This window comes from Pagrus pagrus (assembly GCF_965226575.1).
Source record: "Pagrus pagrus genome assembly, chromosome: 24".
NCBI classification, from domain to species: Eukaryota; Metazoa; Chordata; class Actinopteri; order Spariformes; family Sparidae; genus Pagrus; species Pagrus pagrus.
In genome coordinates this window covers 12,145,280-12,217,368 of record NC_140206.1, presented here as the reverse complement: position 1 = coordinate 12,217,368, position 72,089 = coordinate 12,145,280, and the positions used below count along the sequence as shown (strand labels likewise).

Genomic DNA, 72,089 nt, shown 5'->3' with positions numbered 1-72,089 from the left:
ACATGTATGTGTCTTTGTGGGATTTCAAGCTGCTGACATAGTAGCAGTTCTGGCAGTTGGAGCTCACATAGCTGTTGTCAGCGTTACAAAACAGAAAAGAGGAAGAGACAGACGGAGGGGGAACAACATCCTGTGTCTAATGTGACACCTATCAAAACCTGCTGTATAATTTACACAGGAAGGAAAGAGCAACACCTGAGCCCTGTCTGTCAGGAGACAGCTTGTAGCTGCAAGGATTTCACAGTTCAGTTCAGTTTCAGCTGTGAAACCCTTGAACGCTTGCGTCTTCCTAAACGAGGGGAACGTGGCTCCTCTCACACTGTGGGTAGTGCTCACGTCTTGGCATTGAGTAAGGTCATTATGATTTTTATGATTTTTTTCTTTTTCCTGATGCAGGAAGTGTTGTTAGCCGGAGAAAAATTATCCAAAAGTATCATGTATAGAAGTTTACTGGCCTCCACTTTGTGTGTTGCAACTGCCAGAGGATGTCACTGTTCTCAAATACTCTGCGGTGCAGAGGGCAGCGGGGTGAACCGGTTCTGGATCCATGATTTGTCTTTTCCTCAATAAGGTTTGGTGGCTGCAGGAACCTCATGCTACTCTTACTGCAAGGCACTTAAACTGTAACATCTCCACTGGAGACAACTTCGACATGCAGTCAGCTCCCATAGGTGAGGGGAATGTGTGCAACCGCTGCCTCCTTGTGGCAAAAGACGTGATGACAATATTCCCACCCTGCAGGTGTTGAACAGATCACCCACTCATCACAATCTGCATGTTTTCTTGCTGTCTATGGGACAATGTGCTTATTCAAGTCCAATTTGTTTGCATTGTGGCTGTTGAGATGGATATCTGTAGGTTGGTACACCACTCTCGATGAAAATGTGTACAGACATTCATGTTCCCCAGAGGATGATCCTCAATGACTTTGGCGATCGACTTGCTTTTGTTTGGACAAAATAACTGCGTTACCGACGTTACATAATATGTAACTTTCTGTAGAAAGCTAAGTGATTGTCGAGTCTCTTTCCATCTATCCATCATCTGTTACCACTTATCCTTTGCAGGGTCGCGGGGGGGCTGGAGTCGATTCAAGCATAACATTGGGCAAGTGGGGGGGTCACCTGATAGGCCCGTATCGTCAAATACCAATCAGAATCAAATACCAATGGGTCTTTGGTGTCGGACCTGAACCATTAACCCAAGCGTTGGTATTTGACAATCAGGGAATGAGACTCAACAATCAACTATCTTTATTACAACGTTAGTAAGTCAAAAGGACTCACTGTTGACTTTTCCCATCACATGGGATGTGAATAGCGGTTTCCTGAGTAAAAGGTCCTGTGCTTGTTCATCCCAACCGTCCATCAAACCTCCTCCTTGTGCTCACTGTTTCGTCCTTTATACTACTTCACCGGACTTCCTCCTTTGCTGCAATACTAATGAAACTAAACTAATGACATTCCCTCCGACCTCAACTGTACTTTATGTTGAGTGCAAACATTGTACCTGCTTAATGCTTTAGGGTTGTCATTGTAGGCATGTAAGCATGCTGACATAATGCTATAACTACAGAGCCACAAAGCTGCTAGCATGGCTGTAGGATCTGAGTCTTGTTCACGTACAGTATAACAAGCTTTTTCAAAATTGAAAACAGAAAATGCTGTCAGCTTTTTGATACAAACACATTGTGCAGAGTACTGCCACAGGGCTCCACTGATGGCAGATTGAGACAACTCTCAGTGAATTCATACATATATATTGAGCTTTAACTGAGCAGCTTTAGGATGAAGACTACAGTGTAAAAAGTTGCATTCTGATCTGATAAAGGAGCTGTATGTCCCTCGAGGCCAAAGTGTAAAAAAAAACATTTCCATCTTGCAACCCTTATCTTTAGATACTAATCTGACGACAGTTGCATCATATGAGGGACCAAAACCACATGTAGATCCAAACAAAGATTCCACTTCGAGAGTGTCTGTTTTATCAGATCAGACGTCTATTTCGGGCTGCAACTAAAATGTTATTTTGAGTGCAGTTTGGTGGAATCTTGAGCTGACAGAGAGTTGCTTAATGACCTACAGTACTGATTTTCCCGCCCTTTGACCGGTGGTGTCTTCTCACATAAAATCAAGCTTGTAGACATGGGCAGCTGTGTGAGGAGGAGAGGGCCCAGTTAACAGCCTGAGGCACTCGGGTGTAAGGACACATTGATCTAGCAAAGAGCATAAAGCACTCCCAGAGCAGTGCTAAGGAGCCTCTGGCTTATATTTATCAAGCCTCTCCGAGCGGGGCGGCTGAACCCGGATCAGTGGTCGGGTCACATCACCATTTAAACCTCGATAAAACTACAAGAGTAAAAATGGGTCACAAATCACCAGTGTAGCACAGCTGGGCTTCAGAGGGACTGGACCATAAAAATACGATATCAGATCATCAATGAAACAGGAGCCATTTAATAAAACGAGCGGAGAAGAGAGGTGTCAAATCAATATTTTACAATACTTTGACAGATATCTGCTCATCAAAGATGGAAGAGCCATTCAACTTCAATGGGCCCGCGCTGGTTCTGCGCTCCCAGGCTTAAACAATATCAGCGCCGCCTCGTGCATGCAGCTGAGGAGTCGCCCTGCCTCTAAACTCACGCCACTTAAATTGGATATAAAGGATGAAATATGCAAGGTGTACTCAGGGTCTTAACAGTGGGAGAGAGGCTAAAGATGACGCTGATGGGAGCTTTGAACCAAATAAGTAAGGTGTGTTGAGCTGCTAATGAAACTGCTCGAGTAAAATTTTACAAGCAGTATTTGGCTCCATCTAGTGGACTTAATGAGTACAAACTGCTGCAGTGTGGTCACGAGTAGATCATATTCAACAAATAATTAGATTTATAGTGCTCTTTTCTGAAGCACACTCGTTGTAGACAATGTCGTACAGCAAGAAGAGATGTAGGAGTATAAAAAGAGTATAAAACTAAAATATAGTTAGTTTGTTTGTTGACCCTGAATGCAAACTGATGATGTTGAGCCTGGATTGTGGCAAAGTCACATTGCCTGTCCCCCGAGGACACATGAAGGCTCATATGGGCAAAAAAGCTCCATAATCTATTAGAATATCTTAAAACTAAAACTATTTAAGCTGCCCTACTTCATATTTCAATATCAACAATGGATGAAATGACTGTGTGTAATCTAAAAGGGGCTCGCTCATATTAACGAATCCTTCAAACTTAAACTTTTCTTTGTCCTTAGCGGCACAGCTCTAATAAATGTGCCATAAAGATGAAGCACATGAGCATCACATTCGTTACCTCAAGTAGTGGTCGTTTGAACATTATAGTTTCAGGTCATTTATTCTTTATTGAGCTGTGAAGTGAAGGCCGGGGGAGATAATACAACAGAGAACGACGGGTGAAGCCAGTTGAAGGACGGTTTCACAGTGAGAGCAGAGGAGCAACAGCAGGGAGTGAGTCTGATGATTGTCTGGATAACAGTCAGTAAGTGTTAAATGAGAACACTTATAATGAGCGCAAGAAGATCCATCATACTACTTTTATATTCTCCAGATTTAAGTATTAGAAAGTTGTCGAAAACACACCAACTTCCTTTTGGTTCACTGTGATGCAAATTAATGTTTGGGCTTTCTCGCCTGCCAAGATAAGCAGCAGATGTTTGAGAACAGACTCCCCGTTTCAACTGATTTCACCATTAAACCAGTGAGCGCAATAAACCCAGACTCCCTTTACAAATTGCTGGATTTTGTGAGCTGTGTGCGGAGAAGCTTTCTTTTTTCCTTTTTAAAAACATCAGTTTGTCGTGGTTTTGTTGTACCAGCATGTCCCCTCCTCCGTGTCTAAAGTGCCTCTTACCTGCCACCATCTTGCAGCCGTTTGAACACTGTTTCAACTGAATTATTGACAGTTAACATGTCAAATTTTACAAATATAGACTACTTCTTTGCCACCTATGGAAAAAGTCCCCAGAGTCCCTTAAAATAACGCTCAGTTTTGTGAGTTGTTGAGACAGGAGACACTTTGTTTAACTACCAACACCCTATTTTTAATTATTTGGGTGTTCTTGTGAATTCGGCATTAAATGCAATACATACAATTATTTTACATGTGTGAAAAACTGTTCATTTGTCCAAGTGTGTTGGCTACTACTGTTGGTCCGTCCACCGTTATAACAAGTGGAGATGCAAGGTGTAAACAGGCTCTGTATCATGTTAAAACAGTGACGTAATTCAAGCTTTAAAGGGGCTCTGTGGAACAAAAAAACCCAAAGAAGTGCGAAAACAAAATTAAAAACAAAAACACAAGTCCAACATATTGGCAGGCTTTTGAACTTTATTGGCATTTTTGCAAGACCTCATCTGTCAATTTAATTCCAGTTACGATAAATGCATAACAACTGTTTCAGAAGATGTTACATGGATTATCTTGGACAAAAAAATAGTATGGCTGCCATCTCGTTTTTTTCTTCATTTATTTACAAACAAAGAAATGTATCTGTACTAGATGAATTCTAATATTACCCCACTCGTTCAGGTGGATAAATCATGCAGCAGAGCTTTAAATTGGTTGAAAGATCTTGATATTGCTGAAAGAGAGCTTTAGTGGGATATGACCAGAGTGAAAAACAAAAGAAAGAAGAGCATAAAAAAAAACAGACGAAAGAAAAATCGGGCAATATTTAAGCTGTCACAGTTTAGGCTAAAAGCGAAGACACACAATAACAACATTATCATTTTTGAAAAATAAAAAGTGCAAAAGGCAAATTATCCATTTGGGATGATTAAGAATTCCAGTTAAAAACTTGGATGGCTAACTTTTTTTTTCTTTTTTCTCTTTTCTCTACCCACCACACCAAGTTAAGCAGATTCACAAATCATACTGTACAGAAGTTCTTCAAAGTGCAAATATTATGAATTGGCATAAGCTGGTATATACATTTCATTTTCTGGATGACTTAAAGAATCAAAAAGCATGTTTTTTTTCTTCGTCCAGTCAAGCTCACAGACGACTCGTACTCCCATTCGCGCCGGACAGTTTCCCCTGACTTCATCGCTGTTACACCCGCGAGAAACGTCTACATATTCTCAGATAGTCACATGACAAAAGGGGGGTTTCTCCACACGGAGGCCGCATACCCGATAGGAGGACACATCGCAGAAAAGCTTCCTCGCTCCGTTAAAAAAAGAAAATTTCGAGTCTAATCTAAAATCTGAAAAAATCCCAGAGAGATCCGCGTGTTGGCTTTCGCTAAATCATGCACAACATGCACAACCAGTCACATTTTATTTGATTTTTATTGCATTGCGTTCTCTGATTTACTAATTATTAAAATTATTTTGTTGGCAAGTGTGTACAGCACACACACACGCACACACGCACACACACACACACACATACTCACGCACACATAACTTAATCTCTGTGATCCCTCTGTGCATTAACAACCACCTCACTCTGGACCGACCCTGATCTCTGATGACTAAAACTATTCAACTACATTACATCCATAATTACTGAAGGTCATTACAAAGAACTACGTTGCATACTTTAATTTCCAAAGAGTTAATCTCGAGCCTGGCACGCGACGGCTACTGCACTGTATGTAAAATGCTAATTATCAGCTCCACTCCCACAGCACCGAAGCAAGGCGGACCTCACTCACTGCCCTGCCTTTCTTTTTCCGATCGGGCCGGAGCACCTGTGACCTAAAAACACTGATTTATGCAAGCTTTAAGATGCTTCTTTTAATCAGGCGTTTCTGGCGATCAGAGCAGAGTAACGGAGGGGGGAAAAAAGAGCTGTTTATCATGGTTGACAGGTGAATGAGGAGATTCTGTTGTGAAACCTCAGACCTTTAAATGCGATTAAGGGAAGAATTAAGTTTTGGTTGGTGAAACATTCTTTTCATTTTTCTTTGATTCAAATAGAGAAAAAAGGCCAACCGGTGCAGCGGTGGCCCTCCTCCGGTTAAAATGTCATGATCCACGAGCATTTGTACTGCATAGGTCAGGTGAGCATGACATAAATCATTAAAAGGCAAAGAAAGGAGAAAAAACGCAACGTCTGGTGTGATTGCTCAGAAGAATTAGTCCAGTGCAGATTACGTTTACTACGATTTTTTGTAAATTAAACGTATTTTACCGATTGCCTGGCTATTTTCTGCTTTTGGTTGGTTATTTGAAGCATTTCTGAGATTACCGAAAAATGTTATTGTTTCCTGTTTCAGATCATTCCAGTTGTCGGGGATTAATTTAACTGTTCCCTGTCTTGTTGCATATTTTAGGTCAATGGGAGTCTAAAACAAAAAGCGCATCAGGGTTTTTGATATGTAAACTGATAAACGCACATTTTTGGGTTTCCTCACACTTGCACATTTAAGCGCCCTTAAGACGAAAAATCTTCTATCTCGCCGCTGCTTTTAAATGAGCTTTTATTAGGAGCGGAAAGGCTGAGATGCTAGTAGATGGAATTCGGCCGAGCGAAGCGCAAACTTGGGCGTAAAAATGCTACATCGCGGTTAAAGTAAGACTCGCTCGAAACACCCTGAACTTAAATAGTGGAATGGCAGAACTGGTGCTGAAACTGTCAAAGATACAGTTAAGTTTGATGTGCACTTTTGTGGCAAAGTTGGAGGGAAAATCTGAATGTCAAATTCTTTGGAGAAGGGTTACACATCCTACACGTTTTCTATTTTAAAATCCCAAATGCTACTTTAGAGACGGATGATTTTCTAGATTAATCATACGCTGATGACACTGCTGTCATTGTTTGTTCACACAGAGAAAGCAATATCACGGCTTAGTTGCCTTTGATTTGTGTGCGTTTCTTACTTTTTAAGACGTTGTTTCATTGAAATAGTTTCATTGTGCTTTTATTTCATGTTTCATTTTGTACCACTCCTGTTCATACCAAGTGTTCGCCTCAGGTAGCGAAGGTCGTGTATCTTAAGCGCGCTCCTACTCTCGAGAGACATGACATACCGTTTTTTTTTTCTTCACGCGACCCTAGAGCAGCGAAAAGCTTTTGAATCAAAGGAAAATGAAAACAAAAACAAAGCCAGGGAAGAGATCTGATCATCAAAGACTTGTTTTTTTTTTCGGCTCGGTTTAGAAGTGGAGCTTCAGAGTGAGTCATGTTATGCTTTTAATGAGACTGGTAACGCTTTCTCACTACTTTCTTTCCTTCGTTCCTTCCTCCCCCGTCTCCTCTCTTCACTGCAAGACTCCTCGGTCAGGTCATTCGAGGGGGGGGGGAGAAAGGAACGTCACATTGGAAAGGAATGGTGATGGTGCGGAAACCTGTGGGAAATCAAATAAAAGTCATTAGAGCAGGCAGAAATACAGATTTCTCAGGCTTCATAGGCTTTTCAGAAGAGATTTTACCTATTTAGTAGAGGAAGAAGAGGCGTGTTCTATGAGAGGTGGCCATATTCTCTGACATGTTGCGCACTTTTAGGTAGTTCACGAAACCCCTGAAGAACAGCAGGAGACCTGTGGAAGGGGAAAATACGGGTCACTTCACAGCAGAGATCTCCATTTGATCCTGTGATATAATGCTAAGGTCACTGCAAAACACTCACCGAGCAACAGGAAGATCCACCAGAGCCAGTACTGACCGTTGAAGTAGCCAGTGAAGTAGTCAGAGAACTGGACACAAAGGAAAAAGACATTCGGCACTTAGAAAGTCGCAGTATATTCTAATTCAAGCACATTCCCAACTTTGAAAACATAAAATCAAGCATCTTCCAAACTTTCTAGACTTTGTGAAAACCTTGTTTGAATAAAGTAATATGTGTACATACCCTGACGATAAGAATCCACTTGATGAGGGAAAGGCCGAAGCCACAGATGGCTCCGTAGCGCCCTGCGATGGTATTGGTCAGACAGAAGGACAGGCAGAATCCGATCCAGTTGAACAGGAAGGCCACTGGAGGGGGGAACGTTTGACAAGACTTTAGGGCATTTTGCTTTACAACAACCAAAAGAAAGCATTAAAATGTTAACATGAGACAAGACTTACTGAAAAAGGCCAACATGAAGATTCCATCGTTCCCAACTCGAAGCTGATCAGCGTCACTGAAGTCGTCTCTGGGGGGGAATTCATCGTCCTAACGCAGAAACACACACATAACGTTAGCATGACATATACAGTGAGTCTGGCTTAAAATATGCAACAACAGACACACCCACAACACGATGAGTTGAGTCAACGCCTGACTCGTGACTAATTACTACCAATTATTTTGTTCTTTCATGTTGAGAGGCTGAGGTAGATGAAATGTAGCACGCTTTGAGGTAAACCTCCACCCACAGGACATGCAAGTATAGGGACAGACCGCAAGAATAGTATGTGTGTGAGTGTTTAAGCTTACCCGTGGCATCACGTCCACAGTGGATGCAGCCATGGCGGCCGCTTTGGCCTTCTCCGCCTCGTCATATGTGGGCAGTGATGTGGCGACGCTGTAGGGCGGAGGCACAGGGAAGTCACCTTGGTAACTAGTCTCTGTGGGAGAAGGAGGAGATTTGGTCATAAAAGGAGAAAAAAGGGATCCGCGTACAGTATGTAGCTAAGTAGCTGCCAATAATGTGGTAATGCTGTCATGGAAATCAACACTGGCTCAAGAGTCAGACAGAAAACTGCCAAAAAACGCCACAAATCTGCTGCTTCTACTATTTTAGGAAGCATGAAACCACACTGTGGAAAAATAAATGTGCTGCTTAGAAAAAAAGAACTGCAAGGGAGATGTGAAAGATTCTTATTGCACGTACCGGGTGCTGCAGTTGCTCCTAGGTCAATGGAGGCATAAGGAGGTGGAGGTGCCTCGGCGTCCCCTTGAGTCCTCGACCCCGATGCCTCCCCGGCTGCTGCTGCCGCGCCGGCGCACGCCTGGCCAGCCTGACTCTGGTCCTGGCTGCTGGACGATGTACCGGCCTGGGCTGTGGCAGAAGTGCACGGCTGCTGCTCGCTGGTCGAGGCCTCCGAGGAGTCATCCTCGTTGTGCAACTGGAGGAGAGGATGAGACACAAGCAGATCAGCTGATCAGTCAGCCAAAAAGTGAGGGCGCTCCAGGGGATGTTCGCACTGTTCCAAATTTCTAAAGCTGGCATCAATCTTGTACTTTCTGCTCGGCTGAGAAAAGCAGAGCCTTGTGAAGACGGCCATAAAATATGGAAGCCACTACTTGTGAGTTGGCATGCTAGATTGTGTGATGGTAGCTTCCACTTTGATAAAAATAACAACTAGGGCTGCGACCATAAGTTAAGAAAGTTAAGAAAATTCATTTCTAAGTATCTGATTAATCGATTTAATCATTTTTCAAGCAAAAATGTCAAACATTTGCTGGTTCCAGCTTTTTTTTTTTGTCATTTATGATAGTAAATGATAAGTCTTTGGGTTTTGGACAGCTGACTGGACAACAGATCAATTTTAAGACGTCACATTGGGTTCTGTGAACATTTTATAGACCAAACAATCAATCAAATCATAAAAACAACTAGCAGAATAATCAATAATGACGTTAGTTGCAGCCTTGATAACAACAAAGTGAGGCTGGTATTCAGCACCGTTTCCTGAAAGCAGCACCGACATCAGCTAGTTGTTATGTAACAAAATGAGCTCTGCATCTGTTTTTAGTTGTTGGCACGAACAGGCAGAACTGTTTATTTTTTATTTAACCTATTTTTTATTTATTTTCGAGCTGAATGAGTGGGATGACATAACAACTTGAAATAACAGGCAGTATGTAATGGGTTACATCTTCCACAGCACATGGTTCATTTTTCCCAGAATCTTTCTTCACTGTCATGGTCAATTTCTTCATAAAGTTTCTTTTTCATAGACCACTTGCAGTCTAGTCGTTCTATGTTTGAGAGTTTACTCGCAGCCTTTTCTAGCTCTCTTGCAGCCAAAACACTCTCTATAAAGTACTTTTTATTGGTAGTGGCGGGGTCTAATTGCCCACCTCAACATGAGGGGTGTAGACCAGCTCAACTGATCAGAGCCTCGCTGTTTTCTGTTCACTTTCTTCACACCGTGTGACAGCTGGATTAATTTGCTGCTAATGCGAACAGAGCATTTCCTGGTTTCACATGGAGGGGGCCTTTGTTGTGAAGTAGTCGACACAGGACTACAACTCGTCTTCAACTGCTATTTGAAAGAGTGTGCTGCAAATACCGGTCGTGTACGTGTGTCGGCCGGGCACGATCAGAGCGTCACCGTTTGCCCTCAGCAGAATGTTTGACACTGTGAGGGCTGCATCTGTGTGGCAACAACAGGAAGGTCTCTGGAAAAGTGATACACATATGTAATCAGTTAATGAGCGTCCCCCGCTACAGCTGAGAGAGTCAGGTTCGGGCTTAAGTACATTAATTTTTGTCAGAGCAAAGAGCCAAACGCCTTCTGAAATTACAGAGGGGCGATGGAACGTGGTGGTTATGGGATGGCTGGTGGGGAGATCTGGCTCGGCGAAGCGAGGGTGTGAATCCTCCTCACCCTCTCTGTAGCTTCCACCGAAGTGACCTTGAGAAAGTTAACTTTCACCCAGACAGACGTCAACAACAACCCATTGTGCAACCTTGTGCTCTATCTATCATGACAAGAAAACTGAAAACTACTATGATACAATCCGTTTTTCTTATGTAATCCTATGATATCAGTTAAAGTATCCGCACCGCACTCGCCCTGAGGAGAAAGCTTCATTACCCAGCACTAACAGATAACAACCACAGACAAATCATGAGTCTCACAGCTACTATGCACTCAATGTGGCTGAGCCTGTTCAACTTCCTCCCAGCTGTAAAACAAATTTCTGAGCGGCGCAAGCGAGGAGGATTTAAGTGACGGTTGATGAGAGTAGATTTCCGCAATGAGGGCACAACACAAGGTCCCGGTTAGAATGAAACAGTATACTGTTGTTCTGCTGAGACACCAAACATCATAAGCCTTCTGCTTTTTAACCTTTTAGTCAAATACTTTCATCGAGGGACGGCATGTGAAAAAGCTTCACTGCTGCAGGCAATTTTAGTTTCAGTTCTAAGCCTTGACTACACGTGGGTTGAAACCCTTTTATTTCCATAATGATGTGTTTTGAGACGATCAAAAACCAGGTCTTTTATTTCACATTTTCTACTACGCAATGGCAATATTCTTGTTGTGGGGAAACACCCGTTGTAATAACAACTGACGTCTGCAGGCCGATAACTAAGAAGTCGCACATGTGAGTAATAACAGGAGAGCTTAAGCCACCTTGTAAAACCCCACCAGTGCTGGGTCGACGCACAGAAGGCAGCGAGTGAATGAGCGTCTGACGGCTGGCTCGGACTCAAGGACAAAGCATAACGCACCCCCGCGCACACTGCACAGGCCATTACATAAGATCTAAACAACATAGCCACAAGCCTCCTCGTGTGTCCAAATATACCAGAAACCTATGCAGGCCTGCTCAGAGCAAGCAGTGCCAACACTTGCAGAAATCTGAGTGGTATTTTAGGAAGAAAGAGGGCAAAAATGTTAAGTGTATAAGTTTAGGCATAATGAAATGAAGATGGCGCTGCCTGAATGTGTTGGACAATACAGTGTATGAGTAATACCAAACAAACCTCCGTTCAAAAACTGGATTATTGTTGGAATCTGCACTTTGGTCAGGGTTGAAAAGTTGGAGCACAACCCTGATTTGCTTTGGCTCATGCTGAACCCTGCGGGATTATCACTCACAAAGCCAGAACCGCAGGAATCAGGAGCACAAAGCGGACTTTATCTCAAATTGGCCATAACAGTCAGTCAGCTTTCCGAAAAAACTTCTCAGCCACCATTGTTGCTTTGCATGCTTGGCAGCACTTCTCGAATGGCAGTGACCTCCACGTTTAATGGCGGTTAACCCTAAATATCCAAAACATTGTGAGGTTGCCATTTTCTTTATTTATCTCACATGCTACATTGCTTTGGGCTGGAAAAGGTAAACAGTTTTTTTTTTGTTTGTTTGTTTTGCTAATTTCTTAATAAGACGAAGTCATACCTTGTAAATGCTCGTTATTTTATTTATTTATTTAATTAATGTCTTACTAAGGACTTTACTTGTTAAAAAAAAAGTTTTTTAAGTAGTTTTTTAAACTAATTTCGTATTAAGGAGATAAAACAAGTCATACCTTGCAAATATGAGTTGTTTTAAATCATGTTTTTACTATTGTCTGACTAAGAAGGACATTTAAATGTACTCAACATAAGTTATAAGTTGATAAAAACTCTTTTATTGGTGTAATTTCCATCACATGGCTCTCACTAACCCAGAAACCAAAGTCTTTGCCAGTTTTGGAAATTTAAATATTATTCAGCTAAATGAAAACCACATTTGAGTATTAGCCACCTAATAAATTCCCCTTGGAAACACTAGCTTAAAGCTAAGCTAGTCGACACTTTAAACTGTGAGTTTATCTACAACCGTGTAACCTAACATGGGTCAAATGGCAAGCAACTACACATAAGTTAATGTGTATTAAGTATGTAACACATTTTATTCGGATATTAACTTTCAAGGCCGAACAATGCATCTTGACAGGCTAGCTAACGTTAGCCTAGCCGATGCGGAAGTGAGAGCAGCCATAACAAAAACAACTGTAGGCAATAAATTAAGCCAAAACACAACGGAAGTAACAACTCAGAAGCTAATTAACACGTCTTGTTGTGACGTCTACGTGTAATAACTATTTATAACCGAGTTGTAATAATTAAGCAGTGTCTTAATTTCAGCAAGGCCTCGTTTCCTGTCACAGGCAGGCCGAGGTAACGCGTTAGGGAGACGGCTGTTTTGATCTCCTCTGCCCGGACTCACCACTTGGTATCGGCTTGCTGGGTCCATCCCGACACTGTTCAGCTGGCAGGCGAGCCAGCCGAGAAGAACCAGAGGAGGATCTGCCTTGTTGTGGCTCCTGCCTTTGTGTCACAGGAAGGAAAGGCTTGTTCTCAAGCAACGCTGGTTATCTGTGTAGAGAGCGATGAAAGGAATGGCTGCAGTCTGACAGAGCTCTCGCTTACAAAAACAGCCGTGCTGGTAAAACGTTCAGCAGCACAGTGAAGCTGCTCCGCCCGCCCGACACTTCCGCTCTGGAACTTCAAAATAAAATGAATTGAAACGAGATGCTTCACATTTTTCACATTCTACATCGCTTTGGGCTGGAACAAGTAAACAATTGTTTTTATTTATTTATTTATTTATTTATTTATGTTTGCTTCTTGATAAGAAGACGCTAAACCAAAGTCATACCATGTAAATATTTGTTATTTTATTATTATTTTATTTATTTATTTTACTAATGTCTTACTAAGGAGATAAAATAAGTCATACCTTGCAAAAATGACCCTATATAAGTGTTATCAGCGAGTATTATAAGTACTATTTATGCAGTGTGTTAAGTTGTTATTTGTGCTATATTATGACTGATTCGTCAACACAATAAGCTGCATTTATTTTGAACTCAATTATATGCTCTTGGTTAGTTTAATGAATTAAAGTGCATCATTTCTTAAAAGGAGATTTAAATTCTTAGTTTGCGAAGCAATGTATGTATTACAGCTGCCAATATAGTGGTGTATATACGGTATATCACGCTTACCTTACATGCAGTACAACAATTAATTTTAAAGCAGAAATTAGCTTAAAAAATGAAATACTAAAGTACAAGTACCTCTAACGATACAATAATTGCCTATTTACTTTTACTTTGCCTATTTACCCTACTACGATTTGGTGTATTTCTGTTTGAGTATAATTTAATGATGTGTTCCTTTTTGTAGAATCTATTTTTACCATAACTGTTTTATGTTGTCAGCCTTTTCCTTATCATTATTTTTTAAATCATCCGTTGAAAAACTTTTTTAGCCATTATATTTTGAAGGCTGAATGTCGTCACTTCCGTATTTCAGTCCGACTCCCGCCGACTTGACACTGAGGGGGTTGATCACGGATTTCCACGGATTGAGGAAGCATGATGACGTAAACGCATTCAGAAACGGTGAATAAATGAGCCGCTAGGTGGAGCCAAAGCTCAAATATATCACAGATCCACTGCCAAATCATCTCCATGAGGTTTTAAACCATGATAATACTCTTACATGACTCAGTTTTTGGGTTGTGTGTCACAAAATAATTCCTTTGTAGCCTAAAGCGAGTCGTATTTTAAAGCGCTGTGTGGTTCTTGTTTTCCTTTCAGTGTTAATTATTGAGGGTAGCAGCAGAAATAGGCCAAGGAGAAGAGTTTGGCAGGAGGCCTATCAGCTCCACTTCACAGACCTAACTCATATTGTAGCCCAGTGAAACTCTGGCCTTGGACACATCTCTGCACTCAATGGACTCTCTGACATTCTTTACACAATGTTCTCTTATAAAAGAGATAATAAAAGCAGGATTTACAAGCAGTTTTTGTTGCCACAGCCTTACTTGCTCTGGTAAAACCTCATGAAGGCTGACGGTAGTAAATGTTTTCAAAGTTAAGGTAGATTTTGCTGTTGTTTTACCGTTTCCTGTTTTCCCACAGTGGTGACTTGTGGCTACAGTGGCAGTTATTCATTTGACTGTGATTACATTCATGCTTTTTATTTAGCTACTTTGGCAGGAATACTACTAAATGTTTGTTTTTTGCCCTCCTGGAGTAATATCACTGTCTCTGATGTTGAAGAATATGTAGATAAGATAATGTTAATTAAATAATCCCAACTCAAGGTCCACTGACTAGCATTTTCTGGAGCTTTGGAACGAAATCGCAAGGCATCCACTTAAACAGTAAGTCCTATGGATGATTTCTTCATTTTTTTCTTTTAGTGCTGCAACTAAATTATTTTTTCCCCCCATATATGTTTATAGAAACAAAATGGTGATTTCAGGAATCAGATTACCTCAGAATTGACAAGTAAAGTGGACTGAATTTAAGTTGTACAACTTCACATTATTAGTCTTCTTTACTTGGCACCTTTGACGTAATTGGTTAATTTTACCACTTCACCAGGAAGTGTAACTCTAGTGCACCAATTCCAGTTTTGCTCTGTTCCTTCTGCTCTTTCACCTCCACGATCTCTCACCAGAAATAACACAGTAAAGCCCCTTTGGCGATCTCTTTCCCAGTTACCAAGAGATCTGTCCTGCGTGTTCAACACCTCAGAAACAAACAGGTCCTGAACCCCCCGAGCTCTTAAAAACAGCCTTTTCCTGCAGAGAATAACCTCGGATGGATTTCATGTTTTCTGCTCTTGGTCGTGAACGCACTTGCGCTCTGCAGTACGTTGCCAACATTAACAGCTCGCTGTCAGAAAGCAATAACACGCAGCCGTTTCACAATCGACAGAGTTTAGCCGTCCTGTGTGTGTTTGTTTTGGTGATTTCATTAAACCTTCTTTGATAAAGCCGTCACTGCCTGAAGCAACAGGCTGACCCAGAACCATCAAGTTCAAAGTAAGTCGCTGAGTTGCAGCAGAGGACTTTGTTTCATCATTCAGCGTTGATTTGATAAACTGCTTATGCATCCAATATTTACTTTCCTCCTCCTCGTTCCCAGACTGCAGACAGCATGCATAATACACCGTGCATTTGTTTATTATGTATATATATGCAGAGTGAGGCAGGTTTGTGTCTTTAGCTCATTCTCAAGTTTACTCCGTCATGTGTTTTTTGCCTCTGGGCTAATCCTGGATCAGCACTGCAGTGGATCAGAGTATAATAGGCTCTTGGTACCTTTATGAATGCAAGTACTGGAGTTTCAAGGATAAAGCACAAAGAGGTTCAGGAAACATTATGGCTCGACTGAAAAAAATGGGTTATAGAAGCCAGTATAACCTGTAAACACCAGCATGTTGTCTTTAGAATAACAGGAATGTTGATATTGTGAAGGTAAATGTTGTTGTGATGTACCATTAAGTTTCAGTTTGGGCCCTACAGGACAAAGCAACGTCTTCAAATTGCTTCTTTTGTCCAACCAACACTCCAAAAAGACTTAATTTCACCATTTACTCAAAATTTCTGCATTTTATTGACGGTAAACATGTCAAAACTTTACAAATACAGTAAACAGTAAACAATATAGGCAACTTCTTTGATGCCCGTGGAGAAATTCCCCAGACTCCCTTAAATTATCACTTAGTTATGTGAGTTGTGGCGTAAGGAGGAGCTTTAAAAACTTTGTGAAATGCTGTCAGCAACAAAGGCTTAACTAATCGGGCCTTCTTGTTAATTTGGCACACCTTATACATGAATATATTTTTGCAGCTCTACTATGATTCATTACTAATTAACTCCCACTTTTTTTAACTAGAATCTGTTAAATGCTCGGTCCGAACTTCCAAAAATCTAGAGTACTGTGAACACTTCTGTGAAAGAGCTCCACTGTGAGATCAGACAATGTTCCTTTCACTCCTATCTTCCTGATCTATCGCACTAATACACTTACCATTCCTTCAATTTGCCAAAAGCTGCAGTAAAGCCACCCTAAACAGAGCGAACAATGAATGCACAGCGAGGTATTGATAAAAGGCTCTTCTTGAATTAAATATTAATCCCGTTCGCTAAGAAGGGGATTACTGTAGTACATGTATCAGTTAAGCACCTCGTACTGAGACAGAGAAGGACGGAGAGGGTGGAAGATGTTGGGGGGGAAAAAATGTGAAAAAGACATGAGGTGTTATGATAAAAAGCAGGTGCTATATCCTGCATCATAAAGTGTTTTGCCCTTTGCAAGTCGGCGGGCATTAGCAGCATTAAGGATTAATGTGTAGTGGTGATATACGAGTTCCTGCCTGTGCCTCTTTAAAGCAGCAGACCTGCGTGAGAGTAAGCCCGGCTGCAGTTAGAAACCCCACTTTCCGAGCCTATAATGGCACTTTAGAAACATCCATCACTGACACACACACCTGCAAACGCACATACAAACACCCACTCGCGCACGCACTCCCCCGCACACCACACAATCAGGATGTTGTTACTTGGCAACATCATTTCAAGGTAAATAGGTGCTATAAAAAGGTGTTATGTAAAGGAACGGTGGGTGTCTCTGTCAGATGCTGCGGCTTTTCAGCGAGGCAGACTCATTCTTATGCTGGTGAAAGCGCAGCTATTTGACTGGAGGTGAGCGTTTTTGTTCGAGCCTGATGGAGTCGTGTATTACAGGAGAAGACATCTGTTAGTTTTGCGAGGATACAAGCAGCAATTAAATTGCCGTGCTGCTGTGTATTTTGATGGAATTTATATTTCAGGAGGGGAAGATTGCATTAGAGGAGGGCAATGTGGAAGACTTTAATATATTTCCATGAATGCTACATATACATGTTTACAAAAGGGATCATAAATCAGTCTTTACAGCACAAACAGGGATTTTTTTTATGTTAGGGACTGAATGAAAAGTATTAAGTGTAGGGACTACACTGAACATTTTTACGATATTATTCCAACCTTTCTACAGAAAGGAAAAAAACAACATGTACACAAAATAACAGGCGAAAAAGTAAAAATGTGAAATTTAGGGGTTGATGGATGTTGGGGTTGATGGATATTGGGGTTGATGGACGTTGGGGTTGACGGATGTTGGGGTTGATGGATGTTGGGGTTGATGGACGTTGGGGTTGATGGACGTTGGGGTTGACGGACGTTGGGGTTGACGGATGTTGGGGTTGATGGATGGGTCAAACAAACAGGACTTTAAGTTACACAAGTAATACACATAATGCAACTTAACATATGTACTTTAACCAAAACCATGATCTTTTCCTAAACTTAACTGAGGAGTTTTGTTGCCTAAAGCTAACTAAACCGCTAATGTTAAGTGTTAACCACATGTTTATTGTTGTTACTATGACTATGGATGACGGCAAAAATCACCTGATCTGATCGCTGATCGAAAATTCGACACCTGAGTCCTTCACCAAGAAATCCACAGTCCAGCAGCATTAAACAACTTTAACAAATCATCCACAGGCTTGTATAGGCAACGGAGAGAGACGGGGAAGGCCTAATAATCATGTTACATTTCAATTCGCTCACAAATAGCCAATAAAAAAAGTTGTTAATACATGTAAATTACTCCAAATTGTTACATAGAGCCCCTTTGAAACCCAAGTAAATAGTCCTATATGTTGAATTTTATACTTACCCGTACGTACATTTCACATCTTTTCCTGTTGCTGAAGTGTACAAACTGAACACAGACTAATTTTCAACTTTTAATAAAGAATATGTACATAATTCCTTAGATGGAAAGTGTTGAAAATTATTCAGAAACCACCTGTCGGATAAAATGTTACCAATTGCTGTATGCACTGTGTAAAAATGTAAAGCGGTTAGTTTAATGGTATCAAATTGGCCTTGCCTTTGCTTATGGTAAATGTAACAGTGATTGAGGACATTCATTGGAAAAATCCAGACTTTAAGTGTTTCGATCAGTGAATAACAAAGATTTCATCAACTGGGTATTTGATTTGAATCGCGATTGAGAGAAACTGCACACGAAACACACAGTAGCACATCAGATGTGTATTCATCTGAAGTACTGGTGTGTATCGTTCTACCCCTGGGCTGGTGTACTTCTCTCTGATGAAGACCATAACATGCTGCGCAGAAGATTTCTTTTTGTTTTCAGTCAATAAAGACGTCACTCCAGACCTTCAGACAAGACTCCGATAACCACTCAATGCTATGAGGCCTTTGGATGCATTATGGATGAATGCATGTACTTGTTTCATCATAATATGTATTTCATCATTCAATGCAGTTTTAAAGAATACCGACTAAGCTGCAGAGATGTGAATCCAGCTACTGCTCAGCCCACCTCTCTCACACTGGCTGTACATGAGAATAGAGCAGTAATTGTAAGGTGTAAATAAGCAGAAACTCTGTCCATGAAATTGGCCCCTGTGCACTACAAACTACAAACATGGAGTAATTAAACGTGTAATTATGGCGTCTATGGCTCTATCGACACAGGCTGTATAAAATGTCTTTTAAATAAGCGTCAGTATGAGCTACAAGCAGCTGCTAATTAGCAAGAAATGTGAAAACGGAGAGCATTAATCACACGTACACGCCTCTCTGTGTTTGCAGATGAGTGTGTGGGTGTGTGAATCGCTGTTTGGAGGGCGGAGGGGGGGGTGCGGCGTAAGGTGCATGCATGTATGTATACTGTATGTGCCTGCAGCGTCCAGCAGAGGGCAGGAAACACAAGGTTATATTGTGAGGCGCTGCATTTGTTCTCTCACCATGCTGTCACTTCTCCTTTCAGATAATGACACTCATGGAATCCAAATATGATCATGCATTTTTTGTGTGATGGTTAAAAGTGTGTGAGTCAGAAATGTGCAGTGAATTAGTCAGAAATACCAAAACCTTTAGCAAAAAATGACAATTTCTCTGCTTGTATTCTGTTTCTCAGCTTTAATGTGTTTTATATTTAAAGGTGCAATGTAAGATTTTTTTATTGATAACAATCAAAAATTAACATTATCAACAGAATCTGAAGTAATAACGGTGTTGACATCATACACTGTATATTTAGTGACATCTGTGTATTTTGTTGCAGAGGGATCTATTTAAGTTATCATGCTAACCAGCTAGCCCCCTGAGAGTTGAGTCTGAGCAGCAGTTAGCGGTTGCTATGCTGATATGCTGCCCCCTATTTGTTTGGAGTATAAATAAAACAAACTGGACGATTCTGACATATTGCACCTTTAATTCTGACACATTAGATTATAAGCCTTTGTCTCCTGCAGAGAAAACTGCAACAAAACCACCACGATAAAACACACTTTTTCACCTTTTTCGAGATATATGGCAACGTTTAAAACAAAGATACTTTTGTGTCCACACACAAACCTACTCCCTGGCAGCCACCGCTCACTTTGTTCTGGTTATTAATGAGCCCGGGGAATAGAAGTGCTGCTGTCGCTGGGGAGGGAGAACAAATGGGACGGCAGGCTGATAATATCTGAACAAAAGGAAATGGGAATGTGCGCTCCAATAACTGGCGACGCGGCTAAGTGATTTCGTCCGATATTGTCATCCGTTCAAAATAATTCATGAAACACGGAACATTATTTTGGAGGGTGATCTGCCATGAGATACTGATGAATCAAGAAAGCGATTTAAATTATTCCGCCACATCTGGCCGTGCTGAATTTAAGATTGGGTGACTTTTTTAAAGATGGTCATTTTGGCAGTGCGAGAAGTTCATATAATGACTGAGTGCAAGTAGATGAAACTCAGGAAACTGTGTTAGTCCCACACACTTATTAAGTTTAATGTGAGAGAACTTCAGATAGACTTGAATATTTGGAATAAATGAAGCTGTCTGAGATGAGAAGTGTCTTTATACTCAAACTGAAGGGATTTTCATCAAGTATCATCATGCAGCATACAGTACTGCTTCACCATGCACTCGATTTGTTAAAGTTGTTTGGACTGTGGATTTCTTGGTAAAGGAATCTGTGGTCGAATTTTTGTAGCGATCAGATCCATAGTCAGGTGACTTTTGCCGTCATCCATAGTCGTGGTAACAACAATAAACATGTGGTTAACCTGTCCATCAACCACCTCAACCAATGATTGATCAGAATTACTGTTGTTCACAAACACCACTTCCTTTTACAACCATGAACTCTAAAATAAAACAATATTTATTACAATGCCTCTGCATCTTTTTAAATTAGAGTTATTACATCGTACCCTTTTAATCATCCATGAAATAGATTTTTAGCCATTTTTATAATGCACCTTTAAACCATTTTCACATTTTTATCCTGATGTAACATTTAACCTTTAAGAAAAATGTACAATATGTAAGAATTGGTCAGTGGAGTAACATCTCAAAACATATAGGGGGCAGCATATCGATAGAATGACCGCTAACTGCTGTTAACTGTAGCCGCCACTAGCTAGTTAGCTAACTTAGCCACCAGCTAGCAGTCTGGACTGGGAGCTTTGTACCAGGGCAGGCCTAGGCTAACTGGTTAGCATGCTAGTTTCAGATGGTATCTCTGCAACACAATACATATATGTCAATGTTGAAACTGTTATTTCCTCACATTTTAAATTTGACATCTTCAAGGTTTAAGGTAGGCTGCTCGACAAAAAGTCCAGTCTGAATTCATAAAAAAAAAAAAAATACTGCAGACTTTTTGGCACTTTCCGACACTTCATCTAGTTTATAGCCACTAGCAATGATGAAACAGACATTAGACATTTGGTGTACAACAACCCCTGAGAAAAAATATCTGGGTCTTTTACTGCTAAATGCTACTATGTTCACCAGCTAACGATTAACTTCGTCCGATGGCTATTTAGTGCTGGGCAGGTGGTGTACAGTCTGTTTTTAGAGCTTTATCGCTAAAACCTGCAGCTGAAAATTATGCCAGTGCCAGGGTACAGTTGGATTTGAAAGCTTTCTCATTAAAAAAGCAGCTGACGCTAAATGACTCCCTAGAGCTGAAGCGAACGATTGAAACAACTGGCAGCTGCAGCTAGAAACGACGCCAATGAGAAACAATCAGCTAAAAGACACAAAAACGAAACGCTCTATGTTCACGAGCTAGTCGTTTGTCTTTGTCTGAATGCCATCAACTGCTGGAAAGGTAGCGTACAGCTGGTTTTCAGAGCTTTAATGCTCAAAAACCTGAAAGCTGCAGATAAAAATGATGCCAGAGAAGAAAAAAAAAAAAACTGGAACAATTTCTTTGTTTACAAGCGAGTCTCTAACTGATAGCTATTCAGTGCTCGGCAAGTAGTATACAGTGGGTTTTTAAAGTTTTTAAAATGAAGAAAAAAGTTGAAAATAATGCAGGTGAGCGGGGGGAGTGGACCAAAACATTAAAGCTGCAAGCTTTAAAACCAAAACAATGAGCTAAAAGACGCTAAAACTCTCCATAAGATAATGCAAACTGGAAAGTTTTTGTTTAGGTTTTCTCTGTTTGACCTCTTTCACATTACACACATTCATTTTGTCTGTAGTCAATATACAAATATTGAGTATAGCAGTGTTTAAAGTGCATTTTGGAAGTAACTAGTAAATACAGCCAAGAAATGGGCCAACGTTTGTGAGATTAGTGGATAAGTGTCTGCTCTCCTGTCAATAACACTTTGCCAGTTTATTGCGTTTATGAAAAATCGTTCCTGAAAGACGCGTTGCCGTGCTTGTGTTACTTGATGGGACGCGTTCAATTTACACCGTTGTGATGTCTTCTAGTAAATCAAACAGCCTAACACTTCTGTATTCTCCAAAGAGATGCTGACAGCTGTACAACTGCAGACGCAGAGACGCAATCATGTTCAGTTCAATAACATTAATCAGGTTTGTATGTTATTGCCATGAATCTGAAGCCAGTCTGCGCAAGACTGTCCTCTCCAGTGGTCAGTCGTCCCTTTAATCTACCTCCAAAGAGCCTGTTCTTCTTAATAATTATTGCAGAGAGCAGATGTGACTTAAGATATGAGTGAGTTGTTTCTGGGTCATACATAATAGGACATGTTTTCCTCTGTAGTATTCAACACTTGGGGAATAGCCCTCTTAAATGTTTAATGATTCTAGGGATGTGTTGTGCCTCTTCAAGAAAAGTTCATCATGTAGGGACTCGTGAGGATTTGTTCGCAAGTATGAGCCATCAAAAATGTTGTCTGGTACGGTATGTCCTTGCCTGCCGGCTGACGCCAGGAAGTAAGTCTTACAAAATAAAACACAGGTCGTAATGAGTGACGGAGGGCAAGAACAGTCGGGGGAGAAGTAGGCTAATACACCGCCGCGGCTGTTGTGTATCACCGAGTTCATAAAACAGAGAAGGCATCATCAAAAAGCACATCGAAGAGTCAGTGTATTCCCCCCAGTCTCCGAGACAGTCTTTTGATGCTGAAACACACTTTCTTTCTTTTCTCTCTCCATCCTTCCCTTCTCCCTCCTACTCTCTCCCACGCTCCCTCCATCGCTCGCCATGCTGCTGATGAATTAAAAGAAAGTATGTCAGTTGGCAGGCAGGGAGGGGAGAGAAGAAAGAAAGAAGACATCAGAAAGAATTCATTCAGTGAGTCTCTCAACAAGAAACACGGGCTGAGTCTTCACCGCCGCGTGAGTTTTTTTCTCGACGCCTCGAAGGCAGTTATTTGGGTCAGCCACGAGGGCTGAGGATCCACCTTGATTCGTCCGCTCTGGTCAACACAAAACGCAACAAAAATTGGGACGTATGTATCGATGAAGATGCGTCATAGTCGCATTAGATCAGCTTTGGCCTCCATGGGATGCTTCATTTTTAACAAGCAGCACTAAACACATGTACTGTATGTAGGAAGAAGCCCCGGTTGGGAAGCTGCTGTTGCTATGCGACTGTTGAGGGCCCTGTTTGGAGTACTGTATGGCAATGTTGTGCTAAAAGTTGAAATGTTTTTATCTCACGGTTGATGATCTGAGTGCTGCGACGTGGCAACCTCTCAGCACTGCATTATGTGAGCGAGCATTGAGGAGGGGGGAAAAAGTGGATTTTCTCAACTAGGTTAATGTTCCCAGCATGAATGCAGCCTCTCTTTGGATTATGTAACAGAGAACACCTCATAAACTTCAACAGAATAAGGCTAATTTGTGTTTTAAGGGGAGATAATGTTACTTGTGTTGAACAGAAAAGCAAGTGAAAACTACATGGCAAGAATAAATGCTAAAAGATAATGTTGTAGTAGCATTAGTAAAGAAGACACAGCGCAGTAAACACTCTAAAAGTAGCTTACGTTAGCTAGTGTTAACCTCTCTTTGCATTATAAACCAGAACACCTACAAACTTTATCAGAATTGGCCAAATTTAGTTTTAAAGTTAGACAGTGTAGTTTTTGCTGAACAGTCAAGCAAGTGACAATTACACAATGTTGCTAAATGCTAAAACAAAATGTTATAGTAGCATGAGTACAGAAGAAACAGGCTTTCTGATGTCAGCAAATGTTGGATAGGCTAGTTCGAAAATAACATTAGAGTAAATGAGAAACAGGCTACATCTTTGCTACATCGCAGTAAGCTATCTAAAATTTGCTTATGTTGGCAAACATCAGCCTCGTTGGATTATGAAACATGGAACACCCACTAAACTTTATGAAGATTGGCAACTTTTTCAGAAAAAAAAAGAAAGTGAGACACTAATTTTCGCTGAACAGCAAAAAAAGTCACAATTATGCAATAATGACAAATGCTTAGACGTTACGTTATAGTAGCATGAGTACAGAAGAAACAGGCTACTTGATGTTAGCAAATGTTAGATAGGCTAGTTAACTACGGTGTGGCTAATATTAGCTAACATTAGACAAAACATTATAAAGCCTATAGTAGCATGAGAAAAGGAGAAATGGGTTATATGTTTGCCACATCGCAGTAAGCTAATCTAAAATTTGCAAACGTTGGCAAACATCCGCCTCTGTTTGGATTATAAGACATTAAAATTTTAACAGAATAGGCAACATGATGATGGTAAATGCTAAAACATAATGCTATAGTAGCATGAGTACAGAAGAAACAGGCTATATCATGTTAGCCCATTTAAAATTTGCTAACATCAGAGAGAACTAAGTAAAACCACAAATTCCAGGTGCTGTTTGAGAAGTAAGAACACCTCAAACACCTCAGAAGAGCCCAGAGATGTTTTTAATGAGGTGCTCAACTATTTTTTGAACAGCCTTGAACAACATTGTGTGCTTCACTCAAGATAAATATGCAGTTTGAGAGAACGATTTCATCGGGGCTTTACCAAGTTGCCAAGAAACTAATTAACAGTGACAAAAGGTAGTCGCGCTGCTGCACGGGTATATTTTTATGGGAGCTGTACTTATTTTATAGCATGCTTACAAGGTAAATGTTGTTTAATTTAGCCTAGTTAAAATCATGGCTGCTTAACGTTAAATTGCAAGTGCGGTGGCTGATTTAGCTTTGCATTAAAATATGCATAATAAACCCCAGGAACCACAGAACGTACATTTTAGAGACTGGTGATTGTATTGACTAACAGTAGCTTGTAGACATCAGCTAAGGTTGCCATTAGCTAACATTAGCCACAATAATCTACTGTTCATACCAAGCTGCATACAGCTATAGTCTACTGAATTGAGAAGCGGCAATTTTTTTAACTCAATTTAATTTTTGTTGAGTACTAAAGTGGTCATCTTGTTTTAAATCAACAAACACCTATTTGTTCAATTGTAACCACCTTATCTAGCCAGTTGCACTGCTTTGGGTGATGCTGGCTACTGTATATAAGGTGGTATTGAATTTATTCCATATTTTGGTTTATAACCTGCAAAGCTACTCAAATTCCCATCAGCCTCAACCGTGCAATGTTAGCAACGTGATGATCACTGTAAAATTATACATTTCAAAAACCAGCATGTTCATTTTCACTGTGAGCATGCTGACGGTAGCATGCGGCTCATAGCACTGCAGGTACAGCCTCACAGCGCCGCAAGCACGCTGTAGGCTCTCGGTCTTGTTCAACCACCAGTTATATTGCTTGTTGGAAGAATATTTCATATAACAAACATATTTCTGTCCTGCACATTTTTGTTGTTGTTGTTGTTGCGACCCTATTTCCCCAGTGGAGTAATAACAATTGCAAACCAACCTCTATCTCATTCTTGACAAGACATAAAAAATATATACAATAATTAAATATTCATATTCTTTCATTGCTTGTTGATGAAAGCAGTAAGTCACTCACCACAGTGCTTTAGAGTGGCTCCACATTGCTCCAGGTCATACCCTAATGTTGGCTCTTACCCCCCCCCCTCCAAAAAAAAATCCCATGAAGCCTTCTGAGGCTTATTGTCTGTAAATGAAGAGCTTTGATTCGAGCAGAGTTTTGACATCATTCATCAACACGTCCTGAATATCTGAGCTCCGCCATAAGTCTTTGACCAATTACACAGATCCAGATACTTTGCGCTGGCAGTTAATGATGTCAAGCCTCGAGGCTATACCCTTTTATCCTGTCTAGTTACCCCTCTCTATATTTTCTAGTTTTCCATTTGTCGTTCCTTTTTTTAAAGCTTCAACATCGGGATCCAGATGCCAGAGTGGATAAGATCAAAATGAGTGATAGCGAGTCACAGAGAGGGGATCCTGCTTGTAAAAAAAATACTGTTTTCTTTCCTTTCCGATAACCTTTGGTTGACTTTTGGTTTACAGCCCTCTCGAGTGCTTTTTATTAGTGACTTGGCATCTTGTTTGCCCGAGGTCGTCTATCAATACCTCTGTCATCCTCTCGACGTCCACCAGACCCCCGAGAAACTACCAGGCAGGACTTAGAGCTCTGATAGTCCTTTTTTCCGTCTGTTTGGAAGGACAGTTGTTTCCAACACAGCAACTGAAAGAACTGAGGAGTTAGGAATATGTTTGTTTTTTTTGCAGGGATGATCTAGGGATCTGATGTGCTAGAAACAGCTTGACAGGACTAGAAAGTCTCTTGCAAATCTGTACTTTGGTTGTGTGATGAGAGGCAAGAACTGGGTGTACTGTGAGTAGGAAGTTGGGCAGGTACGGCTGGATAAACAAACATATTGACTGAATATGCTATATTAAACCTCCGCCGAAGCTTCTAACACTCTGTTGCATCACATAGTTAGTTGATTTCTCCCCCTTTTTCTGCCAAGAACGTCGGAGCCGTCACCGTGATCTAACCATCCAACTAGCCTGATTATCCAGTGTTTGGCCTTGCGTTCCCCCTTTAGCCCCTCGTGATTGGCCGGGGCTCATTATAACGTATTGAAACAGTATGATTTGCTTCACTATATGAGGGCTTGAGCATGTCCTAGAGACAAAATATGTGGCTTGTTATCCACAACAGCTCCATGCCTCCCTCAAACTGCTGAACAATGATATTCTTTAATGACTATTTTAATGATAAACTGTGAAATATACCTTGGGGTTAGAACCCCTATATACATTATAAAGGCTCCTAAGGAAAGAGATTAAAAATCTATCACGCATACCCCGAGGGACTCATATATCGCGGGCAGGCAGGGGGGGAATTGGAAAGCCGAGCTCAGCATATTCTTAAGTGATTATGCATAAATAGTGTGTGATACAGGCAATCTATATTTTCTCTACCTGAGATGAAGGGGAGGTGATCACGATCCCTAAAGGGACTCCATCAGGCAGTTTCCTCTCACAGGCAGCACTTAAGACTTCTCATTTTAATGCTCAAAGAGTTTCTTGTTGAACTATATCCATTCCAAAACTGACAGATATGTTTTAAAATACTGTACGTAAGTCGACTGGGATGTCAAATTTGCTTCTAGCCATTATGCAACACGGCTTTTTAACTTCCCGCAGATATAAAGCAAAGATGGCACGCATTTGCGGGAAACCTTTTTGTTTTTATCACCTGTTTGTTTATGGGTGACTCATCCCAGATTAAATTACTGAGCAATTCAGATGTTATGCTGTCTGTGCACTTTTAAAGGGTCCCTCCGGCAAGTTGGTACTTCTTCTCTATAAAGTTTGGGTACTTGAAAGAGACAGATTTTTATAGAGAGAAAAAAAAGAATGGTTCAAATTGTTGCAGTAGAAGCTGAGATATCCTGACTGTTCATACCGCAAGCTCCAAAAACACTGGATCCTACACTTCCCATGATGCAATTTGGTGTTGTGGTTCATTATGTCATTATAACGTCAAGTGTCATCTGTAACTAATCTGTTAGCAACCAACTGTTTGACCTTGGCTAGTCTTGGACTTACTCAGAGTTGGCTGCTAAACTGTACGACTGTAGTCTCAAAGCCCCCCACTCAAGCTAGCTCCCCCAATCTCAGTGTAAAGTGTTTCTAGTTTCACGCTAACATACGTGAAACCACAATTTTTCCCTCTGCTGGCGCTCGATGACGTACTTGTTAGCAGCTGAGTGGGAAAAACTATTTAGTTCAGCCTTCGACTTGTAATTCTGAGCTACAATTTTTCCCCATTGTTGAGTTACGTTAAAATAAATCCAATATTAACCCGAATATAATTGATTAAAGCTAATTTCGGCTTTTTATCTGGTGCGACAATAAGGTAAGCGTTGGGGCAACCATCTTGGAATAATGTGTGAATGCTCCAAAGTTGGAATTATAGCTTTAATTGCTTGATATTGTTTGATTGCAGCTTTACAGACTAGTAAATGTGATCATGTGCTGTATTATTTGTAGGTTCAGGGCCAAAGATGTGATGATTCAGGTGATCAGACTTCTTGTCAGTGGGAATGATAAGAGCACCGATGCTATCTGATTCATCGCCTCTGCCTTGAGCTCTCTGTTCAGTAGGTGTTGGATTTGTTTTGCAATTTCAAACACGTTCTAATGTTTCACTGTCGTCACCCACAGCTAAAGTAAACCCAGCAATTGTTCCCAGTTGTGTCTCTTTATGAGCGGTCCCACAGAGACTACACCAATTGAGACGGACTCATGCTTGATTAATTGCATTGCTTGGATTACCTACGTATACCCGACTGGTCCTTAGAGTAAATTAAATGCCATGTATTATTTATAGTTACTGGTTAACCCAGGTTTGTTGTCTCAGTATCAGCAGGGTTACCATTAGCTATGCATGTTAAAATATGAATTGAGGGTTCTTGTATATTTCCATCCTCTCCTTTGCCAACAAGACAAGACTGTTATAACTGTGGGGCCCAAACTTAAGCTGAACTAACTCCCCAAATGGTTTTAGAAATCTTATTTTTTCGTCATTCTGTGTAAATGTGAGTTGATGAAATCAAAAATAGTCCTGTGTGGGTCCCTTTGGTGGCTCTGACCTCCTTATAATGGCCTAATTTTAATCATTAGCTTTAAAGCAGAACAAATACACGTTATTACACTGTGGTGGTTCTGGTGGAGCTTCCTCTCGTTGGGAAAAAAAATAAATAGGGATTCACAGGATCCTCCAGTAGGAGTGCCCAAGTATTTGCCACGTGGGGATCGGGACTACACAAGTTTTCCTTCTCAGCAGTCACGCTGATGTTAACAACCTGAACATGGGAGCAGAATCAGGTGTGAAATCACGTCTCACAGCGATCAGCTAGAGGCCACCTGCCCCTTGACTGATTGGGAGGCTCATCAGCTGCTCCTCTTCATCTGGGGGGGACGTAGCAGGGACTAATTAATGAGGTATGCAGTTTTCTGACAGCATTTCGGAGAGACTATTCCTGTCAGTACCTACTGTAGTTTGCTACAATTCACAAATATTTTATCTGGAGTAAATGTTTGCTGCCACAATATACCAAAAAATGGCGCCATTTTTCCATAGGTATGCATGTTAATTTACAGAATGTGGTAAATAGATTATTATCAGAAACTACGAAAATATATACAGATTGCTTCCACCTGTATTTATCTTCATATTGGAAGAACAGTAGTCTATGGTCAGGGTAGTTTAACTGGTGAGAAATGCAATGAAATATGGCATTTGAAACATAATTGATGCTTAGGTTAAACAAATACTATGAAAAATTTATTTTACAACCTTTTTCCCAGATGAAACCAGACTAAAATTAAACAAAAACTAACCTGTCACATCTCTGTAACAATTGGTATACAATTGGTTACGATATGTCTTTTCCTGTAAAGTTAGCTAACATGACAGGTTCTTGGATGGAAAACAGAAACATATTTGTGGACTAAATCCCACTGAAAATTAGTCAAGAAGTATGAAAAGAGACAAACCAGCTAAGTAAGCTAACGTTGACAGTAGCCAAACGATCTGACGCTAACATTACTTTCAGTTGCGTTTGTATCGAGACACAATGGCTGTTAGCTAAATCTTCTAAATGTTCACTTTAGGAACAATGAACAGTATTTTATTAAGCAAGCACATACAGCTAGAGCTAGCTTTTGGCAAGATAATTGTATTTACTGAGGAGTGTCTTGGATTATATTTGCGGACATGGGTGTAAATTGGCCATAAACCGATAAATGGTGTTTTTTCACTAACCTCTCATACAGGATAACAGCATCTGTAACAATGGTAGCTGTTAAGACAAAAAGGACAACAACAAAAAAATTGAATTGAAAAGAGGCAAGCCAGAAGTAAGCTAACGTTGACATTAGCCAAACAGTATGTGAGCATGACACTAACGTTACTTTTAGTCGTGTTTATATAGAGAAACAAAGGCTGTTAACTAAATCTTCCTATAGATGTTTGCATTCGGAACAATGAACAGTATTTCATTGAGCGAGTGTACAGCTCAAACTTACGCAGGGAAATGACTTGGACTATATTTGCCTGTCCATAATGCAAAGCAACACAGGCACTGTGTGAACTAAACAGTCTCCAGATGAACAGGTAGTATCTTTACCACTAACCTCTCCAAAAAAAAAAAGATAGCATCCTTAACTATACCTGTAAAGACAGAAATAAGACCAAATTTCCACTGAAAATTAAGCTAATATTGTGTTTTTGTTGACTAAAACTTCACAGTAATCAAATACTTATCACTAAATCAAAACCAGGGCAGAGCTGATTGCACTGCTCCGGAGGTATAAATAATCTGACTGGTTGAATGTAACCTCAATAGTTTAAGTCAAACAACCTCAGTTTTATCTGCTAAGAAATGCTAGATGCAAGCTGATATTGTAAAGACTTGAGCTCTTGTTCTATTTTAACTGCAAAAGAACAAAATCCCAAGAGCAAGAATAAACTTTTGTACCACTTGTACAGATGAACTGCTGAGGGAATCATGAACTCGGTGGCAACTGAGCGGGATGGAAAGTTGACAGGTTACGGTGCCCAATAATAACCTCCACCTCCACAGTGTCTTTCTCCTCTTCAATCTTTATTCATCCAGGGATTTACTGTACTCTTACTCATCCACGCTCTGGCACATATTCATAAAGTTCGCTTCATACCGGAGCTCAACTGGGAGTTGCCAAGTACAATACAAAGTCTTTAACTGTCACTGAGTAGCTGCACTGGGAACAGATGGGGATCAAGTGCCTTGCTCAAGGGCACCTGTAGCGGAGTTTATCTTAAGTCTTAGCATACGTACAGGCAGTCAGAATGCTCAAGCTTTATTAAAATATGTTTTATTGGATCTTTGAGAGGCTGTTCATTGTATTAGCTTGCTATACATGTACAGTGCAGATTTCTTTATGGAGTGTCATGCATGCTCGCAATACCAAATACACAGGTACAATGTATATAATTTATTTGATGGTTTAACATGATAATCTACTGAAAAAGGAAGAGAAACATACAGAGATATACAGTATAAATCTAAGCCTAAATACATTTTGTGGCAGCACAGAACATTTCACATTCCATTATGGGACCAAGGCCATACAACACCTGAAGTCTTTGATGACTCTTTTATTTTTTTTGTTTTTCTTTTAAATGTAGGCTCATATGGCATAATGTCATCTCTAAAATGAGCAGTTGGCAGCTCTCATAAGTTGAGTTTGCAAAATATCTTTTTAAAAAAATCTTCCCAAGTTTTTGTAGTTGCATGCATGATAAACAAGTATCTAGAGTTTGTAACAGTTACTGTCTCTTTCACTTTTAGACTGCACTAATGAGTTTGGTTATTTGGGAAAAAAAAAAAATGACTCATACAACGACCAACTTCAAATATGGGTTTTAAATCTCACCACCTGACCTGAAGGATATCGTTTAAATCAAAGTGAACCAGTCAGCCAGGAAGATCTTTTTGGACTGTTTCCTCCAAACTACACAAAGCAACTTGAAGGATCTTTGGACAAACTGGTTCCATGACTTTAAAACGCTCCATCTTGAATGCACGAGATCAGGTAACATTGCTTTGTGCCCAGGACCAAAGCCAAGACATCCTGTTGGCGTGTGTTCAGACAGAAACGCCTGCGCCAGGCGCCATTGCATACAAAGTCAACACAAAGATGGCTTTATGACTCTGCTTTGTTAACGTACAGCAGTAGAGAAGAAACAAAGAACCAGAGTTTGTGGTGAGTTCAGTCAGAGGCTGAACTGAACAGGAACATACACTCATACACATGGTCAGTGCATCCGTTGCTAGCTAACTTACTGCTTAAAGACAGTTTGGACATTGGCAGCTTTGGGTGAACACGATCTGTACACAAACTGATCAGTGCATCTATTGCTAGAACTTGCTGCAAAAAGACAGTTTGGACATTGGCAGTTTGGGGTGAACACGAACTGGTCAGTGCGTCCATTGCGAGCTAACTTACCCCTAAAAGACAATTCAGACATTGGCTATTTGGGGTGAATACGAGCTGTACATGAACCAGTCAAATTTGCGCGAATATCGGGTGAAAAAGGTTAAAAATTGGCTTTCTTTCTGAACACACCCTTAGCAAGATGTTTTGGCATGTGATACAGTATATATATATAGATATAATTTAAACTATGACCGGAGCTTTCTTCTTTCTTGGACCCAGGTCGTATATGTGCACTGCATCCCGTCTACACAGTAGAAAACAGGACAAGAATCCAGCGAGAGACTTGAATGTGGACTCAGCTGGAGCCCTAATTAATCAGGGGTTGAGGTCAATCCTGTTTCCAGAAAGAAAATTGCATTTGTGCAGCAACAATCCAAGTACAATACATTCAATTCTTGGTCATATATCAATCAGTCTGTACACATGAAACTTTACAATTTTTTTTTTTTTACTTCAATTTGATCCCAACTCTGACTGTCGGTGGCTCAAGCTTCTCAATCACAACAGAACTCAGTGTTATCAAGTAGCATTTCCCCCCCCCCACATGTATTCTTGTACATGCACAAACAGCGTATGTATGTCATGTATCTATGCATCAGATTTACATCATCGTCCATGAACATCTGTAACAGGTTGATTGCTCTGCGACCTCAGGTGGAATGGCACAGTTTATCAAAAAGAGTCGGGCAGGAGAGCTGTTTTTTTTTTGTATCCACAAATCTATTAAACGTTGAAATTTGTCCACAGTCGAGCAAGCAGCACAGAAAATAAATGGTCGACCCACGCCCTTCCTCTCTCGAGCTCTCTTTATCCATTTCCCATCGTTCTCTCTCTCACACACACACATGCACATGCACACACTCTTAATACACCACCCCTTCCCCGTCTTTCTTCGTCACTCGCAAACGTAAGAATGGGCGTTTACATTCTGATGGAGAAATGATGACCATGGCTCATTATCCTCTCCCTGAAGAATGGATCCAATACATTCAGTGCTAGTATGTGCTTATTAGTCGACGGACCGGTTATCTTGGTCCGTCCGCGGAGTCAATGAAATCCATTTGCATCACTTTCGTCTGTACGGCAGGGCATACAGTAACTCTTAAATGCAGAGTGAACATACATACAGTGTCTAGTGTGTTAATTCAGCATGGTCGGATGTGTGAGAAGAAATGTATTCAGAGTGCCCCACAAATGCTTAGAAACTAAACTGATGCTTGGAACTGGCCAGTTGAGTAATTTGTTTAATCCATGTCTTTTTTTTTCTGTTTTTTTGAACTAAATAGTCTGACAGTTAAAAGCCAGTATGACAATCACAAAATGCTCAATATTTTGATCATTTTCATTTCGGGTTGTACACACAGTATATATATATACATTTATGTATATACACACCTATGTACTTATGTACAAAAAAAATGGGTTTCATTCCTCCACTCTATCACCACAACAGAGTTAGTGTTGAGCAAAAGAAAAAAATAAATAAAATCAACAAGACAGGTTAGGAAATCAAATGAATACCTGAAGACACAGAGTACAAAAATATCATAAAATTTCTTGGGTTGAGTAACGGTGTCGCCCAAAAGGCCCTTGGCAGTTTGTTAACGTTAAAGTCAGACCAGTTTTTAGAGGAAGTTTGTTAAATTGGAGTGCAATTCTGTCGCGCTTTCACACGGAGCGCTGATAGAAGGTAGAAGAGAAGAAAATGGCAGTTTCATTCAAAGTTGTGCTTATTTTTCATTATCAAATTACCAAAAAAGGATATTTTCTGTGACACTTTTCTTTGAGAAGAAAAAGATGCCAAATAGCAAAAAGATTCAGAACCTGAGTCACAATCATCCTGAACAGAGGACCAAAATCCTCAAGTTTAAGCTATTGTGTTTTGGGTAAAGGTTTATCAGATCTGTAACTTATCAACACTTAAAAACAAATACACATCACCAGAGTCTTCTGTAAAGTTGTGACATATCCCAAGGCAAAAAAGGAGTCATTATTTTTCACTATGGCTGATCATTACATGCATTAATAGTGCATAGGGTACCAGTCAAACATACATTAGTTTGTTTAATGGACTTTTAGGAATTGTGTGCACTTATCTGACCACCTGTGTATTATAAAGTTTTCTTACTTGTTGTTTTAATTAGAAAAATTCTTGCATTAACTGCTATTGTGTTTGTTTTTGTTTTCTTTTTTGCAAATACTGTATTATTTATTCAATTGCTGGCTTTGTATCTTTCTATTTACACATTACTGAGAGGGCAAATGTTGGGAAATGACTGTCACAAGTCCCAATTACAGTACATACATTAGAAAATAAAAAGACCTTAGTACTAAGGATTCAAAGACTGCAAATATAAAAACAATTGACGAGAACTTGGTCCAAAACTCAATAGTCTTTTCTCAGTCAGCTCTTTTTTTTTTTGTCTTGTAGTGTTGCAGTCTTTAACTCGACAGATTCCATCATGTATAAAAGCAACAGAAAAAAAGGAAGAATAAGGAACAAAATGAAAAAGTAATCAAACAAACAACAACAAACATCTCAACAAAACAGTCTAATCAGACATAGTAGAGCCAGTAGATGAGGTTGAACAGTGAGAAAACGGAAGGGAAGATGATCCTTGACCAGCGGTCGATGGCATTCACATCCGTCAGGTCAGGGATTTTGATTTTAAGCTGCGAGGACCGCCTCCGCAGACGGCTGCGTTTCATCTGGGCAGCCCGGTCGAGGGAGTGGCGGCTGGCGGAGCGCGGGCCGATCCCGCCGCTCTGCTTGCGGTACTGGATGTGCGTCGAGGCCGTGCTGTCCAACTGCACCATGGACTGAGAGTTCCTTATGTCTGCCACGCTGGTGGTGATCTCGCCTCCCGCCACTTCGTTATGGATCTCTAGGGTGGTTAGCAGGATGTTCCCGTGGCCATGCGGTTCCGCCTGAATAGATAAAGAAATGAGAAAACTAATTAACAACATTATGGGTGAATAAATGGAACAGCTAGAGAGGACACTACCTTGGCTTTTAAGGCACTGCACAGTGCATTCGAGACAATGAAATGTAGATGTTATCATAAAGGAATTACAGAATGGGCGTAATGGGCACAGGCCCATGGGCCCAACGGGTCGACCACTGTTTGAAATGACTGCATACAATTTTTGTTGGACAGTAAAACGACTATAAAGGAACTCAAAACAACTGCAATACTGATTAAATAGAGATAAAAGAGAAAAACGAAGATACAAAACTGACTACAAAGCACCACAAAAGACCCAAAAAACAATCTAAATTACCACAAACAGACACAAGACCGACTACAAAGACATGCAAACTGATAAAGAGATGTAAAGCGACTTCAAAGAGAGGCAAAATGACTACAAAGAGACGCAAAAATCAACAAAGACGCAAAACTGACAACAAAGTGATGCAAACTAATAACAAGGAGAAGCATAGCGACTTCAAAGAGACGCAAAACAACAACAAAGATAGAAAACTAACTTCAAAGAGATGCAAAACGACCACAGAGGCACAAAATGTATTAGTATCATTGGTAATAATTTTGTGCCTCTCCCATGTAAGAGGGGTGGTGGTCGTTTTACATGCTGTGCCAGGGGCCCATTGTCTTGTAATCCTTCCATGGATGTCATGTCATGCTTCTGCCATGGCAACAAGTCAGCAGTCCAAATTGCATGTCCAGTTACTTTCATTTTAAGGGTTCAAATTGTAAATGTGATATTGATCCCCTTAAAAAAATACCAAAAAGCAATGAAAAAAGTTGTTTCCATGGAACACCGGGACAGTTTTTGTCAATGTTGTGTTTTGCCTTTGCTCCTGATTTGACAGTTGTGTAGAGGAACATTCACATTTCACCTGTCTTTAGTGAAAAGTAACTAATAACATGTCGTCTTGAATATTACAGAGAAACATGTTAGAGTGGAGGAATGAGCAGTTTCAAACACAGCTACTCTCTTATGCACCTGCCACTTGGTCCCACGGTGGTATGTCAATGGCAATTTGTGAAGGCAGGCATTCCTATAATGCCATCCAAATGACCATTTAAAATTTGGTGCAATTTTTAAAATGACTCACTATCACCACTGGAGCCACTGCAGTGTTGCCTGCTTTGCATAACTGAAGAACCGCAGGAGAGTTTCCATTGATCAAACAAATTCTTCTAAATTATTAAAATGATCCAAAATGTCAGGATTTGATTGGACTTGGGTGTCATGCCTCCTGTTACAACTTGTAGAAACATACATCATCACTTTCAACAATTTAATGCAACACATAAGATATACATCATACTCCATGCCTTATGATGTCTGCACCACAAAACATATCAAGGACAATGGTCAATGGTGATCATTCATGCAAATGTAGCAGTGGTGGAAGTCCAACATTTCGCTATTTTAATGAAACCTCTGAAAGCTGTGCTCAGCCAGAAGGCAGAAGAAATTTGTACTTTTTTACATGACATTTGACAGCTGGATCATTTGTCTGGTTAGGCACCACAAAATGCCAATTTATTAACAGTACAGCTGTTAGCTGTAAGTTGGCTAGTACTCAGACTTCACCAAGACCTCCATCTCTTTCTGTAATTTCCCTGCAGTTTCGCCAAATATGCTAAATTATGTAAGCTAGAACTTATTAATATTATCCAACAATACACATTCCAGCAGCAAAGATGCATGACGGGAGACCTCAGCACTGACTACCCACTGAAAGTCAGACTGCTTCACTACATGAGCAAATGTCACTTTATGAAAGCTGTGTGAGAAATGATGATTCCAGTGAGAGACGGTACACAGACGGCATGCATTCAGGATGACCCCTGAAAGAAGAAAACAGATTCATATCTGAACACCGACTTTAAAATGCAAGAGCGAGCAAGAGCATCATTTCAATGCAGGCAGAAAAAAAAAAAAAAACGCGATGACAAAAGTCAAAGTCGAAATGAATTCTCCTGAGAATATGGCAATGTCATGAAGATGTCTGCTGTCGCTTGATTCATTCCATGGATGGGGGAAATAATTTGCATTGAGGCAAAAAAAGAAAATGAAAAAAACATCCATGTCAGCTGATGGCGATGGCAGAGTTGACTCAAGGAGATTGAAGAGTCTCACTGAACAAACAACTCACCGAGCGTGAGTGGCGAAGACCTTTAACCTGATTGGACCGCTTTAGGGACGCGGTCCGACTACCTGCCTCCTGAGGAGATGAGAATATTCAGCCACATGTGGTGAACAAACACCTGAAAACCGATTTACTTAAAAAAAGAAACAACATATTTGATCTACTGAAGGCTCCACCGGGGGATACAGATGCCTATGAATAATGTGATAATTAATGCATTCATTTCCTTTCGCTGCTTCTGCTATCAAGAGGAAAAAAGGTACATTTATTGATTAACATATACTTTTTGATGCAATCTTCAATCCATTCATCCACAGGTCCGAGCAACAACTCACCCTCGCCGCGTCGTACTTGGCCGCCCTCTCGTTGTTGGCCTTCTCTGCCTTCTCCGCCAGCTTCTTTTGCATCTGAGGGCCCCTCCCGAAGAAGATGTAGTTGACGAAGGCGTACTCCAGCAGGGCCAGGAAGACCATGACGAAGCAGCCCATCAGGTACATGTCGATGGCCTTGACGTAGGGGATCTTGGGCAGCGTCTCTCTCAAGTGGGTGTTGATCGTGGTCATTGTCAGCACGGTGGTGATCCCTTTGAGAAGGATAAAGACAAACATGGTATTTTTAAAGGTCCCAGCTTGAAGAAAGTTTTTTGAATTATAAAGCCGATCTAGGTGCTTAAATATACATGACCAAATATGCAACAATGAAAGCTAATTTATTTCAGCTGATACATATCATTGTGTCCTTTTTCAAAAAAATTATCTCAGAATTAAAAGACAAATATTTTGCATCCTCTTTCCGATCCCTCTCCACGTCTCTCAAATGAGGTTTTCAGTCAAAAAGTACTGTGAATTCTACCTGTTTAGATCACACAGCATCATCTTAAAAGATAAAACGTGAAACGAACAATGTTTATGCTCCGAAGCTTCCTCATTACCAGCCTTGGCAATCTATCTTGGATGGTAAATTTGACGCTTAATTAGTCCAAACCTGTCTGGCATGAGCCCGTCTTACAGGAGCACCCCACCACTCTCAGCAGCTGCTGTTATCTTGTCAGTAACCTTAAGGTCATGTTGAAGAAAAACTCCAACAGATGTCTCAGATGTTACTATAGAAACAAGGATATTTTTTTATAGAAAAACATGTTTCTGCAGCTTTTTCCTGTTTGTTAAGAGCAGGATTGACACAGCAGAGGAAAAAAAAAATAAGGTTCTGCCTCATTGAAGTGTCAGAAACAGCACATTCGTTTTCCTTGAGCACTCTTATGAAACACTTCCCTGATCACTCTCATGTGTGATCTTATTTTACTTGCATGAACACACTTGCACTGGTTAGGTGAGTGCGTAACCTCTGCTTCATTGAAATTCAAAGGCCTGCCTCGAAACCCTCCAACTGCCCCTCGGTCATCAAGCAGAAATAACTCATTAGAATAGTGCTGCATGTATCTAGCCCGCAGCTCTGAGTAACCTTAACCACAAGGGGTACCGAGCGGCGTGGTTACTCGCTATCTCCCAGTAAAGGCACCTTCGCACCTTGTGTGTGTGTGACCTTAAGAGAGACATATGAAATTATAGACAAATAAATGAAGGGAAATTGGACTGTCTGAGGTTTGATATATGTCTATGGTAGGCTGAAACTGAAATACACTGCCACAACAGAAAATCCAGCCAAATACAGAAAACGAGTAGCAAATGTTTTACAGGGCTGCAACCAAACATTATTTTTGTTATTGATAAAACTGATGATTATTGTCATGACTAATCAATTAATCGTTTAGTCTGAAAAAGTCAAGAAATTGTGACAAAAGCTTTGCAAAAGTCGAAGATTCCCAAACCAACTTGCTTCCTCGTCCAAACAGTCCAGAAACCAAAGTATCACGAGTGATGGGGAAAAAAGCAGCAAATCCTTCATGTAAGAAGCTCGAACCAGCAAATGTTTGACATTTTTGCTTGAAAAATAACTTTATTGAATAACTTTTACAATGAATCAATTATCAAGAATCAATTTCCTTTCAGTCAACTATTCATTGCAGTTCTGAAAGTGTAAAAAATACCCCAAAGTCATACTTGAGTATAAGTAAAGACATTGTGCTAAAATATTATATATAATATACTATTACGAAGTCTTAAAGGATCTGATATTGCAGCCTGTTCTCACTCCAAATGCTTCTAATACAGCTGCCTTCACGTTTGACACGGTAGTTAACCCTCCAGCTTCACTTATCGAAGCAGCCCTCTAGTGCAGTAATTTGGGTCAGGTGGCAGTTGGGTGGGTCATTGACTGGACCCTCAGGGGACTGGAGTTAGTGTCCCGTTTGTGACCAAGAGTGATTTGTTTTTAATTTATGTTAAGTCAAGTAAGTTGATGTACGTAAATGCGATATATATTTTTAACCCAAAGTTTGATCTTTTCCTTAACCTAACCAATTACTTCCAGAGCCTAAACCTAACCGAGTAGTTTGAAGATTAATTATTATTAATCATTAGACAACTTGGGAGTGAGAAAGTGTTGAATATTAAATGTGATTAAGCAATGAATGTACTTGAGTGTTGAAAGTGTATAAAGCATATACTTGACTGATTATCTGATCTGGTATTCAGCATTTTCAAGTGTATATATAATAAATTAATTTAAAAGTGTGATGCTGCAATCACAAAGTAACTAGTAACTAAAGTTATCAAGTAAATGTAGTGGGGTAAAAAGTACAATATTTAGCAGAAAATGGAAATACTCAAGTAAAGTACAATACCTTAAACTGTAAGTACAGTACTTGAGCAAATGCACTTCCATCATGTGTTCTGCAGCTCTGTGCTCAGCTCCCATGTCCTGCATGTACTGTGTGACGTTGTATGTTTCACAAGTTGCAGCCAATAAACACCACCCTCACTCACAATCATGCAAACCCTGACCTCCTGCGGCGCAATAACGCCATATCTCATCTCATTTGAGGTACACGGCAGATATATCTCTGCTACTTTATCCACCCGTGCTGGAAATAAATGGAGCCTATCAGTAGCTTGGGCCGCTCGCATAGTGCGACACACACGGACGAGGCTCGTGGGGTGTGTGTGTGTGCGTGTCATAAAGTACGGTGAGGAGACAAGAAACAGTCAAGGGGTTGGGAAGAGGGAGCGGGATAGCTAAGGTCAATCTAGCCCTTAGTGTGATTTATTGGCACATTACAAGGCTAACACCACTCACGCGTGTGTGTGTGTGTGTGTGTGTGTGTGTGTGTGTGAAGCGGGTGTGAATGTGAACTAGCCCTGCCTGCACGTGCACATGCTCCGTGCCTCTGCCCCGATTGGCCGGTGCGATCTCCAGGTTTTTTTTTTTTTCCCGCTTAACGACAGCCTTGTTCTTTATAGGTGTTCTCTCAGCAGCGCCATTACTCTCTGTCCTTCACTCCCTCCCCTCCATTCCTCCTTCTCTCCTCCTCTCTTTTTTTCCTCCTCCTCCCTCGCTCCCTCGCTCCCCCGTTCGGACAATTTAATCAAGGGGGCCATGCGCCCGTGGGCCTCCCCTCCTTTTTCAGCACGGCCGTTACTCTCTCCGGGGAGAAATATAGTTTTATAGGCTTTTTCTCTCGCTGTCTTTTCCTGTCTCTCTCACCCATTGTTCTCTGCTTCTCCCCCTTTTATATCTCTTTCTGCCTCAATCTCTCCCCCTCTCCCTCTTCATTTCTCCTGTACTCCCCCCACACCACCACCACTACCGCCACCACCAGATCTCACCATCCTTTAGAGGTGGTTTCCCCTCTTTGCTCGCGCTGCACCTCTTTCCGTCCCCTCCCCCTCCTTTCTCTCTCCGGTTATATGTCCCTCAGTCTCTTTTCCACCTTTTACAGCTGGAACAAAGGCACACAGCAATCAAATCTCCTCTAATCGCGAGCCAATAGGCCATTAGCAACACAGCTCAACATTACAGAAAGGAAAAAGGTATCATGTAGGATGCAATAAAGCGAGGGGGAAACGGCGATGAATGTTAACTGCGAGAATAGAGGCATGGGCGGTAAATCAAAGCAGCGCTAATTGAGCGCTCCCATCCATCACTTCGCAGACAGGACAAATTGTCAGCTATCTCGTTAGCATGCATGATAATTCGACACTTGTCATTTTGGGGAGTCTGCGGTCGGGAGGAAAGAGGTTTTCCAAGGCCTGGAAGGAACACGCAGCAAACTTGTGTCTACCATTACACTAAAAGTGCTCCCACGCTATTACAGCTAATGCCCACACCTCAGCTGTTCATATGATTTGATTACGAACGAAGGGCACGACTGTGGGAAAAGGGTTGCAACCGGATTAGGACGCGAGCAGGTCATTTGTAACTTTTGCGATCCTTGGAAATTGCTCAGGAAAATGAGATTCTCCTTCAAACAATTCAATTGTTTGCCTGCTGCCTCCTTGAATTGATTTCTCCCTGATCATTACACTGCGCTTACTGGCAGGTTTTTGCACACACAGAGGGAGGCACACTCGCGCACACGCATTCCCCCACACACACACACACACATCCACACTCCCCACCATCAAGATACCTGCTGAAAGCTCGTAACGATCCATCAGGAGAAGTGAATGGACCTCCGGTTGCCTCTCAGCTGAGCAGGCACACGCCGGATATTGCAGCTAGCAAGACTTCACACACACACACACACACATCCCCTCACACACACACACACACACTAAAGCAAATACAAGTGTATACTCAGAGGCATGCTGTAATGACCAGATATTGCATGCATGCCTTAATGAAAGATTGCCAACTAGTTCAAGCAGGCACGTAATGGTGGATGTAAAACAGACGCACACTGCTGCCATTTAGATATCCATCCTACTCTCTAACCAGCTGCATGTGCCTGTGCATGACAGGTAATGGATCAAGGCATGTTGTGCAAAAAGCATTATGATGTGTAAAGGTCATTACTGCTCCATTATCTATCCATAAGAAGATGATCTATGGACCAAAGCGGAGATCAATAGGCCAGATTTTAGGGGTGTAATGGTATGCATGTCTGCCGTGAAGCATTTAACCTTTGACCCAAACACTTCTGGTCAAAGTAGTCTATTTATGTCGACTAGCACGTACGGAACAGAAGTTCTGTCGTTAGTTTTACCCAGAAGATTTGGGACTGTACCAGTTGGTGTGTATCAGCTGTAGCATGCGTAACAAGCGTATGCAAGCGTTCGGTTTCCTGGTTACATGGACAAAGTTAAGCGTGAAACTGTGTACCGACAACGCCTTCACACCGATGTTGATAAGCAGAACAAGCCAAAAACAAACCAAACAAATGCTATTGTGGTGAGGCTATATTAATAATGCTAGGCAGGAGAGCCCTGGCCACAGTCATTCCTTTTGCCACATCCTACTTACTCTACGTGGGATAGGTTTTTTTTCTGCAGTTGCCTCGACTCGAGACAAAAAATAGGTCGAAATTGAAAATGAGCTAATAGTGGCAGTCTCACAGCTGCATCCCCGATTTGAGGAGATCTGCAGCACAAAGCAGAGCCCACACCAGAGACTGAAAGGATGAGGGGGGAGTAGACGTGTGATTCTGGCTGAGAAAGTGTTTCTGTTTTGTTTTTTTTCTCAGGGAGCTGATAAAATTGCCTTTTTTTCCGCAGAGAGGCAATTTTGGGAATTTTGCGAAAGCAATGAGTGCTGTTAGTCAGTAAAAAATGAAGATGCGTAATGCTCTTTTATTGCTTCAGCTATAAAGGTGACTTGTTCATTATTTAGTTTTATCCAGTAAGATGCCACACTGAAGTTGCAGATCTGTTTTGATTGTCAATCAGTCAATCAATGTTTGAGCCACTGTTGAATGACCATTTTTTCCTAAACAAATGACAAAAATGCTATTTGTAGCCTCTGTTAGCTCGTTAGCTTAGTTAGCAGAGCGGTTAGCGGTCCGGACTGGGACCACCGTTGGAAGTGCTGATACTGGTAGCACAGGTGCTTTGGCCAAGAACAGGTCAGGGCTAGCTGGTTAGCATGCTAACTTCAGCAGATAGCTCTGCAACACAATACACAGTCATCATAATGTCATAACTGTTATTTCTTTGCATTCTGATGATAATTATAGGTAATTTATAATAAAGAGTGTTATCAACTAAAACCTTACATACTGCACCTTTAACAGTTGCTTCATAAACGGTTTCTAAAGCTTTTCATTGTTAACAGTCAAAGAACAATTAACTTAAGTTTGATTAACTACAGATTTACACTTTGTTAATGATGGCTATCACTTATATACACAGCACCAGTATAATCTATGTTTTGCCTTTGCTTTGATAGGACCCTTGTGCTTGGCAATTAAAAATTCACCTTGCTATTAAGTGTAGCTGCAGGGGAAAGTCTATTGTCTTAATTGCATTACAGGCTCTTGTCTCGACAACCTTCTGTGTACATATTCCCTCCAAGGTATTTATATGTCATCTACCTGCTACCTGCTTCAATATTCATCAAAGACAACCCCGCGCCGCGACCTCCTGCGAGGAATCACGATGATTACGAACCTGCTGCTTCCATTTCTGCCTTGTTTACGAGCCCCACGGTGAGTAGGCCCCTGCGCCCACGCGGGCGCTCCTCCATAAGAAGCGAAAATTATGCTCATTAGAGACGTGATGTTTTTATAGCTCCCGGAGGCCTCTCGTTGACCACAGTGACTGCACACGCAAGGTATGACCTAGTTTGGTTGGAGTCAAGGTTGTGTATTTATGCTTTTGCCTCACGGAGAAGAAAAATGGATTTTAAAAAACGCAATAATTCTGCTACATTATTCATGTGATTTAAAGTAAAATTGATTAGCTCATTTCCCTTTTCCCTCTCCAGCAGAAAAAAACAGAAATGTTGTTCAAATCCATTTCAATTTGGTGCACCAATTTTCCAAGGCATTCCCCCGAAGCTCCAAGTAATACCAAGTTCAGCCTCTCACTGTGCTCATGAAAACACATCACTTTTGGGAATCCAGCAGGGAGGTTTGCGGCCCACTCTGGTCCCTGGCCTCATCTGGGAAAGCCAAATACCTGCTCCCTTAGCTGCTTCTTTACCTAGTGCCACTCTGGCTGCTGACGCATCGTAGTTTATCCAGAAGGAGACCCAGGAGAGGATGGTAATCAGGATCGATGGCATGTATGTCTGCAGGATGAAGTAGCCGATGTTCCTCTTCAGCTTGAAGCTCAGAGACAGACGAGGGTAGGCACCTGAGGAAAGACCAGACAAAGAAAGAAGCGTTTAAGTCTTTTTGTTTTGATTTTTCTTTTTAGGGTCGCATAATATTAAACTACGAATTAGGTTCAACTGATAAAAAAAAATCTTGAAACATTAAAACCTTGACTTTGAATGCAACGTCAAACTTATATCATTCATAGGAGCACACAGGGACACCTTGTGTTTTTGTTTCAGTTTCCATGACAACCCCGACAGCATGGGCTGGATTTATTGCCATGGTAACAAGTATCCCCTTCACTAGCGCAAACGCACACCAACTATCTCCAACACACACACACAAAAAGCTGTAACCTTATTTTTATGATGATGTGACACAATATTCAGGACGGCGATAAAAATTTCAGCACGTTTTTTTTTTATTTATCAATTCTCCACATCTCATCCACCTCCATCATTCATACAATGATTCTGAGGGATTCAGCATTACTACGTAATGGCTTTATAAATGGATGGAGCAGCGCCTTTGGTGCTCAGAGTCAAGAATTAAAAATCATTTGTCGCAAAGCTCTGCCATGAGAGCGCATTTCTGCCATTACTTCTCCATGACCTGGAATACCAACAGCGTACGAGCGTACGTGTGCGCGTGCACGGGGCTGATATACGACCGGCGCATGATTTCTCATCAATCTCCCAGCGTACGGCTCTTTTATGGATTGAATCTACGGCTCGTTACTCCCACTATTCTTAGCTATTTTTCCATTTTTGGTTTATATTGGAGGAGAAGTGGGGGCCATTACGCCGTAATTTCCAATCCGTGGGTTTCAGCCAAAGCTACTTGTGGAGAGCGTGGGGTCCAATCGACCGCATGCTTAGTTGGATAGAGAGTCGCTGTGGAAAGATAAAAAAAAAAAAAAAAAAACCCACACAATCTCATTGAGTTTCTGTGCCAGCTGTATGATAGATAGCAATAAAATCCCAACATGTTATTGTGAAGGGCTGGCCTGTTCCATCAAATGTTATTATCTACTATAACCGCTACTGACTGATATAATTGACATTTGAAGGATGTCAGGAACCAGAGGACCAATATAGAGGCGCATGAAAATGTATGGGTCTACACACCACTTTGGTCCAGATTGAAATATCTCATCTACTCTGGGATGGACTGCCTTATCATTTTGTACAGACATTCATGGTTCCCAGAGGGACAAAACAAATAAATTTGCGTTATCCCCCCAACTAAAAAATCACCAGCAGGGTGACATTGTTGTTAAATATCTCAACAAACACTAGAAGGGTACAAATCCGAGTCAAATCCGGGTCAGACATTCACCGTTCCCAGAGGATGAATCCTAATGATGTTGTTAATTGTCTAACTTTTCTCTAGCGCCACCACCAGGTTAAAGTTTTGGCTGATGATGCACAATTTCTCTATATCTACATGATAGACTGGCACAGGCAATCATGGTCCCCAGATGATGTATCCTGATGACTTTAGTGATCCCCGGAGTTTTCCTCCAGCGCCACCACGAGGTTGACATTTATAATTTGGACTGAATTGTCTCGGTATATGTTTGATGGACTGTCGTGAAATCGGGGACACACATTCATGTTTCCCAGAGGATGATTTGTCATAACTTTGGTGATCCCTTAACTTTTATCAAGCACCATTATCAGGTCATTTTATAATAAATATTGTTTATCGATGCCTTTTACATAATGAGAGCAACTCCGGCTGGTGCAGTTATTACTTGCTGTAAACACCCGGAGGGGGGAAAAGTCTATAATAATCTGCTGGCATACACAAATACAAACACAGTATGTATAATGTTTTACACTTCCAGCAGCAGCATGAGTTTGTTTGGGATAAACAAGAGGGAGAGCTGTGCATTTTTTGCTTAAATGCCTTCCCATACCTTTTTAAACGTCAGACTACGTGCGTGTTAAAGTTGCACTATGTAGTTTTAGCAGAGACAGATCTTCATTGACTGATTTTTTGTTTATATTTGGCGGACCCTGCCACCTTTTCTACCTTCAAACAGTGTTCTGGGGACCTTATTTTCCTCTGAGAACAGCTTGTTTATCCACTTATGGGAAAAATGAATAATTCTCAGTATTATTACCTCATCAATCATTAAAATTCTGAGTTAGAATTTCTTCTTCTTTAAACCAAAAGATCAGCTCGTGTCAAGCGTGTTATAAAGCTGGTGCAAATATACAAATGTCTTACTTCTTAAGTCAGAAAATCTTCCTGTATTTGAATCATCTTAAACAGTTTGGCAGGCGTGAACACGGTCGACACATGCTAAACACACACCTCATTACAGTGTGTAACTGAGAACAGATTGTCACAGGTCTTAAAATATCCCATTCACTTCTTTTGATTGCATCCGTAACGGCAGCTCCCGCAGCCTAAAACAGAACCCGGTATCTCCGCAGTAGCAGATGCAGAAGTGGGCTTAAGAAACGAGTGGGCCGAGGTTCACTTGCGTGTGGGTGTAGAACTGTACTGGCTGTAACTGCTACACCAAACAACATGCGCGAGTGGGAGGAACACCATGTGTGAGGCCGAGGAGGCGAGGGAGGATGGAGAGACGGGGACGCGGGGATGATTATAAAAGTTGAGTGGATGATGACGGCAGAAGAATAGAGTCTGGGAGGGCGGATGGGTAGACGGGGAGCGCTGAGGAGTAGGAGGTCTGCTGTCGCTCTTCTTCGTCTCTTTTGTCGCCCTCCTGGCAGGGGTGTCGCAGCGAAGCTTCACGTGCGACGACAGACTGTGCTGTAACCACTGGCAGTGAAACGTGTCTCTGACAGAGACACTGACCCCATATGTGTTCTCTCCAGGCAATCTGGTTCAGCAACAATCAGGCTTATTTTCTTTTTTAAATGGTTTTTGGCCTCTCTGAAACCAAAACACAAGAGCAAGAGGGATTAAACTGTGCTGTCTGCGCCAATGTAAGCTGCAAACGTTAGCATGTCCAGCTACCTAGCTTACTATCTACTGTATAGTAACCTTACCCAAGGCCAAAGAGCGTTATCTTACTATAATTTAAGAGTTAAAAAGCCTCGTTCATAATAGCATAACCAAAAGAAAGTGGAAACACGTCGAAAGAGCTATCAAGGTGTAAGCTAACGTTAGCGCCTCCTTATCCAAGATAGCTTTACATTCAGCAAAAACATTGTTCCTCTTCCCAAAAGACTTTTGTTTTGCAGATTTAAAAGTGAAAATGTTTAAATATGAATAATGAAGCCCAAATATATATATATATATATTATATTATATATAAATATATAATATAACCTCTGCCTTGCTTGTCAAAGTGCGTAGGCTAAGCTAATCAGTCAAACAACTTCATGCCACAATGATTTAAAAGCACTTATGTGTCGTTTTCAACTAGCTCATGAAGAAAGCATTAGCTTAAAGGTGCAATATGTAAGAATTGGCCACCTGTCAATATCATACTCAACAAATAGGGGGGCAGCATGTCACCAGAGTAACTGCTAACTGCTGCTAATTGTAGCTGCCATTAGCTAATTAGCTCGGTTAGCCGTGCAGCTAGTGGTCCAGCATGGGAGTGTTGGTGTTTACACCGCTCGCAGGATTTTCGGACTGGGACGGACCAGCATGCTAACTTCAGTAGACATCTCTGCAACACAATACACAGATATCATACTTTGCTACAAAACTGCTATTTCTTCACATTCAGTTGATCATTTTCAACTAACATTGTCCCTTTAATTTGCTTTATCTGCGTAGCATAGCCAGATATTTTCTGGGCACCAAGGGCTCAAATAAAGGCATAAAACATGACATATAGGCGTCACATTTAAAGAGGTTATTATTGCAGCTATCCTGACGTAATAGAGATGAAAGAGAGGATGAAGACAAAAAAAGGTGATGGCATTGATGAATGCGCAAACAACACACTTAAATGTCACCAGCACGGCAGCGTTGTCCGGTCATGCATGCATTCATTTTGCATATGCACATGCTTACTGTATGTACACACACAAACAGGCAGTGTTTGGATGTGTGCTTAGAGGGGAATAATTGATGTTGCGGGCCTCATTCCACATGAATATATGATTCCCGGAATCCTGGGCTGTTTTCCTTTTTAAAGAGCAGGGTAATTGGCATCCAACCACACCTCTTACATGAGAGAGGAACATATTCAGTGAAGGAGGATAAGAGGACAGAAGCAAAAGAAGCGGCAGAGGGTGACAGAGATACCAAGACAGGGACTGAAAGGAAAAGAGAGGGAAGAAAGGGGGCTGAATTAAAGGCTGGCTAGTGGCACATGTAATGGAGGAACCTGGTCATTAGCCAGCCTCGCAGGGAGCCTTTGATGTGCTTCACACATCCTGCCAAGAGCATGAGAGCAGAGCAGTGGACACTAAACTTTAATTGTCACCCCCCCTACACACAGGGGACGCGCCACTTCTCACAAACAAACGCACTCCGGAGCGCTTCGCATGTGATTCACACATGAAGGCAGAGACATGTACTGTCCGCAGCCAGGAAATGGTGGTAAACGCTAAGCGGCACATGTGCAACACTGCGAGATAAAGGCACAGACGGTGGAAATGAGGGCGAAAGCAAAGGATGAGAAGACTGCAGCCTCAATAGAAATGTTAAAAATATCCCCAAAAAAAAGCAAACAAAAGAATAATTTACTGTGGATGTCCTATTCAGACTGGGTGTGGCTCCTCCTCATGAGCATAACTTCAGTGAGAAATGATGCTGTTTACTAAATGTCACACAGCTTTTATTTTCCCGGCACGGCTGCGGAGAAAGCTGCCTCTCTGAATGCGTCTCCGCTGACCAGATTATACGGCTGCTAGTTAGGGAGCGTCAATAAAGTTCTGCAACCAGCGCTAAATGAACATAAAAATCAGATTAATTTAGGACCTCTGTGTAACACACATAAAAACCAAAGTTCACGGCGTGTATCAGAACACCCCTGGGAGCAGTCGTGCTGTCGAATTACTTTTCGACACTTCTCCAAGTTAGTGACGAGAAATTAATTGGAACTTGATCATGCAAATGTTTTTCACGTACGGTAACTTGTCACCGTGTCTTCTGATTAGTAGCCCTGAGAGATGAAAAGCTCTAAAGAAAATGGCCATTGTGAACCTATAAATAACTCTTGATTGATGTGTTTCACAACACCAGTTAATGACCACTCCAGCGTCAACCTCGTTCTTGTGTAAGCGTTTATTTTTCATGAGCTTCCATGTTATATTCTTAATCAGTAAATATTCAGCCGGGGTTTGAAGGCCATTGAAACTCTGTAACACTACTGCAGTTTTTCTAAATTATGGCGTTGGATTTTTTTTTTATTTCACCATGAAATATACCATCTGATGTTTACCACGTACGCACCGATCAGAAGAGAGCGACATTTGAATCACAATGTGATGACAGCTGTGTGGGTGTTTATGTTGCCAGCACTGTCAATCAGAGTCCACATGAAGCAGATTAGCTGAGTCTTGACTGTTAAAGGTGCAGCATGTAAGAATTGACCACCTGTCAAATTCAAAATAAATGGAGAGCAGTGTATCGCTAGAGTAACCACTCACTGCTGCCGACTGCAGCTGCCGTCAGCTTGTTCGCTCAGTTAGCCACGCAGCTAACATGCTGGAATTGTAGTCTGGAGAACCAGGGAGGTGTTGATGTTTACACTGCTAGCACAGGAGCTTTAGACCTGGACGGGTCAGGGCTAGCTGGTTAGCATGCTAACTTCAGTCGATATCTTTACAACACAGTACATTAACATAATCAGGTCAGAACTGTTATTCACATTCTGTTAATTATTTTTTTCAGCTAATATTTTTACATATCGCTCCTTTAATGCTGCAGAATAATATTTAAATGTTCCATGTTGTACAAACAAACACTTCCATGTCGTCCTTCTTTAAGGTTGTGATGTCACAACTACACAGTCACCGCCCCCCAGCACAGCCATGGTTGCACAAACAATGGCCGAGTTGATGTTGAAACATGTTCGGTGGTGCCTGCTCAGGCCTGTGAGAGCTGACCAATCAGAGCAGACTTGGATTTTTTTCAGGAGGGGGGCCCTTTAAGAGACAGTAAAACAGCGCGTTCAGACAGAGGGTGAATAGAGGTGCTGCAGCAATGAACAGAATGAGAAAACTAATGTGTTTTTTGAACATTTTCTAGTTGACACCCAGAATAAAAGTATGAGCCTGAAAATGAACACAATATGGGACCTTTAAGGTTTGTTTTTAAGGCACTTGACGATCAATTTCCTACTGTCACACTGACTGATTGTATCGATTGATTGAATTGATCGGCGTCTTCAGCCACAATTTGTTAATGTCAGCGTGTTAACCAACCCATTAACTCCCTCGTCACCTCTCAGGGTCAAGGACCATCCGGCTGTGGACACAATTTGCTCTGTAAATCACGGCGTTTACGGCGTGTTTTGGTTTTCAGCACCACTCCAGCATCCTCGCATCAGCCGCCGCTACTTGAGGGATACTTCAAAGGCAGCGCATTTCCTCACTTCAACCCAATTAGAAGCACTGACAAACACAACTTTGGCTCTGAGGATTTAAGATCAACAGATCAAGCTTTGGCACGGATTTGTTTGCTACAGAAATTGATTAAATAATCAGCTTGAAAATAGGCCAGCGCTTGATATGAACAATATCATCTGAAATGTAACAACCACTCGTCAGCCCGTCATGTATTATTCCCAAAGGAAATGCAGTTCACGGCAGCCGACGCCAAAAACATTACACATTACAGTAGAGCACGGCGTTTACCTGTGGAAAAGACTACGTTCCTGGACACCAGCTTGTAATCGACAATGGAGAACTGAGGCAACTCGATCCGCGTCACCCCCGTCACGGCCGACTCGCCTCCTTTCCAGTAGAACTCGATGTCGTCTGTGGTGTAGCCATCTGCACAAGGAGAAACACACACACGTACACCAAGGTGTAACCATCTGTCTAACCATCACTGGAGACCAAGATATGCAGTGTTGCTGATCATCCAACTGGGCTGTCATTTGGGGAAGAAGAAGAAGGAAAAAAAATAAAAAAGCCTGTTTGAAGTTGTTTCCAAGAACCAGACGTTGCTTTGAAAAGCGAGTCGGTTAATGGGTTCACTTGAGTTCAAAAAAATGTCAAAAGAATTCAAAAATAGCTGACATTTCCTGTGTCCTTAGAAGCTCCGGCTTCACTTACTGTATTTTCTTCAACTGTTCCAACACAAGAAACTATAGTGAAAAGATCTTGAAATGTGCTCTATTCTTAACTGTATCTGAGAGGCTGACATTAGCTCAAACGAACCCCACAGGGGACGCCGACAGGATCCAAGTGTCTGCGATAATCCTAATCCTTGTTTACTATCCCAACAGTGTATCAGGTGTAAATCAGTCCCTGATTAAAAGGCTACAGTGTGAAGCAGGAGCACTCTGGAGGCGTCTCGAAGGCCGCTAGCTGACGTTTGCTGCAGTAGGTTGGCTGATAGTAGAACATTAGCATTGGGGCTGCGAGATATGGTTAAAAAAAAAAAGTTTTTAGGATTTTGACAGATATTGTGATTGCAGTACGATACACGATGGCGATCACATTTTTCATTTTTACTGAAAAACTATTAAAATCACGATGATGTGACATTTGTTAGGGTCTAAACCAAACTTTTTTACATCAGGAGAACAAGATTTGTTGGTCAGGACAGTGTGCTTCTTGCGATTTGGATATTGCACTTGGCCATATTGCTATTTTGATTCATTTTCCAGCCTTAACGAGCGCTACCCAAACTTTAAAACCCATTAATGACCACAGCGGGATGTTATGATTTCCCCTCACAGCGTTTCTTTTCCAAATCGGTCAGACTATGAGACTTCAGTGGAAGTTTTTCTCAACATCCTGTTTTAGTCTTCAGTCACAAGGGATCATAGGAACCTGTATTTCCTTGGATTGTTTTGATGAAAGATAAAAAGAGTAGCCCCATGTAACTACCGGCTAAATATAGAAGGGTACAGAAATTGCCGTCTCTCTGAAACTAAAAGGAGAAATGACAGTGCAGGGTAAAATTGATTCTTCAGTTTATATGATATCTGATCCAGTTTAAGTCTGATCTCGTGTGCATTTTAAAAAGAAAATCAACATTTTTTGCCAGTCAAGGCATGGTAAATATGAGCAAAAGATCATCATTTGACAAGAAAATGTCAATTCTGACCAGTCAAGTGCGATATTAAATGTGTGGAATACCCCTTTAAAGGGGAGCTAATGAATTCTGCCATTAGCCATAGTTATCTTAATAGGTAAATCCTATCCTTCTGTCACCTGAGATACATTTAGAACAAACGCAGACCTCAGATTAGGTTTGCTCACACTGCAACACGTCACATCTCGTATATACTGTGTTGGTTTTCTGCTTGGTGTGCTGACAGTCATTAGGTCTCTCTACTCACAGCTCTCTATCTCCAGAGTGCAGTTCTGTTCGTCCAGAGGATACCTCCTGAGATCCATCATACACGCTGCTGTTGTAGTTATCCTGGAAAAAGAAGACACAGATGGGGGAGGAGAGGAGAATATTTGAGAAACTGTATGTGATTTTCACAAATCGCATTGAAAGGAAGATGGATAGGAAGGCAGCCAGGAAGGAAGGGGTGGCTATTATATATTTTTTTGCCTTTTTAAATTATTATTCTAAAAATAGAAAAGCAGGTGAGGACTTCACAAGACATCATCTATGAAGGAAACTAAACGTCCATTTGTCTTCACATTAAGTCTCAGCTGGCTTCATCTAACCGGAGACTATTGGCATTGTCATCTTAAAATAAGATTATGGCACCGCCCCCGAGCTAAAACGCTGACTGTGTAACTGTATACATCATTAAACCATAGATCACAGAGCAGTCCTCGCTCTCATCAGTTCACGTCCCCCCCCCACCCCCCTCGACAAACCTGGCTCCCCTCCACCCGGTGATTAAGTGAAAATTTGTGCAAATAAAAAATCTTATTAAAGCAACGCATTTTTTTTGGCAGTGTTTAGCGCCTGCTCATCCGAACTGGGTCATGACGAGGTATCCCTTTTGTTTTATCAGATGCAGGAGCTCAAACGGCTGATGATCAGACAGTTAAAATAAGCAGCGAAGTGAAATGCAAATTCAGAAATGATTTAGGCTAAGTCTGCCCTGATTAAAAGCCGGCTGCTTGGCAATTAGCCACTGGATGTCTTCATTCAGTTAAGACTCGGATGAGGCTGTGGAAACCCATTAGGTGATATTATTATACAGCTAAAATTACGACAACAAAACAGTGGGTCTGTATGATAAACACGTATTGTTGTTATTGTGACACGCTGCGTAATTCCAATATATGGCCACGCTTAAGTGTCATCAAAATACACTTAAAGCTGTATGTGTTGCAATTGTGAGTGTCTGATCATTAGTCATTCATGGCAGTAAACTGAATGTCTCTTTGGACCGCGCTTATGGAGTCATATTAAATAATTAAATAGGACATGATTAACATAAATCACCACATGTGTAAACCACTAAATTGGGATTCAAACTCATTTTTAATTTATTACAAAGCGTCATCATTCTTTCCCAAAATTATTTTTTATCCTCTTAAGCTAGCAAGCTCAACAAATGCTGCAAAATCTGGCCGGTTAGCTCATTTTAGCGAGGGCAACAACGTCGAAATATTCTTAAGGTAGAGCTAGAGTCTGTTGCTGTGATTAAACACATTGAACAGATAATGCAGATAAAATATTTCTTTTTTTAGCTAAACAAGGCCGCACATGCTACCCACTATCCAGCTAACTAGCTATGCAGGGTTCTGAGCTTGGATTATTGCTCGGCACCAAAGCAAAAGAGCATGTGTTAGCGGTAGCACCTAACGTTAGCTGGTTGATTTAGAGTTTTCTTTGCTTCTTAGCTAGCTACTCGTGCGGTTAGAAGTTAACTTGTGAAAAAGAAGATTAAAAGAAATTATAAAAAGCTGGGAAAATGTCATTAAAACAGACAACTTATTATCACATGTTTCACTATTTTCTGCCACTTTAAAAGTGCACTACGTAGTTTTTGGGGAAGACATTTTAATCAGAAGATAAATATCTTTACTGACTGATTTGTTTATGCCTAAACAAACTAAATTAACAAACTGTCTTTGTTTTCATGGCTGAGTAAACAAACTGACCTTAAGGGACAACCCATTTTCTTACTTTGTTTATATGTGGTGGACCCTGCCACCTTTCTAGCTTCAAACAGTGTTCAGACCTTATTTTCCTCTGAGAACAGCTTATGGGAAAATAAATATCTGAGTTTGTATTATTACCTCATTATCATTGCAAATATTAAAATTCTAAGTTTGAATTTCTTCTCCAAAACTACATACTGCCCCTTTAAAGCATAAATGACTAATCGATTGTGTAATGTAATCGCAGCGCTGTCGTCAGCACACATACATGCAGAATAAACACAGAGCGTTTTCTTTGATACCATGATAGGAATCTGTATTCAGCATGTTCCTCAGCCTCACCTGACATACATTTATGTAACAGCTCATATCACAAACACCACGTCACACATCTCCCTCTGCCTTTGATCTCTTGAAAGCATAGAGAGGTCTATAAGTAGCCCACGAGGCTAAGTGCTATGAACTCCACTTGCATAATCAAGCATGGCTGTATGACTGTAAAGTATGAACACTGACGGATACAAACACAAGCATGCAAGAACGCGCACAAACACACACAGACGCTTTTCGCTGTGCACTCTAATAATTCAAAGCATGCATCCATATTCATAGGTCACACTAACTCTTCTGAACCTGCCTGTCGAAAAGATCAATGGAAATTCAAAACAAGGGCTTTATGAAACAAATATCAAAACAACAGCTGCGAGCTTAACATTGCATTAATGCACCTGCTAACCTGCTCACACTCCCTTTCCACGGGTGATCTCCGACTGCACTCTCCCCTCCTTTTGAAAAAAATCAAATGCCGGGGTGCCCTTGAGCACGACGCTTAATCCTCTGGCTGCTCGGCGGCCAGCAGCGGAAAAACTGCCAAGTTCTCAGCTTGGGCGAACCGCGGTGCCGTAACAGGGCTTTAAACACAGAATTAACTTGACACCGGGAAACATCTGAGAACATTTTTTTGACCCTGAGATTCACTTTGTTGCCTGTTGTGGGGAGTGTTGCTCATTTGCATGGCCCAGAAATTGCTCATCACCGCTCGAACAACATGAATAAACCCAGTCGCTGCAGTGCGCTGGCACATAACACATACTGTAGTTACATCTAGAATCTACTGAGAGGACATCTCTGGTCATGTTAAAGTAAATAGTGTTATTTCTTAATCAGCTAGTATAAGTATAGCGGTGGGCTCCCCATCCTCCATGCTTCTAGCTGTAACTCGGCAATGAATAATCAATTCATTGATTAGTTTTCCCCTTTTGTACTCACTCGTAGATATCAGCCACCTAAATACGCCTGATCTTTTTGTTAAGATCCATGCATTACTGCTGATTCCAGCTTCTTAGATGTGAATATTTTCTGGTTTCTTTCCTCTTTATGACAGCAAACTGAATATCTTTTGGGTTGTGGATGGGAAAAGACATCGGAGGGCGTCATAATTGGGCTTTGGGAAACACTGATTGACATTTTTCAGTATTTTCTGACATTTTATAGAGCAAACAACTAATCAAAGTGTCAGGCAAATAGGTGACGGATTGAGCGACAATGAAAATAATCATTATTTGCACCCAAGGAAGAGCCAAATAAAGTAATCAGTTCAGTCATATAGTTGGCTACATGACTGTATAACCATTGGTTTGTTTATGTATGGTGCAGATCTGCAAGTCGGTGAGGTTTATGTGAAGTAAGAGGACATTAAATACCACGATCCCTATGATCATCCTGAAAATACAATGATCTAACCCCAACCCCGATCCTAACCTGAACCCTAACGCCTTCAAGGTCAATCATGGTCTCAAACCGTCAGGTCACACACCTCAAGTTGAGTATCGAGTACCCAGATTCATGGAAATGAAGGAACACTGGTGTTTTTTTGGATAGTTTTGGGGAACAATTGAGCAATAACATACGTAAGACTTTGGCCAGACAGACCATACTAGAAACGATTCATCGTAGGTCTTCGTCTTAGGATTCCTTCACAATTAAAATACTCCAGCGTTCAGACTCGGTCATTGCCAACAAGATCAATAAACCAACCTGATAAAAGCACAGAATTCAGAGAACTCAGATTTCTGAGTTATAAAAAGTAACACACAGGAGAGCCAAACATGCAACACACGACGCCTACTCACAACAAACATATTGACAAAAGGAGTATTTGTTTGCGAGCGACCAAGCGAGAACCCACCTGAGGCCGTAGAGAACGGTTCCATCTGGATGCAGGCGGATCATGCGGTTTTTGACGGTGACTCCGTGGACGAACGACTTCTTGTCGTTGAGGAAGTAGGTGTCGGGGACCCAGAGCTGGTCGGCGACCCTGTTGTCCAGGGTCAAGTTGAGGGGGATCCCTATGTAGGCTAGACGCTTGTCCCTCCAGTACTGTTGGAAATACATGGTCAACGTGTAGTCCTATGAGACAAACAGAGGAAAAAAGACAAGAAGAACAGGTCATGATCTGATACATCAGCTCTGCCCATTCCCCACCGTCAGAGCTCCTAATATTTATATGACATGACACAGCATCCTACAAGCTGAAGGGACTGTGGGCCAACTGGTTCACACACCGCAGCCAAATTTTCAGAAGTGCTTTTGCCCTTCCCTTCTGGAATACAGTAACCCATACAGTCATGTGCCATTGTACAAGTGAGTGGGCGGGCTGACTCATGTAGCTGCAGCTTCAGTGGAAAAGTTCATAGAAAATTTCACCCTTATATATCAACAGCAGTGTATTCCCAGTACAGGCACGGTGATTCATAAAGCTTCAGAGTCGAACTGTCATGGCGCCCGATAGCTTTTTAAACATATGTTGCCTTTCATTTCATTCAAATAGTCTGACTCTTGAGATTTACGTTACCTTTTTTTTTCCCTTTCAAAATAAATTATTCCAACTCTATTCCAGTAAATGCTGTTGTGTTGTTTTGTTTTCTCTCCATAGGGGACCCAAATGGAAATATGGGCTTTAAGTAACACTTTATTGTGCTAATCCTCTCGGGTCACAGCTATTTGTTAGTCTAATAGGTATTTCCCCCCCGTTACCCCAATGCAATCAAAATCAAAACGACCAAGTCTCAAAGGATCGCTCGCAGTACGCTACATAAAAGCTTTGGAGATCTTTTAACGCTTCATGTAAACGCAGTCGGAGCTGTGCTAGCTGGTTAAGCTAGTTGTTAAAAATGCAACTTTTGAATGAAGACATAACAAAGTCTTCATGTTATGACTAAAACACTGAGCTCGTGTGTTAAAACACACCCTTGCTCATATGACTCTACTGTCTGTCTGGGAGCCTATGACGAGTAGCTAATACGTTGCTAATGTTTTTGCTAACAACATTTTTTGCGCTGCGGGCTGACATTACTTTGAATTCACTGACTTTAAGACAGTTTTTCACTTTTCCTACTGTTATAACATTCACCATTATCTCTTAGTAGCCACTTTATAGACCAATAGCCAAAATGGTTGTTGTGCAGTAGAAGTTAAATAGGCTAAATAGACTACGCTAACAAGTTGTTTGAATTGGCGGACCACCCTTAGTGTTTATCTCCTTTTTTCTGTTTTTCCAGTTTCTAAATTCCCGTTGGTAGTCTTATTATTTTCCTGTTGTGAGTATTGATCATTTTCATTAATGTTTAATCCATCAAAGGTTTTTTAGCTAGCTCGCGGTGCGGCCCTCGGGGATTGCACTGTCGCTTTGTCACCTCCTGTAAACTAATGACACTCCCATTAACCTCAGCTGTACTCAAGGTTTAGTCCTCATTAGCAAACGTGAGCATGATAAAGGAGCACACTAACGCTGTGTTCAAGACAACTCGGAAAATGTGCAATGGGGTAATTCCTGGGGTAATTGAGTCGTAATTCCTAGTTGTGAACATCTACCCCAGCTTTATGAAGGGGCAGATGTCTGATGTCAGGCAAAAATGTCAGCACACATGGGAAGGGGCAAACTACATTTGACAAACGGGCTTCATCATCGCTTGTCTTTTAAATCACTGTAAGTGTTTGCAAACATCAAAGCGATCATGTAAGATTCTGACTTTCTCTGTATCTCTGTTATAACAAACCCTCGCCATCTGGCACCGGAGCCCAGTAAGTATTGGCAGAGGGAGTGCTTCAAGTCCATCCATGAGGAGACGATTAGTCCTGCGAAATCAAACATTTTAAGGACGGTTGTGTAAGTAAGTAAAAAAATACATCAAAAAATTGGACGGTGAGCGAGTAAATGTTTTTGTTTTGCCTTGATTCGAGTAGTATTTGACCAGAGCAGCAGCAGTGGCGGCGGCGGCAGTGGAGATAGAGGACAGAGCCCCTCCCTCCTTCCCTTCCACATCACATAATCCACTTACCCGAGCTAACGGTCTCTCTTCTCTATTTCTGTTTTTATCTCAGTCTGTCTGCACCTCTCTCTCTCACCCTCACTCTCTCTCTCTTTCACTCGGGGCAGTGCCATGATCTCCCCTTCTTGCCCGCTGTGGCGTTGAAACCAAACCAGCACCCGCACCAAGCTGGCGCTGGCCGAGGCGCCGCATGTCTGTCGGTGCTGCAGTTTTTGTCAGGTTTCGCACCGAAGAAAAACAAACAGAAATGCAGATTTAAAAGAAAAAAAACGGCCACTGCAACGAGCCACGGCTTCCAAAAAACGTCCGCGTGTTACATAACTGAAATAGTTTATTTGTCTGTTTGCACGGCCCTCATGCACTCATCTCTGTTACTAATGCTCAGAAAACACTTGAGGTTTTTTTGCATTTTCACGAGATAACCAAAGAATAGAGTGCAATGTCAGGCACTTGACTGCATGTTAATTATTCATCCCTCTATTTCAGCTGATACTTCACACTCAATGGATATGTGTTCCAGGTTTTGGTGAGCACACAGAGATGTGAACAGGGAAGATCTTAGTCAGCACAGGATCCAGATTGGTCACACAGCATGAGGAGGAAAGCGCATTGGCACCGAGCCATGAATGTACAGAGTGGTGGTGGAGCCGCGGCCCCAGACGGAGGCATTCTGGTTGGATCTGGCAGATATTAAGAAACTCATGTTCAAAAATTTAGACTGAAGATGGTGGTTAGCCTTTGTGGTATCCATCTTTTGATGCCCGCTGTCAGTGATTTTGTAAGAAGTTAAAGCTGCACTATGAAGATTTTAATCAGAAGAGAAAGATCTTCACTGACTGTTTATTTTTAAACAAACTAAATAAACAAACTCTTTGTTTTCATGACTGAATAAAACAAACTGACCTTAAAGGACAACACAATTTCATACTGTTTTACTTGTTTATATTTGGCGGACCCTGCCACCTTTGTGTTCTGGGGACCTTATTTTCATTTCCTATTTACTATTTATTCTATATTGCTGAGTATATTTACCTCATTAATATTGTAAATATCAAAATTCTGAGTTTGAATTTCTTCTCCAAAGCTACATGGATCATGACGTCTACGTTAATCATAACATCTCTTCATACCTTTAAGAATTTAGTATTAAAGGGGCACTAAAATTTAATTCAAACTCAGAATTTTAATATTTACAATATTAATGAGGTAATAACACAAACTCAGAAATGTTTATTTTTCCCATAAGTGAATAAACAAGCTGTTCTCAGAGGAAAATAAGGTCCCCAGAACACTGTTTGAAGCTAGAATGGTGGCAGGGTCCGCCACATATAAACATGAAATTGTGTTGTCTTTTAAGGTCAGTTTGTTTATTCAGTCATGAAAACAAAGAGTTTGTTTATTTAGTTTGTTAAGGCATAAAAAGGTAAGTCAATGAAGATCTTTCCTCCTCAAAATATAAACATCTTCCCCAAAACAAACAATTTTACGATGTCACCACGGGCCCTTGGAACTTGACATGGCCAAAATGTTTTAATCAATAGATCAAGAGAAGTGATCAATAGATTCATCAATCGTGGAAATGATCGTTAGGTGCTGCCCTCGAGGTACGTGATGCCATTTGTTATAATGTAAGTGGTCATTTTAACCACTAATGATAACTTCACACTCACACATCAGGATAACAAGTCGACCATGCTGTGATTTATAATATGATATAAACTGACAGGCTGGATTGTTAACCAGGCTGCTTTACTTCAAGAAGCTGTGGACGCCCTGAGTTCATCATCTTCATTGGTTGTTTGGCCAAAAGGCAAAACTGCAGATCTGTTAGGAAAGCTCATCCTGGAGACTTAAAGGGGCACGCCACCAATTTTGCAAGTGAAGGTTGTTTTACCACTGTCCTCTGTGGTCTGGAGGAGCTTTGAAAAACTGGGGTGGCGTTTTAAAAGAAGAAGCTGTTTAGCAGGCATGGAGTGAATCGTAAAATATGCATTGGAATTGCATTATGGGTATTGTAGGATTCAGAATTATTGGAACTTGGAGATTTTTTCTGGTCATGAAACGGTCTCAGTTTCATACTGATGTCTCTTTATCACATACAAAAGCTAAAAACAGCTCTTTCCAGACTCTGACAAAATGACGCTTGAAGGTATCATCAGGGTCAGCTCCACTCAGGGTGAGGCTTTCACTTGAAGCTTGAGTGTGAGGTCTGACAGTGGCCATTTTGGAGTTAGGCAGCCTCATGAAAGAGGATATTGAAAATTGCATCACTGCACCAATTCTAGGGACGAATAAAATCAGGATTTCTCACCCTGAATTATTCTGAGATTTCCATGTCGTTTATGATTATAAAGCAGGTGTGGTTGCAAGAATGAAAATGTTTAATCCACGTAGAAATTCACACAGTACGTATACGTATAACAAGCAGTCAGGACTTCCGTAAGGTTGTGATGTCACAACGATACGGTCAGCTACGCCCCCTTCACGCCCGTGGTTGCAAAAACACCTGTAGAAATGATGTTGAAACACAGTGGGCTGGTGCCTTCTCAGGCCTGTGGGAGCTGACCAATGAGAGAAGACTGGGCCTTTCGAGAGAGGGGCCTTAAAGAGACAGGAACCAAAACTGAGCATTTAGGCAGAGGGTGAATAGAGGTGCTGCAGCGATGGACAGTATGAGCAAAAGAATGTGTTTTACGAACATTAACGACCGTGAACATTTTCTTAAAGGTCCCCTTTATGCTCATTGTCTCTCTTAAACTTTATGGTAGTGATATAAAACATAGTAAATCAGACTGTTTTAAGAAAGACCCAACTGAATGGCTCCCTTCTGCTGAGTCCTGTGTTAAAAAGCTCTATTATTTTCACCGTATTATTGCGTTAAGCATTTCTTCAATAGTGCGTATTGTGCATTTACTAAATAAATGTGTGTTTTAATAAAATTATCACACACTAATTGCCATACAGCACTGGTTCTGGGCTGTAGGCAACATCTAATTAAGCTGCTGGTGCCGTCGCGTTGAGTAAACTGCACTTAATAGGTCCTTTTAAAAGTGACTCCATGCACACAGAGTGGGAGGAAGCGGGCTGCAGGGGCTCGTCGCAGGTTAATCCAGCCACAACATAAAAGCAACTCCTTCCTATCTCCGATCCTCTAAGATATACACCTCTAGAGGATGAGTGATTTGTTGCGGTGTGCCGTCGGACAACAACTTCCTCCTACATAGGTTAATCTTCTTTCTTTGAATAACTTGAAGACGTCAGGAAGCCTCCATCTCCCAGTGATAGCAGAGTCGATAAGAAAATAAATCCTTGTCAGTTTCCAGGATTCGGCGACACACGGGGCAATAAGCGTTATCAGTCATAGTCCCATTAAAGCGGTCAATGTGGATTGATCACAGCATGTGGCGGGAGATTAAATTTGCTGTAAGAATGAGTACTGTAGACGTGGATTCCCCCCTCTCCTCCATTACCACTGTAACTGTAGCCTCCATCAATCCCTACAAATGACTAATGTCGTCTACGCTGCCTTGTTTTCACCCTTATCACATCAGTGCCCCCCCCACCCGCTCCTCCATCCGCACTGTCTCTCCGCGAGCGCTGTCGAGCTTTAGGTATGCATTTCCATCTCCCCGCCAGAGTATCAGCAGGTGGGCAAAGCCAAGCGAGCCGGCTACAGTGCACACACTCATCGCGAGGCATAAATGATTTAAATGAACCATGTGTAGCCCTGTACAAACACGCGGCCAAGGAATCCTCATCAATGTTTCATGGGGACAATCAAATTGAATTTCAGATGAGGACGAGCAGCTTTGCATCACCTGCCCTGGAACTTTTGATTCCTTTAAGGGGAGGCGGGCTCGGATTTCTCTATGAACTAGGACTATGGATGATGAATTATTGACAAGTCTCCACGCATGAATTCCCAACGCACACAGCTTTTACCACTGCCGTTTGGCCATTAGCGTATGTTTTCAGCCGAGATAATGACAGCGACCAGTGGAGGCGATTTCCAGCAAGCCCCAATTATTCAATTAACTCGACTGGATAATCACTTTCATTCAGGGTGTGTGAGAATTCAGATAAGCAGAGTTTTGGCTGCGAACTGACCCATATTCAATTTAATCTCTCTCACTCTCTCTCTCTCTGCAGCGCTAGCATACAACTGACTGCTACGTCGTGATACCAGCAGCATCTAGGAAATATCCTGCTAACATTGTTTGTCACACGGCATATGCTCTCTGTCCCCGGCATATGCTGCAGCTAGCTTTCCGTCGCCACAATGGGAGCGAGCGGGGAGGGGGGGGGGGAAGAAACCTGCTAATAAAACTGAATGAGAATCGTCATCATTACATCTGACACGTATCAAAGCCCGGCAGCAGCGGCAACGTGAGAAATAAATGGCCGCCCCGGCTAAACTTGAGGGGGAAAAAAAGAAAACGTGATATGATATGTAATCACCGTGTACTCCCTGTGAACCCCCCCGCTCAAAGTCGAGCAATTTGAGTCACTTCAATGTAATTTTCGGAGCCCTCCCTCGGGATGGCCCTGAGGCGGTATATCACCGCAGTGCGGGGGAATCCCTCAGCGAGTTCCTATCCTATCCCCCCCCTCCACCTCCTCCTGCTGCTATAGAATGGTAAAAATAGCACCGTCCCTTATTGAGAGCAAACACAGGGAGGTGATTGAGTTGGTCTTTTTCCTCTAAACGACAGCATTGGCCTCCAATATATAGGATAATTTCCTCACTGTCTAATATTCAGTGATGTATCACCTCATAACAAGGAAAGAGGGGGGTAACGTGGACCGCATTATCACACAGCGGTCTCTTTTTTTAAATTATTTTTGGTGAATATATCGTTTTTTCCTTTGAAGATTTTGTTTCACTTCAAAGAACTTTCAACATACTTTCATGCAAAAACCCCTGTCTTTAATAATGTGCTGGATTCTTCTGTGTAATCTGCTATTTTGGACATTATTGGAACCTTTTTTTGGGTCGGCTGTTACATTTGAGGTCGAGGCAAATGAACGCGACTGTCGGAGGCTTCTTTTCTTTAATTGAACGGTCCCAATAAGTGTGTCACATGCTCGAATGACAGATGCAGTTACAGAAAGGAAAGCTAAAGGGGGCAAAGCAGGTTTGAAAGGGTCTTTTGTTTAGGACGGAGATAAAGATTAGGTGTGATCTAACCCCGGCCTCAGAGGAGAAAGGACAGTGGGGTGATTACGTTGCTTTGTAACGAAACAGCGACGAGAGCAACACAAAGACGTATGTGACCTTGTTACGTTAGCTTGAGTGTGTTCGAATTTCACAAGTATGAACAAAACTCATTATGCTGTATGACTCATAATGCAGATAATGCATTAATGTCAATATAATCATAATTCACTATGCATATTTTGTTTTTGTATTGTATTTTCTCAAGCTGTTCCCTCTTTATTCTGGTGCATGCAGTGCTGTTCTGATGACACGTCAAAGGCAGCGGTATCGATATTTATGATTGTTTTGATTCCAACACTTTGCATTTTGAATTACATCTCCGTCTCCTAAAAGGGCGGTTTAAGGCCATTTTGTTATGCTAACGACGTACTTCAATGTTGCATCCTCCCCTTTCGATGGCGTATGACTCCGGGTGCGAGCGCGGGTTGCTAACGTTAGCCTGTAAAGCAGTGAACAAATTGCGAGCGTCCAAGCATTTCTATCTCCGTAAGACAATTAGCAAACGACATTTTGATTTTCCACAGTAATGCAAGAGAGATCACCGCAGCTGAAGACACCATATTGGGAAATGTTTGCATGAATGCCACCAGTGACTTGGGATGATGTATGAGGCTCTTGCAAGGGGGCACTCGAAAATGAAGGGGTAGGGTAAAAATTGGAAATGGGATTGAGCCGCACAATCTCAAAAAATGACCCATTAGCTGTAGAAATGTGTTTTTTATTGCTGTTAATAACCTTCCAACCCCTAACTTTTATCTTTCCAATCCCTCTGCAGTGTCCTGACCTCACGGTTGGCCGTGCTCTAAACCTTTGCACTGCAATTTTTCCAAATTATTATCTCCATGCATAGCAAAGGCTGAAAACTGCTCCATTTCCTGTCGTCTCCCGACTAATGAGTCTGTAATAAAAAAAGATTCTCAACATAAATATGGAGGGCTATTTCTCCTCCTCAGCCGAGGGTGCAGAAATCTCACATTCTGTTTCTGCAGGGGTCCTTCATCTCCTCCCTAAACGTCACATATCTGCTGCATCCATCACAATAAGTGGAATCAGACTGTTGACTGATGACCTTTTCAACAGCCCCCATCATAAATCCAGCTCATAGTTTACCTGCCCTTTTTTATTTGCCACAACGTAACGGCCGTTTGAGTGGCACCGAGAAAGGAAATGAGGCCGGCGCCTGTCAATTTCAGATTCCCCAGACCAATAAACCGTCTTAAAGGTGTACGCGGCTCAGCGGCCATTATCATGACGGGACTGTAGAGCTAGAACCGGTAGAACGGGCAGCCGCCTCCCCCCCGCCCCTCGATCCATGCGTCCTTTCAGTGGAAAACCAGGAAGTGCCCACTCTGGTTATTCTAAATCTTAGCGATCATCACTTCATCCTACAGCGCGCTCTCTCCTGAGGCCAATTACATTCCATCAGGCAGGAAGCCGGATGCCGGATAAAAGACATGGGGGTATATTAAGCCACACTCAGTGCACAGAGAAAAGATATGCTCTTTTTCATAGCTGGAAGACCTATATAAGATAATTAGGGTGACATAGTTTGAGCATTGGCAACATCTGATTCCAAGATGTGCAGGAGGGTGCACGGCCTGTGGGAACCTCGACGACTGCGGCACACCTACAGATTAGGCTGTGGTCATCCTGGATGCAGGCGTACGTTCAAAAAAAAACTTGAGAAATGAAATCAAAGGGGAGCTAGTTTGTGGGTTTGTGTCTCTACTGATAAAAAAATAAATAAAAATCCAAAAACAAAACAGAGGCAGCAGCAACATTCGGAGAGAGAGAGATCTCTCACCTCTCCATAATGACAGATTTTTTGTCTTTCTGACACCCACGCTCAGCCGTGGGCGTACGGATGACGAGCCTGTTCAGCCTGCTACCGCAACTACATTCACGGAGCAAACTCTGACCAGCTCGCTGCGCGTTCATCGTGCCGTAATTGAATCCCGCCGAAAATGATCGTGACTTTTCACGAGGCGCGGATAATGGGCTCGGAACAAAGGCCCGGATAGCTCTTAGTGCTGAGAATCGCACCTCTTTGTCCATTTCTGCGAGAGAAGTTCAGGATAATAAAAACACGCCCACACACGGCGCCCTTGTTTTGCTTTTAAACTTTCTTATTGAGAGTATTACAAAACACTTGAAATGTAGGCAAACACTGGGCTTTCATTTCCACCTCCAGACCCTCCATTAAGCCGATTGTCTGATACCTAAAACCTTTTAATCATCTCTGAGTGGGACTGCAGAGCAGCACTTACAAGTGACACTTCTTTTGTCCGAGTGATCCACAACTTTCCACGTAAGCGCCGCCTCAGCTCACATAATCTATTTTGCCTCGCTCTGATCTTGTCCTAGTACGTGTTTCTCATCAGCGGAGGCCCCCGGCACGCCGCAAAACAAACCTCAGAGGTAATTAGTGCACCTTTCTCAGACGCTTTAGCATCTGCTGGTGCGGGAGCGAAGGCGTCGGGAGTCGCTGACTGACTCGACCTGCCCCGCCAGGTGGATCCTCGGACGAGGCCAGATGCCGCGTTCGCTGGCTGTCCTGCGAGCTCGCGGGGTATTTTGATCAGCTTTCCACCTCCTCTCTCTGCTCTCACGTCTTCCATCCCTCGCCTTCTCGGCTCTCTCCTTGTTTTGCTCTCGCTCGATAAATCGTTAGATCTCATAGTTTCCCTGCTTCCCTTCACGTCTCAAGTCTGTTGATCTGCTGATCATCATCTGATCTGCCCGAGTGTTTTGTCCAGGGAAATTTCTCAGGGCTAACGGCTCTGCATGGATCAACTCTGGCATGGGTTGATGAGATGAATTCCCACTGCGTGTCAAGTGGAAGTATGTGTGGTATAGAGGTCAGGAGGATATATAGTGAGAGGCAGCAAGCAGCAAACACAGGTCCATATCATCAATATTAAGATTGAGGGACTGTACACAAATTACTTGACTTAAAGCTTGACGCTTATAAGCTCATTTAAATTTAATATATTCCACCGGTTTTACACATCAAAGTCTGTTTACATTGGGAAGTACGAGCATATGTGAAAAAAAAACCTCTGACCTCTGATCAAGTTGCATTGTGGGTAATGCGGTAAGTTTCGACAAGGAAGAGGAATGCGTGTAATGAAAAGGGTGATAGCTCTGGTTCTTTTCCATCGATTCTGATCTCTTTCTTTTTATATTTTGAGTCTGACAGTGTTAAAGAAGAACCAGTCGAGCACTCTTCTTGCAAAATTATAATTTTCACTTTAGTGAGCAATCGCCCACGTTAAAAGAAATGAGCAGTTTCCAAGTTAGCTGAAAACGTTCAAAAATGAACATTCAAGAAACAACAAAGATGTATTTTGTTGCAGATGTATGTATTGAAGTTAGCACGCTAACCAGCTCGCTCTAACCTGTGGTGTTTCGCAATGCCACTCTGAGCCCCGTATAAGGACCGCTATCTGCACGGCTAACTGAGCTAATCAGCCGATGGCAGCTACAGTTAGCAGCAGTTACATATTCCACCTTTACACACACATTTAGCTTTGGGATGGGAAGGCCAAATTATAGATTTGGAGTGAGAGAGTCCCTTCTGTGCTCTACCTAAGATGTCAGAATACCATTTTGCCTGTAAAAACATAAACACTCAGTCCTCCATGTTTTTCGCCTCCCCTCCCCACTAATAATTTGTTTACAGTCCCTTATATTGTACTTTAAACCTTCCACCTGCATCTAAAGATGTTTATACGTCTGTTACAAGGATCAATAAGTCTTCTCTGTAATACACACCTGCACATGTACATGCAAACTAGCATGTATCACTCTGTACTGCCTGCGAGATCGTTCCATTGACTCACACTCATTTCCCACCTCTTCAACCTCTAACGTTCTCTGCCCTCACCATCGCACCTCACTACCTCCACTGGAAATGACCCTCAGGTGCTTCATTGTCATCCTCTTCTACAATGGAAGATCTCGAAGCTCACAAACCCACGCTTAACTCCCAAACTGCAAAAAAAAACAAACCCTCAGGCACTAAACGCTTGTGATTTATTATACAGCATCGTACCCTTCTGTTCCTCTCTGTGGAAGGCAGAGAACGTCACATCAACCTTAATATTTGGCAGCATTGTTTTGCAAAATCTGTGCCTCCTTGTAGAACACGCTGAGTCGAATCCAGGCCTCGTTTCAGCAATCGCAAGCACTATTTGTCCCAATAAACCCTCAACTTTTGAAACTAGTCTCCCAATTGTGCCTGTGGCTCCCAACGCCAGACTGGCGAAGTGGATTTAAAGGCTGAAGTTTTATTGAAATGAATGCAGGATGAAGCCTCACAACTTGAAAAACAGTCCCCCTTTTTTTTCACAATAGAAACGGAGAGCGCAGCATTTAGTGTCGCTCGGCGGATAAAGCACGGCGTCAGAACAAAAGCGCTCATTATCCATCTTCTGCTGGATAAATCCCTCACGCTTAAACCGCAGACGGTCCCGGCATCGGATGAAAAGCACCAAATGTCAAACGCTGGTGCGAAAAAATAACAAACAGCTTGACCGGGCTTGTTTTTGGCTCCGGCGCTGGACGACGGCCAGCGATTGTCCATCTAGCGAGCGCCGACGCACACGTGCAGTCCCTCAGTGCACTGGTGCTGATGAGAAACGGACCTGATTAATTATCAGTTTAAGTGTGATCTCGGCTCGTTTGATTCCCAGGTTCATCCGCTGCCCCTGCACGCCCTGCGTAGGAATAGCCTAGTTGGCTCGCTATCCACCAGGAATTTAATGTGAAGATGGTGAACAGGAATAAAGATCATTTCTTTGTTTAAATCCCAGCACATGCAACAAGAAACTGTATGAAAGCCTTCAATGAAAGCCAAGAGCAGCCTCTCCTCGTGACACTGACAAGACAACACGTCCTCATACCTAAATAACTATAATATTTTAATATATTGATTGCCAAAAAAGTCCCAAAACGCTGGATATGATGGTTCACAAACCAACATTTCCTACAGGATATGAGCGCTGGAAAGCACCAACGACCAGCATGTGGGACCTTCGCCGTCATGTGGTCAACGGTGTGAAGGTTTAGGCACCAGAACTACTTGGTTAGGTTCAGGGAAAGATCACTGTTTGGGTTGAAATAAGTACTTTACTTAACTCGGGTCGTGTTACGTAACTGAAGTACTTTTAGTTTCACGCGGAAAAGAAAAGCAAACATCGGAAAAAATTGTTCCAGCTTCTTAAATGTGAGGATTTGCAGCTTTTGTCGTCATCCATGACTGTAAATCTTTGGGTTTCGGACTGTTTTTGGACATTTTACAGACTTAATTGATCTTAGATAATCAGCAGATCATCAATAATTAAAATGGCTGTTAGTTAGAAACTGCAACCCGTCCCTCACCCTGACCAGCCTGCATTTATTGCCAAGAAACAACAAAACCCAGCGCCTCCTCTGCTGGAACAACTTTGCTTTGACCGAGAGTCAAGGCAGCCGTCACACCTCCCACAAAACATCTTCAGCAGAACAAAATAGTCATATACAAATGTGATTCCCAGCAGACATGGGTCGCCTTGGGGGCTGTCTTGACATTGTTTCAACCCAGAGCGCGAGACTAGAAAAGCCAAAGCCTGCAGGTCACCTGCTGGAGAAACCATCGGGTCGTTCCTATTGATCAACACCCACACACGTGCACACGCCTCCCACCAGATATATACTGATCATTTACCAATATGGCGCAGTGACAACCTCGCCTCGAGCACCTGCTCAATAAGGAAACCGACATTAAACGTGTGAATCGAGGTGTGAACTAATGCACAGCTCGCTGACCTGAGTTTGACTCCTGGTGCTTTAGTGGCTGTTTTGTAAAAAAAGCATATGAGGCTCAGCAGCCATCATCTCTGATAAAAAAGCAATAACGGCAACACCACTGCTCGTGTCAGAGCGGAGTCAGAGGTGTTGATCGCGGCCTTGAGGGCGAATCCAAACCCAATTAGGGAACGGTTTCACCTGAACTCTGAGATCTGATGCTCTCGCCCGCTCCTGTCCTGCTCCCGTGCAAATTTGGGTCATCGTCTGCTGATATTTTAAGAAACAATCGCCTGAAGTTACTCCCCTTGCATGCGGGTACACGTGTCAACACGGCGGCGAGGCTTCAACAAATTAGCAAAATCCAATCAAGAGCTTCCTGATAGCTGTCTGCTCAGAGGAGGGGGGGGGGGGGCTCCTGGGAGAAGACGCTCCTGAAGCACTTTGGCTCCAGAGGTTAACAAGCAGCGTTATCAGTGGACATGTAATGGGGGGGGACTGGGTTGGGAATCATGGTGTGTGTGGTGCAGAAACAGGGCTGAATGTGGTGTGACATCCACTCACCATGTTGACTTCTGACACCATGTCTATGCTGGCCACGTCTATGCTCATGCCGACTGCAACAGGGGCCCCTGGAAGAGGTTAAACACAGCACAGTCTGGGTATAGGCCCGCACCTGACCACAACACTGTGGATGGCGCCAAACATAAAGCGCGACGGAGGTAAATAAAAGGCACATTACCTCCAAAGTCCGGCCTCAGTCGGATGTCATACCCCTTCAGGAGTTTATCCACCGTCTCCTTCACGAAAGACATGTTGCCCGGTTCGTTGACGCTGGAAAAAGGGAGACAAGAAGGGAAAATCATCACCTTGGCTCCCTTGAACCAATCAGCCGGGCGCGATAACCTTGACTTCCTCCCCAAATGACACAAAGCAACTCACCTTTTCGCGCAACACACAATCGAACCGACAACCAGCGCGGACAAGACGCGAAACTGCCGGACCCTGTGCAGAGCAAACATCACCTTTCCTCTGTCTGTCCCTCGGTGTTTACAACCAACAGCAGCAGCAGCAGCAGCAGGATCAACAGTGGAGACGGTTCCGGACGATCAGAGTAAATCCATTGATTGCCCAAAAGGGAAGAGGGGGGGAAAAAAGTCGAGGAGGAGGAGGAGGAGGAGGAGGAGTGGGGGAGAAAAAGTCAGCAGCGAGCCGCGGATGGAGTCAGATCTGAGGCATCGTGGATGCGGGCTGCTGCGCGTCTCTGTGGCTGCTTCTTCCAGTCAGCGGCTGGAGCGCATATTGATGAGGAGGGCGCGCAGGGAGGCTGCTGCTGCTGCTGGCTGCTGCTGGCTGCTGCTGCTGGCTGCTGAAGGCACTCGGCTCGTTTCTAATGAGAGACGGAGCCCAACGCTCGCACACTGTAAAAAATCAAACGGAGCCACCAGTAGCTGCAGTACAGCCCGTGGACCCAGGGGGGGTTGAGATATCCCAGCAGGGGAAGTGTTGGGCTCAGTTTCCCTGCTTGTTTTTGTCCCGAGTGTTTGAATACGGGTGTTTAAAGGGTCACTGCAGATAATTGTTATTTCTCTGGACTCACAGGGCACTTTTAAAAAAAGAAGGGGGGTGATCAAAGCACCAGGGGCGGAGATATCCTGACTTTAATTCCCCCCAGCATCAAAAACGCTGGAGCCTACATTTCCCATAATGCAACATTTCCCTAAACGCTCCCTAAATCTCTTTCAGATCTTAAATTTATTATGTAGACTTTTTCGGTTTTTAACGTTTTTAAGCCTGATTCAAGATGTGCTTGATGACATCACTTTGTGACGACATCATCAGGGTCATTAGCTCCCTTCAGAGCCAAAAATAACGTTATAGGAAAAACTTCCCATGATTCCCATTTTAATACTATAATAAAGCTATAATCATTTTTTACAGGTGAGATTTAAAAAAATAAATTAAAGGTAAATAAAGGGGCAGTAATGCAAACTAAAAAAAATAATATTTACAATAATAATGAGGTAATAATACAACCTCCGAAATATTCAGCTGTTCTCAGTGGAAAATAACGTCCCGAACACTGTTTGAAGCTAGAAAGGTGGCAGGGTCCGCCACATATAAA

The 72,089-nt window shown here is 41.9% G+C and overlaps 2 protein-coding genes across 3 annotated transcripts; both read right to left on the bottom strand.

The window, feature by feature from the left end:
- Positions 1-4,325: 4,325 nt before the first annotated feature.
- Positions 4,326-13,085, bottom strand: ndfip2 (Nedd4 family interacting protein 2). The gene is made up of 8 exons (XM_084347523.1): positions 12,840-13,085; positions 8,782-9,016; positions 8,385-8,515; positions 8,033-8,120; positions 7,815-7,939; positions 7,593-7,659; positions 7,396-7,503; positions 4,326-7,311 (listed from the first exon to the last, which is right to left on the bottom strand). The coding sequence occupies exons 1-7, from the start codon at positions 12,864-12,866 to the stop codon at positions 7,400-7,402; spliced, it is 777 nt and encodes a 258-aa protein (XP_084203649.1). The 5' UTR covers positions 12,867-13,085; the 3' UTR covers positions 4,326-7,311; positions 7,396-7,399.
- Positions 13,086-31,143: 18,058 nt separating this feature from the next.
- Positions 31,144-71,461, bottom strand: LOC311253298 (gamma-aminobutyric acid receptor subunit beta-3-like). Of its 2 annotated transcripts, XM_084347163.1 has the most exons (10): positions 70,907-71,461; positions 70,707-70,798; positions 70,529-70,596; positions 56,817-57,037; positions 52,894-52,976; positions 51,236-51,373; positions 44,323-44,475; positions 37,621-37,868; positions 37,292-37,360; positions 31,144-35,091 (listed from the first exon to the last, which is right to left on the bottom strand). In XM_084347163.1, the coding sequence occupies exons 1-10, from the start codon at positions 70,984-70,986 to the stop codon at positions 34,720-34,722; spliced, it is 1,524 nt and encodes a 507-aa protein (XP_084203289.1). In that variant the 5' UTR covers positions 70,987-71,461; the 3' UTR covers positions 31,144-34,719. The 2 variants fall into 2 exon arrangements, with proteins under 2 accessions (XP_084203289.1, XP_084203290.1); XM_084347164.1 differs by lacking the exon at positions 37,292-37,360 and having other exon boundaries at positions 70,907-71,458.
- Positions 71,462-72,089: the final 628 nt, after the last annotated feature.

Excerpts from the sequence above, each read along its gene's own strand:
- ndfip2 (XM_084347523.1), bottom strand. The coding sequence starts at position 12,866 with ATGGACCCAGCAAGCCGATACCAAGTG. Across the intron at positions 8,121-8,384 it reads CTGTGGACGTGATGCCACGG|GACGATGAATTCCCCCCCAG; the intron begins GTAAGCTTAAAC and ends TTTCTGCGTTAG. Across the intron at positions 7,940-8,032 it reads CTTCATGTTGGCCTTTTTCA|TGGCCTTCCTGTTCAACTGG; the intron begins GTAAGTCTTGTC and ends TCCCCCCTCCAG.
- LOC311253298 (XM_084347163.1), bottom strand. The coding sequence starts at position 70,986 with ATGTTTGCTCTGCACAGGGTCCGGCAGTTTCGCGTCTTGTCCGCGCTG. Across the intron at positions 70,597-70,706 it reads ACTGAGGCCGGACTTTGGAG|GGGCCCCTGTTGCAGTCGGC; the intron begins GTAATGTGCCTT and ends AACCTCTTCCAG. Across the intron at positions 35,092-37,291 it reads GTCTTCGCCACTCACGCTCG|GCGGAACCGCATGGCCACGG; the intron begins GTGAGTTGTTTG and ends TTATCTATTCAG.